General features: G+C 43.7%; 1 protein-coding gene across 1 annotated transcript; it reads left to right on the top strand.

The window, feature by feature from the left end:
• Nucleotides 1-40,184: 40,184 nt before the first annotated feature.
• LOC134934519 (uncharacterized protein F54H12.2-like) lies at nt 40,185-41,492 on the top strand. Its single transcript, XM_063929945.1, has one exon. It carries the CDS (start codon nt 40,185-40,187, stop codon nt 41,490-41,492), a length of 1,308 nt encoding a protein of 435 aa, XP_063786015.1.
• Nucleotides 41,493-72,089: the final 30,597 nt, after the last annotated feature.

Below are 72,089 nucleotides of genomic sequence, written 5' to 3'. Positions count from 1 at the left end.
CTTTTTTTGCTGCTAGAGCTAGAGCCAGCGCAAGCCGTTCAGCAAAGGGATGCAGTGCAGGGAGGCGCCAGGGGCTAGAGAGGCGCTCTCCCTACGCTGCATCCCTGTACTGAGCTGATGTCCCTCTGCTCCTGCTGCTACGCCTGTCACACTCTATGACAGGCAGCGGCACTGGCAGCATGAAGCCTCCTCTCCCCTCCCCTGTGTCAGTGCAATGTGCAGACCTAAAAGGGGGCAGAGCTACACAGAACTGGGGGCAGAGCTACACGGGACCAGGCTGAACAGGAGGATGATCTGCTCCAGCTCCGGCCTGCCAGACTTCCTTAGGTAAGAGGATGGAAAGAGAGTGAGTGAGTGAGTGAGTGAGTGAAAGTGTGTGTGTATGTGTAATATATGTGTGACTGTGTATGTGTGTAATATATGTACAGTATGTGTGTATCTATGTGTGTGTGTGACTGTGCAGCATAATGTGTGTAAGCGTAACTGCTACAGGAGGTGTTGCATGTGTAAGCGTCACTGCTACAGGGGGCGTTACATGTGTAAGCGTCACTGGTACAGAGGGCATTACTTGTGTAAGCATCACTGCTACAGGGGGTGTTACATGTGTAAGCGTCACTGCTACAGGGGGTGTTACATGTATAAGCGTCACTGCTACAGGGAGCATTACGTGTGTAAGCGTCACTGCTACAGGGGGTGTTACGTGTGTAAGCATCACTGCTACATGGGGGAGGTACGTGTGTAGGCGTCACTGCTACAGGGGGCGTTACGTGTGTAAGCGTCACTGGTACAGTGGGTGTTACATGTGTAAGCGTCACTGCTACAGGGAGCATTACGTATGTAAGCGTCACTGCTACAGGGGGTGTTACGTGTGTAAGCATCACTGCTACAGGGGGGAGGTACGTGTGTAAGCATCACTGCTACAGGGGGCGTTACGTGTGTAAGCGTCACTGGTACAGGAGGTGTTACATGTGTAAGCGTCACTGCTACAGGGAGCATTACGTATGTAAGCGTCACTGCTACAGGGGGTGTTACGTGTGTAAGCGGCACTGGTACAGGGGGCGTTACGTGTGTAAGCGTCACTGGTACAGGAGGTGTTACATGTGTAAGCATCACTGCTACAGGGAGCATTACGTATGTAAGCGTCACTGCTACAGGGGGTGTTACGTGTGTAAGCATCACTGCTACAGGGGGGAGGTACGTGTGTAAGCATCACTGCTACAGGGGGCGTTACGTGTGTAAGCGTCACTGGTACAGTGGGTGTTACATGTGTAAGCGTCACTGCTACAGGGAGCATTACGTATGTAAGCGTCACTGCTACAGGGGGTGTTACGTGTGTAAGCATCACTGCTACAGGGGGGAGGTACGTGTGTAAGCATCACTGCTACAGGGGGCGTTACGTGTGTAAGCGTCACTGGTACAGTGGGTGTTACATGTGTAAGCGTCACTGCTACAGGGAGCATTACGTATGTAAGCGTCACTGCTACAGGGGGTGTTACGTGTGTAAGCATCACTGCTACAGGGGGGAGGTACGTGTGTAAGCATCACTGCTACAGGGGGCGTTACGTGTGTAAGCGTCACTGGTACAGTGGGTGTTACATGTGTAAGCGTCACTGCTACAGAGGGGTGATGTGATTGTAAGCATCACTGGTAAAGGGGGCATTGCGTGAGTAAGCGTCACTGCTACAAGGGGCATTACGTGTGTATGTTGTGTTACGTGTGTAAGCATCACTAATACGGGGGGCATTGTGTGTGTAAGCATTACTAGTACTGGGACATTAAGTGTGTAAGCATCACCACTATAGGGGGCATTACGTGTTTAAGCGTCACTGGTACAGGGGGCATTACATGTGTAAGCGGCTCTGGTACAGGGGGCATTACATGTGTAAGCATCACTGGTACAGGAGGCGTTACGCGTGTAAGCATCACTGGTACAGGAGGTGTTACGTGTGTAAGCGTCACTGGTACAGGGGGGCGTTACATGTGTAAGCATCACTGGTACAGGGGGCTTTATGCGTGTAAGCATCACTGGTACAGGGGGCGTTAAGTGTTTAAGCATCACTGGTACAGGGGGGGGGGGCGTTACGTGTGTAAGCACCACTGGTACAGGGGGGCGTTACGTGTGTAAGCGTCACTGGTACAGGGAGGCGTTATGTGTGTAAGCGTCACTGGTACAGGGGGCGTTGCATCATTGGTACAGCGGGTGTTACGTGTGTAAGCATCACTGGTACAGGGCGGCATTACGTGTGTAAGCGTCACTGGTACAGAGGGCGATACGTGTGTAAGCGTCACTGGTACAGGGGCCATTACGTGTGTAAGCGTCACTGGTACAGGGGGCGTTACGTGTGTAAGGGGCACTACTACAGGGAGCATTATGTGTATACGTGTCACTGCTACAGGGGGCGTTATGTGTGCTGTCCCTTAATAAAGTATGGGAGAACGCAAATTTATAGATTTATAGTTTACAGGAGGGCGCCGAACACCCTAGCCCTGGCTGCAGCTATGCCCTTATTCCTCTGCTACATCAGGTGCTGGGTACAACCTGTTTATGCTTCTGCTTGAAGTAACAGCACGAGAGGGCAGTAGATAGCTTTCACCTTTACAACACTTAAATGTTTTAACTGTTCTCCATTCGTTTGAGGTTATTTTGTTTTTTCTATGCACCATTGAACCCTCACGGGCTCGCTTTGCTCGCCATGCTTCGGGCTCAGTGTCTCACTCCACTCCGCTTTGCTCACCACAGGTTACTATTCCAAATAGTGTGTGACATGGACCCAGGAGCTTATGGGAAAGGTCCTCTCCATGAAGAGTAACTAGATGCTACCGTAACAGGAAGGAGGCAGCAGACAGTGGGATACTGAGGTAAAGGAAATAGTTACCAGTTATTTGGCAATTTTACCCTTGAAATCTACAAATCAGGATACATTACTTGCACATACACCTAGGCAACTGTGGTGTGTGAAAACGATGGCCCTCATTCCGAATTGATCGCTCGGTAGCTGTTTTTAGCTGCCGTGCAATCAGATAGTCGCCGCCTATGTGGGAGTGTTTTTTTGCATAGCAAGGCTGCGATCGCTTGTGCAGCCAGCTATGCAAAAACATCCTGCAATCAGATCACCACTCCCCGAAAACAGTCAGTTGACGCCCAGATCTGCCTCCTGCCTGTCAATCTTCTTGCGGCCGCCGCTGCAAAGTCTTTCTTCGTAGTTATTGTTGTTGCCCAGCGAGGGCCATGGCCGGGTAACGACGCGTCTGCGCATTGTGGCTGCAGCGTATGCGCAGTTCTGACCTGATCGCGCGGCTGCGAAAAAGTGCAGCGTGCGATTGGGACAGAATGACCCCCTATGTCTCCCCATACTTAATCACAGTATCACATAACACTGTGTATGATAACTATATACATAGCCTGCACACACAGTAGACTATATAGGCTCACCTGTCTGTGGAGTTGTTTGAAACGTGTAAGCCAAACCAGCCAACAGCTGTTTTGTACTTTCCACACGTTCATCTATGTACACACAGTGCAGGAAGAAAATAATTTGTGGTTGACATGGTTGACCATGTGAAACAGCTGTTGGATGGGTTTATTTAAACTCTGTATGTGAACAGATGCATGTATGAAATCTAAGCAAAGCATTATTTAATAAATGTAAAGTAATCAGTGAATTAATAAATAAAACAATGTAAAGTAGCTGGATGGCTGACAGAAAAACATTCTGCCTGATGGGGGTTAAACCCTGAGGCATTATATGAGTGTGTAAGGCTGTGTATGAGTCAGGCAGTGGGCTGCCACTAGTTAACCAATTGTGTTGCAGGTGAGGGAAGGGATTTCCCTGTGGTGAGCTAGTTAATTGAAAAGAAAGGTGTTTCAACATAGGTGATGGCAATCATACATTACCAGGAAAGTCCAGAAACAGAGCATTTTCTCCCTCATGGAGAGGGTCAGGTAGGCAAGTATGCTTGCAAGTTGTGTCATTCTATTAAGTCAGTGGTTCTCAAACTCGGTCCTCAGGACCCCACACGGTTCACATTTTCCATATCACCCAGCAGCTGCACTGTGTATCACCAACTGTCACATTTCAAAAATCTACAGGTGACCTGCAAAACATGGACCGTGTGTGGTCCTGAGGACCGAGTTTGAGAACCTGTGCACTAGATCACAGGATCTCAAACTCGGTCCTCAGGACCCCCACGGTGCATGTTTTGCAGGTCTCCTCACAGAATCACAAGTGACATTATTAGCTCCACCTGTGGACCTTTTAAAATGTGCCAGTGAGTAATTAATACACCTGTGCACTTGCTGGGTTACCTGCAAAACATGCACTGTGTGGGGTCCTGAGGACCGAGTTTGAGAACCACTGTATTAAGTGCTATAAAAGGAGTTAGACAGAAATCATTGTAGGCACTGTTGGGTTTACACAAGGCAAAAGCTGGATTGCAGGGTTTCATAGCTATAGGCCCTCATTCTGAGTTGTTTCGCAGCAGTACACACGCTAAGCCGCCGCCCTCTGGGAGTGAATCTTAGCTTAGCAGAATTGCGAACGAAGTATTCGCAATATTGCGAAAAGATTTTTCTGTGCAGTTTCTGAGTAGCTCGAGACTTACTCTTCCAGTGCGATCAGTTCATTGCTTGTCGTTCCTGGTTTGACGTCACAAACACACCCAGCGTTCGCCCAGACACTCCCCCGTTTCTTCAGCCACTCCCGCGTTTTTCCAAGAAACTGCAGTTTTTTCACACACTCCCATAAAACGGCCAGTTTCCGCCCAGAAACACCCACTTCCTGTCAATCACACTCCGAACACCAGAACGAAGAAAAAACCTCGTAATGCCGTGAGTAAAATACCAAACTTCTTAGCAAATTTACTTGGCGCAGTCGCAGTGCGAACATTGCGCATGCGCAATTAGCGGAAAATCGCTGCAATGCGAAGAAAATTACCGAGCGAACAACTCGGAATGAGGGCCATAGGGGTACATTTACTAAGCAGTGATAAGAGCGGAGAAGTGAGCCAGTGGAGAAGTTTCCCCATCAACCAATCAGCAGCTGTGTATAATTTTATAGTATGCAAATTGTAGATGTTACTTCAGTGCTGATTGGTTGCCATGGGCACTTCTCCACTGGCTCACTTCTCCGCTCTTATCACTGCTTAGTAAATGTACCCCATAGTCCGATCTGCTCAGGGCCGGCTCCAGGCACGTTCGACACGTGCGGCCGCGCAGGGCGCCATCCTTAATGGGCGCACGGATTTTTCACTGCCATTAAGGGTTTTGGGCTGCAGATAGCAAACCACAACATTCCCTGCCCGTACCTCCCGACTGCAGCGCCAGTCATGTCACTCCTGACACTCGCAGCTTATCACCGGCAGCACAGCCTGTGCGGCTTCTCACTACACCCATACACCGACAGCAGGGCAGGCTGCTAGCATTATCGATTGGTGGACGGCGCTGGCCATACACCAATCACATTTCTTGGAGTATTTTAATGCTGATTGGTGGATGGCCGGAGCTATCCACCAATCAGTAGAAGCTGCAGTGAAGCGGCAAATCAGTGAGGATGAGAGAGAGAGAGAGAGATGGAGACGGAAGTGATCAGTGCGCAGCAGGTGGAGGAGAAGGCTGAGTAGATGTGATCATCTGCCCCCATAGATCTGAGGTGGTTTCTATTGAAAAGCATATTTATGCAATGGAGGGCATTGCAGTTGGGGCATATTTTTTATTGAAGGAGAAGGGGGGTTATTAGTAGAGATGAGCGCCGGAAATTTTTCGGGTTTTGTGTTTTGGTTTTGGGTTCGGTTCCGCGGCCGTGTTTTGGGTTCGACCGCGTTTTGGCAAAACCTCACCGAATTTTTTTTGTCGGATTCGGGTGTGTTTTGGATTCGGGTGTTTTTTTCAAAAAACCCTAAAAAACAGCTTAAATCATAGAATTTGGGGGTCATTTTGATCCCAAAGTATTATTAACCTCAAAAAACATAATTTACACTCATTTTCAGCCTATTCTGAACACATCACACCTCACAATATTATTTTTAGTCCTAAAATTTGCACCGAGGTCGCTGTGTGAGTAAGATAAGCGACCCTAGTGGCCGACACAAACACCGGGCCCATCTAGGAGTGGCACTGCAGTGTCACGCAGGATGGCCCTTCCAAAAAACCCTCCCCAAACAGCACATGACGCAAAGAAAAAAAGAGGCGCAATGAGGTAGCTGACTGTGTGAGTAAGATTAGCGACCCTAGTGGCCGACACAAACACCGGGCACATCTAGGAGTGGCACTGCAGTGTCACGCAGGATGTCCCTTCCAAAAAACCCTCCCCAAACAGCACATGACGCAAAGAAAAAAAGAGGCGCAATGAGGTAGCTGACTGTGTGAGTAAGATTAGCGACCCTAGTGGCCGACACAAACACCGGGCCCATCTAGGAGTGGCACTGCAGTGTCACGCAGGATGTCCCTTCCAAAAAACCCTCCCCAATCAGCACATGATGCAAAGAAAAAGAAAAGAAAAAAGAGGTGCAAGATGGAATTATCCTTGGGCCCTCCCACCCACCCTTATGTTGTATAAACAAAACAGGACATGCACACTTTAACCAACCCATCATTTCAGTGACAGGGTCTGCCACACGACTGTGACTGATATGACGGGTTGGTTTGGACCCCCCCCAAAAAAGAAGCAATTAATCTCTCCTTGCACAAACTGGCTCTACAGAGGCAAGATGTCCACCTCATCTTCACCCTCCGATATATCACCGTGTACATCCCTCTCCTCACAGATTATCAATTCGTCCCCACTGGAATCCACCATCTCAGCTCCCTGTGTACTTTGTGGAGGCAATTGCTGCTGGTCAATGTCTCCGCGGAGGAATTGATTATAATTCATTTTAATGAACATCATCTTCTCCACATTTTCTGGATGTAACCTCGTACGCCGATTGCTGACAAGGTGAGCGGCGGCACTAAACACTCTTTCGGAGTACACACTTGTGGGAGGGCAACTTAGGTAGAATAAAGCCAGTTTGTGCACATTCTGTTTGTGCCGTGAACTACCGCACTGTACACTGGTTGATAAAGAGATAGTAGTATACTCGTAACAACTAGTATGACACTATGACGACGGTATAAAGAATGAAAAAAAAACCACGGTTAGGTGGTATATATTATAATAATAATACAATTATGGATGGACGGACTGCCTGCCGACTGCCGACACAGAGGTAGCCACAGCCGTGAACTACCGCACTGTACACTGGTTGATAAAGAGATAGTAGTATACTCGTAACAATTAGGATGACACTATGACGGTATAAAGAATGAAAAAAAAACCACGGTTAGGTGGTAGGTATATAATAATAAATAATACAATTCTGGTCGGACGGACTGCCTGCCGTGTGCCGACACAGAGGTAGCCACAGCCGTGAACTACCGCACTGTACACTGGTTGATAAAGAGATAGTAGTATACTCGTAACAATTAGGATGACACTATGACGGTATAAAGAATGAAAAAAAAAACCACGGTTAGGTGGTAGGTATATAATAATAAATAATACAATTCTGGTCGGACGGACTGCCTGCCGTGTGCCGACACAGAGGTAGCCACAGCCGTGAACTACCGCACTGTACACTGGTTGATAAAGAGATAGTAGTATACTCGTAACAATTAGGATGACACTATGACGGTATAAAGAATGAAAAAAAAACCACGGTTAGGTGGTAGGTATATAATAATAAATAATACAATTCTGGTCGGACGGACTGCCTGCCGTGTGCCGACACAGAGGTAGCCACAGCCGTGAACTACCGCACTGTACACTGGTTGATAAAGAGATAGTAGTATACTCGTAACAATTAGGATGACACTATGACGGTATAAAGAATGAAAAAAAAAACCACGGTTAGGTGGTAGGTATATAATAATAAATAATACAATTCTGGTCGGACGGACTGCCTGCCGTGTGCCGACACAGAGGTAGCCACAGCCGTGAACTACCGCACTGTACACTGGTTGATAAAGAGATAGTAGTATACTCGTAACAATTAGGATGACACTATGACGGTATAAAGAATGAAAAAAAAAACCACGGTTAGGTGGTAGGTATATAATAATAAATAATACAATTCTGGTCGGACGGACTGCCTGCCGTGTGCCGACACAGAGGTAGCCACAGCCGTGAACTACCGCACTGTACACTGGTTGATAAAGAGATAGTAGTATACTCGTAACAATTAGGATGACACTATGACGGTATAAAGAATGAAAAAAAAACCACGGTTAGGTGGTAGGTATATAATAATAAATAATACAATTCTGGTCGGACGGACTGCCTGCCGTGTGCCGACACAGAGGTAGCCACAGCCGTGAACTACCGCACTGTACACTGGTTGATAAAGAGATAGTAGTATACTCGTAACAATTAGGATGACACTATGACGGTATAAAGAATGAAAAAAAAAACCACGGTTAGGTGGTAGGTATATAATAATAAATAATACAATTCTGGTCGGACGGACTGCCTGCCGTGTGCCGACACAGAGGTAGCCACAGCCGTGAACTACCGCACTGTACACTGGTTGATAAAGAGATAGTAGTATACTCGTAACAATTAGGATGACACTATGACGGTATAAAGAATGAAAAAAAAACCACGGTTAGGTGGTAGGTATATAATAATAAATAATACAATTCTGGTCGGACGGACTGCCTGCCGTGTGCCGACACAGAGGTAGCCACAGCCGTGAACTACCGCACTGTACTGTGTCTGCTGCTAATATAGACTGGTTGATATTTAAAGAGATATTAGTAGTATACAACAATACTATACTGGTGGTCAGGCACTGGTCACCACTCCTGCAGCAAAAGTGTGCACTGTTAATTAATATAATTGTACTCCTGGCTCCTGCTAACAACCTGCAGTGCTCCCCAGTCTCCCCCACAATTAATTATAAGCTTTTAATTTATACATTGATGACTGTGCAGCACACTGGGCTGAGCTGAGTGCACACAGACTGAGTCACACTGTGTGACTGACTGTGCTGTGTATCGTTTTTTTTTTCAGGCAGAGAACGGATATAGCAGAGAGAAGTGAACGGATATATTATATTAAATAAAAGTTAACTAGCAACTGCACTGGTCACTGACTGTGGTAAACTAACTCTGTCTGCGACTCTGCACAATCTCTCTCTCTCTATCTAATCTATCTCTATTCTAATGGAGAGGACGCCAGACACGTCCTCTCCCTATCAATCTCAATGCACGAGTGAAAATGGCGGCGACGCGCGGCTCCTTATATAGAATCCGAGTCTCGCGATAGAATCCGAGCCTCGCGAGAATCCGACAGCGTCATGATGACGTTCGGGCGCGCTCGGGTTAACCGAGCAAGGCGGGAAGATCCGAGTCGCTCGGACCCGTGAAAAAAAACATGAAGTTCGGGCGGGTTCGGATTCCGAGGAACCGAACCCGCTCATCTCTAGTTATTAGGTGTGGGGTGCAGTTATGAAATATGATTTTAGTTGAGGGAGGAGGGGGGTTTTCAGGATTAGGTGGGCAGTTTTGGGACATAATATTAATTAAAGTAGGATTGGGGGGTTTCATGCTTGGGGGTACAGTGGTAGGACATAATAATTACAGAAGGATGGGATTTCATTCTGGGAGGGGGGCAGTTGTGGGACATAATATTAAAGGAGGATGGAGGTTTTATTATGGGCGGGGCAGTTCTGGGAAATCATATGAATTAAAAGAGGAGGGGGTTTTCAGGCTGGGGGGCAGTTCTGGGACATAATATTAATTAAAGGAGAAGGGGTAGTTCTGCGACGTGGTATTGATTAAAGGAGGAGGGGGTTGTTAAGCCTGGAGGAGCAGTTCTGGGACATGACATTAATGACAGGGTAAGTGGGGTTGTTAGGTCTGGGGAGGGGGGGGGGCGGGGTAGTCCTGGGACATGATATTACATAAAGGAGGAGGGGTTGTTAGGTCTGGGGGGTTAGTTCTGGGACATAATATTAATTACATGGGAAGTGGGGTGTTAGGTCTGGGGGGTAGTTCTTGGACATGATATTATAAAGGACAGGGCCGGCTCCAGGCATGTTTGAATAGAGTGGCTGCGCGGGGCGCCACCCTTAATGGCCGCCGCACGCTTGCGCCGCCATATTTGTGCCTGGAGCCAGCCTGCAGTGTCCCGGCCCAAGCCTAAACTCTTGTGTGCGTTCTATGCGGCGTATTGTGCGGCGCCGGCGTCCGCATAGCGTGCACATGAGCGTTTTGAAGAGTCCACCCGCGCCCTCAACAGCACTCCCCCTCCCGGCTCCCAGCACCGCAGGTATTGGGCATTTATCGATCGGGCACTGGGGGCATTTATGTATTGGGGTGGGCAGGGCACTGTGGGGTCATATCTGGCACTGTGGGGTCATATCTGGCACTGTGGGTGACTGGGGTCATATCTGGCACTGTGGGGCCATATCTGGCACTGTGGGGTCATATCTGTACTGTGGGGGTATTTATGTATCTGGCACTGGGGGCATTTATGTATCTGTCACTGTGGGGGCATTTATGTATCTGGCACTGGGAGCATTTATGTATCTGTCACTATGGGGGCATTTATGTATCTGGCACTGTGGGGGCATATTTGCACTGTGGGGGCATTTATGTATCTGGCACTGAGGGGGCATTTATGTATCTGGCACTGTGGGGTCATATCTGCACTGTGGGGGTATTTATGTATCTGGCACTGGGGGCATTTATGTATCTGTCACTGTGGGGGCATATTTTCACTGTGGGGGCATTTATGTAAATGGCACTGTGGGGGCATTTATGTATCTGGCACTGTGGGGACATTTATGTATCTGGCACTGTGGGGTCACTTATGTATCTGGCACTGTGGGGGCACTTATGTATCTGGCACTGTGGGGGCACTTATGTATCTGGCACTGTGGGAGCATATCTGGCACTGGGGGCATTTATGTATCTGGCACTGTGGGGGCATTTATGTATCTGGCACAGTGGGGGCAAATCTAGCACTGTGGGGGCATTTATGTATCTGGCACTGTGGGGGCATATCTGCACTGTGGGGGCATTTATGTATCTGGCACTGTGGGGGCATTTATGTATCTGGCACTGTGGGGGTATATCTGCACTGTGGGGGCATTTATGTATCTGGCACTGTGGGGGCATTTATGTATCTGGCACTGTGGGGGCATATCTGCACTGTGGGGGCATTTATGTATCTAGCACTGTAGGGGCATATCTGGCACTGTGGGGGCATTTATGTATCTGGCACTGCTGGGGGCATGTCATGTGTATCTGGCACTGCTGGGGGACATGTCACGTGTAGCTGGCACTGCTGGGGGGCATGTCACGTGTAGCTGGCACTGCTGGGGGGCATGTCACGTGTAGCTTGCACTGCTGAGGGGCATGTCACGTGTAGCTGGCACTGCTGGGGGGCATGTCACGTGTAGCTGGCACTGCTGGGGGGCATGTCACGTGTAGCTGGCACTGCTGGGGGCATGTCACTTGTTGCTGGCACTGCTGGGGGGCATGTCACGTGTAGCTGGCACTGCTGGGGAGCATATCATGTAGTGTTCCCGCTAGGCGTCTGTGGCTAGGCAATGTGTCTCAGTGCTCTAACTGGCGCAAAGTGTCTAACGTGCTGTGCCTGGCGCAAAGTGTCTAACGTGCTCTGCCTGGCGCAAAGTGTCTAGGAGGTTCTACCTGGTGCATTAGCTGCACTACTGTGTGGTGTAATGCGAATTGCCACTATTATGTGGCCACGCACCTTCCCCACCAAGCAACGCCCCTAAATTTTTGCTGCGCGCCTTTGGCGCGCACTGTCCATGCTTTAGCATGCAGGTAGGGGAGCACCAAGCATTACAGTATGTACATCATTTTGCCCTCCTAACTTAAAAATGTGCCCTCCCTGTGATCAGCACCCTGCCCTAAAACGTGAACATTATCATGTGTAGCTGGCACTGCTGGGGGGCATGTCATGTCTATCTGGCACTGCACATTATGTGTATCTGGCACTACACTGGAGACGTGTGTAAGGAACACTGCTGTGGCTGTTATTTGTAAGGCTGCTAATTGTGTGTGTAGAGGGGGTGTGAAAATATATTTATAGTTTGCTGATATAAAGATATGAGGCCACGCCCACTTTCCCAGGAGGCCGTGCCCACTTTCCCAGGAGGCCACACCCACTTTCACAGAGGCCACACCCACTTTCTCAGGAGCATTGGGGGGGGGCGCTTTTAAATTTTTTCGCTCAGGGTGCTAATAGGCCTGGAGCCGGCCCTGGATCTGCTCACTTACTCCCTACCACCATACTAATCATAGGGGGTCATTCCGACCCGATCGCTCACTGCAGTTTATCGCAGTGCATCGATCGGGTCGGAATTGTGCACTGTAGCGCCGGCGCATGCCGGACGGCCGAAGGCCGTCGTTCAGTAGCGATCGCCTCTGCCTGATTGACAAGCAGAGGCAGTCGCAGGGCGGGAGGGGGCTAGACAGCGGCGTTAAGCAGCTGTTTAGGGGGCGCGGTCCGGCCAACACAGGCGTGGCCATACCGTTGGGGGAAAGGGCTGCGGCGGCTGCGTGACATCTCGCGCAGCCGCTGCGGCCAGTGCCAGTGACGATCAACTCCGGCCAGCCGCAGGAGCTGCGCTGGCCGGGAGTTACACCACAAATACAAAAGCATCGCCGCTGTGCGATGCTTTTGTATTTGTACGGGGGGTCCGGACTGACATGTGGAGCGGACTATCCCTGTGCTGGGCGTCCCCCCGCATGTCAGGGAAGATGATAGTAGCTGTGCTAAATTTAGCACAGCTACGATCAAATCGGAATGACCCCCATAGTTGTTCTGCTATCAATAATTTGAAGATTAAATGTAATGCCACCTTTCATGTCCATGAATTTATTTAATACAGTTACATTTTACTATATATTTTACATTGTCTACTTGTTTTAAATGGGTTTTTTTTACGTTTGTTGATATGGACTTAACAAACAGGGACAATTAATTTGAAAAAGATTTATATAAATATATATATATATATATTTATATATACAGTGAATATATATATATATATATATATATATATATATACATATTCCATTGACAATCGGCACTCTCACAGTCTTTTGCTTCAGCCTGGTGTGCAAACCCGGTGCCACCCCGTTGGGGGGGACTCTATGGGGGTCATTCCGAGTTGTTCGCTCGCTAAGAGATTTTAGCAGCATTGCACACGCTAGGCCGCCGCCCTCTGGGAGTGTATCTTAGCTTAGCAGAATTGCGAACGTAAGATTAGCAGAATTGCGAATAGAAAATTCTTAGCAGTTTCTGAGTAGCTCGAGACTTACTCCTACACTGCGATCAGCTCAGCTCATTTAGTTCCTGGTTTGACGTCACAAACACGCCCTGCGTTCGGCCAGCCACTCCCCCGTTTCTCCAGACACTCCCGCGTTTTATCCTGGCACGCCTGCGTGTTTCCGCACACTCCCTAAAAACAATCAGTTTCCGCCCAGAAATACCCACTTCCTGTCAATCACACTCCGATCACTTCAACGATGAAAATTCTTCGTTCGGACGTGAGTAAATCTACTAAGTTTTTTGCTAAAATACTTAGCGCATGCGCACTGCGTACCATACGCATGCGCATTTTTGCCTTAATCGCTCTGTTGCGAAAATCGGCAACGAGCGAACAACTCGGAATGACTCCCTCTATAATATATCAAATATGTAAATAAGAGCGCACTCAAGGACTTGTTAACTGAAAGTTTGTATTACTTTAACATCAAAGTGACATTACAGGCCCTGTAATAACCTGTAATGTCACTTTGATTTCGTGAGTAACACAATCTTTCAATTAGCAAGTCCTAGTGAATGTGCTCTTATTTACAGATTTTGAATATTTATATTCACTTAAACACAAGTGCACTCATCAGACTTGCTTGTAGAAATTCTCTTTTATTATTTATATACAGTATGGTGCATAGTTGACGATTCGGTCCACTAAAGACCTCATACCAACCAGGACATGGTGCATAGTAGATGATTCGGTCCACTAAGGACCTTTGTCAAGACCTTACTGCTTGACACCCAAATCAAACCCCTGCAACTGTGTCTATGGGTCTATGAATACGATAAAGACACTCCCCCTCAATCTCCACGTGGTTAATATCGGAAATGACGTCATCGGCATTAACTATAATGTAAGCTATCGATTTGGCCTTAACTGAATAAACATGTATTGCACCCAATCATCATCATAATTACAAACACCCATGTCACCCTGCATTCCATCTAACCAGAAGGACCCTTACCGCCGTCACTGCATGTCTTCCGGGTTCTCTCACTGTCACAGCACCACTTGCATTCCACCATACTAGGACGCATGGGCATGGTACGTCACTGCTCAGAAGGGATCGGCTATCACACATCCTATAGTATCACGGTTATGGCTAAAACCAAGTTGGGGAAAGGACCTCTGACATCACCAGGGGGAGGAGCAAGCTCCAAACAGGGTACCTGAAATGTACCCTTGTGGGCTTGCTTTGCGTGCCACCCTTCGGGTTACTAAAGGGAGAAGTTGGTTGCGTGGATAGTGAAAGTAGTATCCCACCGGCCTAGCTCCTCCCCCTGACATCAGAGGTTCTTTAGCTCAATTGATTCTAGCATCTACCATACCCCCTGCGGGCTAATCATCAAGTTGCTGTAAAAAAAACTAACAGGGAAAAGAAGCAAAGCCATATAATAGATGTTCTATTAGATGAAAATAAGTTTACAAAAAAAATCTCAGTTATTGTGCTCATTCAATCCCTTTGGGGAAATTGTGTCCAAAATCAGTATCCATCTCACTTTCTTCTTAAGTAAGCACAGTCCATGGTCACCACCTCTCGCCAATGGTGGGACTTAATCAATAATCAAATATTGCAAAGTAGAGTGTGCAGCAACCGATTTATCCGTGGAGTTGTTTGCATATGTCAAACGGAATGATTAATGGTCCTGATTCATACTTTCTCTGAATGTTCGTATAGTCTTTCCAACGTACATCAGTCCACATAGACACATGATCCAACAGGCATGTTAGATGATGTCTCAGGAAAATCTTAGTCCCATTATGTGGGTGGCAAAAGAAACATCCAGTAATCAGTAGAGATGAGCGGGTTCGGTTTCTCTGAATCCGAACCCGCACGAACTTCATGTTTTTTTCACGGGTCCGAGCAGACTCGGATCCTCCCGCCTTGCTCGGTTAACCCGAGCGCGCCCGAACGTCATCATGACGCTGTCGGATTCTCGCGAGACTCGGATTCTATATAAGGAGCCGCGCGTCGCCGCCATTTTCACACGTGCATTGAGATTGATAGGGAGAGGACGTGGCTGGCGTCCTCTCCATTTAGATTAGGGTTGAGAGAGAGAGAGAGAGATTGACCTGAGGCTGTGATACTGTAGAAGAGAGTGCAGAGTTTAGTGACTGACGACCACAGTGACCACCAGACAGTGCAGTTGTTTGTTTTATTTAATATATCCGTTCTCTGCCTAAAAAAAACGATACACACAGTGACTCAGTCACATACCATATCTGTGTGCACTGCTCAGCCCAGTGTGCTGCATCAATGTATATATATATCTGACTGTGCTCAGCTCACACAGCTTATAATTGTGGGGGAGACTGGGGAGCACTGCAGTGCCAGTTATAGGTTATAGCAGGAGCCAGGAGTACATAATATTATATTAAAATTAAACAGTGCACACTTTTGCTGCAGGAGTGCCACTGCCAGTGTGACTAGTGACCAGTGACCTGACCACCAGTATATATAATATTAGTAGTATACTATCTCTTTATCAACCAGTCTATATTAGCAGCAGACACAGTACAGTGCGGTAGTTCACGGCTGTGGCTACCTCTGTGTCGGCACTCGGCAGCCCGTCCATAATTGTATATACCACCTAACCGTGGTTTTTTTTTCTTTCTTTATAGTCATACTAGTTACGAGTATACTATCTCTTTATCAACCAGTCTATATTAGCAGCAGACACAGTACAGTGCGGTAGTTCACGGCTGTGGCTACCTCTGTGTCGGCACTCGGCAGCCCGTCCATAATTGTATATACCACCTAACCGTGGTTTTTTTTTCTTTCTTTATACATACATACTAGTTACGAGTATACTATCTCTTTATCAACCAGTCTATATATTAGCAGCAGACACAGTACAGTGCGGTAGTTCACGGCTGTGGCTACCTCTGTGTCGGCACTCGGCAGCCCGTCCATAATTGTATATACCACCTAACCGTGGTTTTTTTTTCTTTCTTTATACATACATACTAGTTACGAGTATACTATCTCTTTATCAACCAGTCTATATTAGCAGCAGACACAGTACAGTGCGGTAGTTCACGGCTGTGGCTACCTCTGTGTCGGCACTCGGCAGCCCGTCCATAATTGTATATACCACCTAACCGTGGTTTTTCTTTCTTTCTTTATACATACATACTAGTTACGAGTATACTATCTCTTTATCAACCAGTCTATATATTAGCAGCAGACACAGTACAGTGCGGTAGTTCACGGCTGTGGCTACCTCTGTGTCGGCACTCGGCAGCCCGTCCATAATTGTATATACCACCTAACCGTGTTTTTTTTTTCTTTCTTTATACATACATACTAGTTACGAGTATACTATCTCTTTATCAACCAGTCTATATATTAGCAGCAGACACAGTACAGTGCGGTAGTTCACGGCTGTGGCTACCTCTGTGTCGGCACTCGGCAGCCCGTCCATAATTGTATATACCACCTAACCGTGTTTTTTTTTTCTTTCTTTATACATACATACTAGTTACGAGTATACTATCTCTTTATCAACCAGTCTATATTAGCAGCAGACACAGTACAGTGCGGTAGTTCACGGCTGTGGCTACCTCTGTGTCGGCACTCGGCAGCCCGTCCATAATTGTATATACCACCTAACCGTGGTTTTTTTTTCTTTCTTTATACATACATACTAGTTACGAGTATACTATCTCTTTATCAACCAGTCTATATATTAGCAGCAGACACAGTACAGTGCGGTAGTTCACGGCTGTGGCTACCTCTGTGTCGGCACTCGGCAGCCCGTCCATAATTGTATATACCACCTAACCGTGGTTTTTTTTTCTTTCTTTATAGTCATACTAGTTACGAGTATACTATCTCTTTATCAACCAGTCTATATTAGCAGCAGACACAGTACAGTGCGGTAGTTCACGGCTGTGGCTACCTCTGTGTCGGCACTCGGCAGCCCGTCCATAATTGTATATACCACCTAACCGTGGTTTTTTTTTCTTTCTTTATACATACATACTAGTTACGAGTATACTATCTCTTTATCAACCAGTCTATATATTAGCAGCAGACACAGTACAGTGCGGTAGTTCACGGCTGTGGCTACCTCTGTGTCGGCACTCGGCAGCCCGTCCATAATTGTATATACCACCTAACCGTGGTTTTTTTTTCTTTCTTTATACATACATACTAGTTACGAGTATACTATCTCTTTATCAACCAGTCTATATATTAGCAGCAGACACAGTACAGTGCGGTAGTTCACGGCTGTGGCTACCTCTGTGTCGGCACTCGGCAGCCCGTCCATAATTGTATATACCACCTAACCGTGGTTTTTTTTTCTTTCTTTATACATACATACTAGTTACGAGTATACTATCTCTTTATCAACCAGTCTATATTAGCAGCAGACACAGTACAGTGCGGTAGTTCACGGCTGTGGCTACCTCTGTGTCGGCACTCGGCAGCCCGTCCATAATTGTATATACCACCTAACCGTGGTTTTTTTTTCTTTCTTTATACATACATACTAGTTACGAGTATACTATCTCTTTATCAACCAGTCTATATATTAGCAGCAGACACAGTACAGTGCGGTAGTTCACGGCTGTGGCTACCTCTGTGTCGGCACTCGGCAGCCCGTCCATAATTGTATATACCACCTAACCGTGGTTTTTCTTTCTTTCTTTATACATACATACTAGTTACGAGTATACTATCTCTTTATCAACCAGTCTATATTAGCAGCAGACACAGTACAGTACGGTAGTTCACGGCTGTGGCTACCTCTGTGTCTGCACTCGGCAGGCAGTCCATAATTGTATACTAGTATCCATCTCCATTGTTTACCTGAGGTGCCTTTTAGTTGTGCCTATTAAAATATGGAGAACAAAAATGTTGAGGTTCCAAAATTAGGGAAAGATCAAGATCCACTTCCACCTCGTGCTGAAGCTGCTGCCACTAGTCATGGCCGAGACGATGAAATGCCAGCAACGTCGTCTGCCAAGGCCGATGCCCAATGTCATAGTACAGAGCATGTCAAATCCAAAACACCAAATATCAGAAAAAAAAGGACTCCAAAACCTAAAATAAAATTGTCGGAGGAGAAGCGTAAACTTGCCAATATGCCATTTACGACACGGAGTGGCAAGGAACGGCTGAGGCCCTGGCCTATGTTCATGGCTAGTGGTTCAGCTTCACATGAGGATGGAAGCACTCAGCCTCTCGCTAGAAAAATGAAAAGACTCAAGCTGGCAAAAGCAGCACAGCAAAGAACTGTGCATTCTTCGAAATCCCAAATCCACAAGGAGAGTCCAATTGTGTCGGTTGCGATGCCTGACCTTCCCAACACTGGACGTGAAGAGCATGCGCCTTCCACCATTTGCACGCCCCCTGCAAGTGCTGGAAGGAGCACCCGCAGTCCAGTTCCTGATAGTCAGATTGAAGATGTCAGTGTTGAAGTACACCAGGATGAGGAGGATATGGGTGTTGCTGGCGCTGGGGAGGAAATTGACCAGGAGGATTCTGATGGTGAGGTGGTTTGTTTAAGTCAGGCACCCGGGGAGACACCTGTTGTCCGTGGGAGGAATATGGCCGTTGACATGCCAGGTGAAAATACCAAAAAAATCAGCTCTTCGGTGTGGAGGTATTTCACCAGAAATGCGGACAACAGGTGTCAAGCCGTGTGTTCCCTTTGTCAAGCTGTAATAAGTAGGGGTAAGGACGTTAACCACCTCGGAACATCCTCCCTTATACGTCACCTGCAGCGCATTCATAATAAGTCAGTGACAAGTTCAAAAACTTTGGGTGACAGCGGAAGCAGTCCACTGACCAGTAAATCCCTTCCTCTTGTAACCAAGCTCACGCAAACCACCCCACCAACTCCCTCAGTGTCAATTTCCTCCTTCCCCAGGAATGCCAATAGTCCTGCAGGCCATGTCACTGGCAATTCTGACGAGTCCTCTCCTGCCTGGGATTCCTCCGATGCATCCTTGCGTGTAACGCCTACTGCTGCTGGCGCTGCTGTTGTTGCCGCTGGGAGTCGATGGTCATCCCAGAGGGGAAGTCGTAAGCCCACTTGTACTACTTCCAGTAAGCAATTGACTGTTCAACAGTCCTTTGCGAGGAAGATGAAATATCACAGCAGTCATCCTACTGCAAAGCGGATAACTGAGGCCTTGACAACTATGTTGGTGTTAGACGTGCGTCCGGTATCCGCCGTTAGTTCACAGGGAACTAGACAATTTATTGAGGCAGTGTGCCCCCGTTACCAAATACCATCTAGGTTCCACTTCTCTAGGCAGGCGATACCGAGAATGTACACGGACGTCAGAAAAAGACTCACCAGTGTCCTAAAAAATGCAGTTGTACCCAATGTCCACTTAACCACGGACATGTGGACAAGTGGAGCAGGGCAGGGTCAGGACTATATGACTGTGACAGCCCACTGGGTAGATGTATGGACTCCCGCCGCAAGAACAGCAGCGGCGGCACCAGTAGCAGCATCTCGCAAACGCCAACTCTTTCCTAGGCAGGCTACGCTTTGTATCACCGCTTTCCAGAATACGCACACAGCTGAAAACCTCTTACGGCAACTGAGGAAGATCATCGCGGAATGGCTTACCCCAATTGGACTCTCCTGTGGATTTGTGGCATCGGACAACGCCAGCAATATTGTGTGTGCATTAAATATGGGCAAATTCCAGCACGTCCCATGTTTTGCACATACCTTGAATTTGGTGGTGCAGAATTTTTTAAAAAACGACAGGGGCGTGCAAGAGATGCTGTCGGTGGCCAGAAGAATTGCGGGACACTTTCGGCGTACAGGCACCACGTACAGAAGACTGGAGCACCACCAAAAACTACTGAACCTGCCCTGCCATCATCTGAAGCAAGAAGTGGTAACGAGGTGGAATTCAACCCTCTATATGCTTCAGAGGTTGGAGGAGCAGCAAAAGGCCATTCAAGCCTATACAATTGAGCACGATATAGTAGGTGGAATGCACCTGTCTCAAGCGCAGTGGAGAATGATTTCAACGTTGTGCAAGGTTCTGATGCCCTTTGAACTTGCCACACGTGAAGTCAGTTCAGACACTGCCAGCCTGAGTCAGGTCATTCCCCTCATCAGGCTTTTGCAGAAGAAGCTGGAGACATTGAAGGAGGAGCTAACACGGAGCGATTCCGCTAGGCATGTGGGACTTGTGGATGGAGCCCTTAATTCGCTTAACAAGGATTCACGGGTGGTCAATCTGTTGAAATCAGAGCACTACATTTTGGCCACCGTGCTCGATCCTAGATTTAAAGCCTACCTTGGATCTCTCTTTCCGGCAGACACAAGTCTGCTGGGGTTGAAAGACCTGCTGGTGACAAAATTGTCAAGTCAAGCGGAACGCGACCTGTCAACATCTCCTCCTTCACATTCTCCCGCAACTGGGGGTGCGAGGAAAAGGCTCAGAATTCCGAGCCCACCCGCTGGCGGTGATGCAGGGCAGTCTGGAGCGACTGCTGATGCTGACATCTGGTCCGGACTGAAGGACCTGACAACAATTACGGACATGTCGTCTACTGTCACTGCATATGATTCTCTCAACATTGATAGAATGGTGGAGGATTATATGAGTGACCGCATCCAAGTAGGCACGTCACACAGTCCGTACTTATACTGGCAGGAAAAAGAGGCAATTTGGAGGCCCTTGCACAAACTGGCTTTATTCTACCTAAGTTGCCCTCCCACAAGTGTGTACTCCGAAAGAGTGTTTAGTGCCGCCGCTCACCTTGTCAGCAATCGGCGTACGAGGTTACATCCAGAAAATGTGGAGAAGATGATGTTCATTAAAATGAATTATAATCAATTCCTCCGCGGAGACATTGACCAGCAGCAATTGCCTCCACAAAGTACACAGGGAGCTGAGATGGTGGATTCCAGTGGGGACGAATTGATAATCTGTGAGGAGGGGGATGTACACGGTGATATATCGGAGGGTGATGATGAGGTGGACATCTTGCCTCTGTAGAGCCAGTTTGTGCAAGGAGAGATTAATTGCTTCTTTTTTGGGGGGGTCCAAACCAACCCGTCATATCAGTCACAGTCGTGTGGCAGACCCTGTCACTGAAATGATGGGTTGGTTAAAGTGTGCATGTCCTGTTTTGTTTATACAACATAAGGGTGGGTGGGAGGGCCCAAGGACAATTCCATCTTGCACCTCTTTTTTCTTTTCTTTTTCTTTGCATCATGTGCTGATTGGGGAGGGTTTTTTGGAAGGGACATCCTGCGTGACACTGCAGTGCCACTCCTAAATGGGCCCGGTGTTTGTGTCGGCCACTAGGGTCGCTAATCTTACTCACACAGTCAGCTACCTCATTGCGCCTCTTTTTTTCTTTGCGTCATGTGCTGTTTGGGGAGGGTTTTTTGGAAGGGACATCCTGCGTGACACTGCAGTGCCACTCCTAGATGGGCCCGGTGTTTGTGTCGGCCACTAGGGTCGCTAATCTTACTCACACAGCTACCTCATTGCGCCTCTTTTTTTCTTTGCGTCATGTGCTGTTTGGGGAGGGTTTTTTGGAAGGGACATCCTGCGTGACACTGCAGTGCCACTCCTAGATGGGCCCGGTGTTTGTGTCGGCCACTAGGGTCGCTAATCTTACTCACACAGCTACCTCATTGCGCCTCTTTTTTTCTTTGCGTCATGTGCTGTTTGGGGAGGGTTTTTTGGAAGGGCCATCCTGCGTGACACTGCAGTGCCACTCCTAGATGGGCCCGGTGTTTGTGTCGGCCACTAGGGTCGCTAATCTTACTCACACAGCTACCTCATTGCGCCTCTTTTTTTCTTTGCGTCATGTGCTGTTTGGGGAGGGTTTTTTGGAAGGGACATCCTGCGTGACACTGCAGTGCCACTCCTAGATGGGCCCGGTGTTTGTGTCGGCCACTAGGGTCGCTTATCTTACTCACACAGCGACCTCGGTGCAAATTTTAGGACTAAAAATAATATTGTGAGGTGTGAGGTATTCAGAATAGACTGAAAATGAGTGTAAATTATGGTTTTTGAGGTTAATAATACTTTGGGATCAAAATGACCCCCAAATTCTATGATTTAAGCTGTTTTTTAGTGTTTTTTGAAAAAAACACCCGAATCCAAGACACACCCGAATCCGACAAAAAAAATTCGGTGAGGTTTTGCCAAAACGCGTTCGAACCCAAAACACGGCCGCGGAACCGAACCCAAAACCAAAACACAAAACCTGAAAAATTTCAGGCGCTCATCTCTAGTAATCAGCGCCCTGCAGGTTGTACAACTGAGACACTTATAGCAGCCATTACGTTTCTTCAGCCATCCTTCAGCTACAGCCTCTGATTTCATATTTGGTCTCAGTAGTAAATCCTTGAAGTTCTGCCCCGTGAATTGTATCTCTGCACGAGTTACATCAGAATTAGTCCGTAAAACCCTCAGGAATTGTGAGAAAGGAAGATTAGAGTATATTCCAAAGTAAGCATCTTGTTGATAACAGTAACATCCAGGAAGTTCATCACAGATTTATCAATGGATGCCGTGAACTTTATTGGACTCTCCATCTGGTTGCCGCGAACTTTATCGGACTCTCCATCTGGTTGAGCTCATCTACCATCAAATTAAATGACTCCACGCTGCCTCTTCAAATCACAAAGAAGTCATCAATAAATCTCTTATAGTAGATTACGTTATCAGCATAAGTGTTCAAAATGTGATCTCTCTCATATTTGTCTATAAACAAATGAGTTCCCACAATTTACATATATTATTATTTATTTATTAACAGTTTCTTATATAGCGCAGCAAATTCCATTGCGCTTTACAACTGGACACAATTAGAAGACAAAACTGGATAAAAACAAACAGTCATAGAGGGAGTAGGGGCCTGCTCGCAAGCTTACGATCTATGGGATAGAACTCATCCTGATACTGAAAGTAGATGTATGACTATACAGACATATCAAATCACATATAAATCCTATGGACCCATCAGTAGCACCTGTTTCACAGCTTCTACCCCTGCTTTATGGGGGATAACCGTGTATAATGAGCACATGTCCAAAGTGGCCAGTAAACAATCATCTGATAGATCCTCAATGAGTATATAAACCCCCCAGGAAGTCACCTGCATCTCTTATATAACTCCCCATTGATCTTACACAGGGTTACAAGAGGCAGGGCCGGCTCCAGGCCTACTAGCACCCTGAGCGAGAAAATGTAAAAGCGCCCCCCCCCCCCCCCCCCCATGCGCGCGCCGAAGGCGCCCGCGCTCCCGGAAAAGTGGGTGTGGCCTCTGGAACAGTGGGCGTGGCCTCATACCTTCATATCATCAAACTATAAACATATTTTCACACAATTAGCAGCCTTACACATAGCCACAGTAGTGTTCCTTACACACAATGTCTCCAGTATAGTGCCAGATACACATAATGTGCAGTGCCAGATAGACATGACATGCCCCCCAGCAGTGCCAGCTACACATGACATGCCCCGCAGCAGTGCCAGCTACACATGACATGCCCCGCAGCAGTGCCAGCTACACATGACATGCCCCGCAGCAGTACCAGCTACACATGACATGCCCCGCAGCAGTGCCAGCTACACATGACATGCCCCGCAGCAGTGCCAGCTAGCCAGCTACACATGACATGCCCCGCAGCAGTGCCAGCTACATATGACATGCCCCCCAGCAGTGCCAGCTACACATGATAGTGTTCACTTTTTAGGGCATGGTGCTGATCACAGGGAGGGCACATTTTTAAATTAGGAGGGCAAAATGATGTACATACTGCTTGTTGTTCCCATACCTATATGACAAAGAATGGACAGTGCGCGCCGAAGGCGCGCAGCAAAAATTAAGGGGAGTTACTTCGTGGGGAAGGTACGTGGCCACATAATAGTGGCAATTTGCATTACACCACACAGTAGTGCAGCTAATACACACTGTACCAGGTAGAACCTCCTATACACTTTGCGCCAGGCACAGCACTGAGACGCATTGCACCAGGGAGAGCACTGAGACACATTGCCTAGCCATAGACGCCTAGCGGGAACACTACATGACATGCTCCCCAGCAGTGCCAGCTACACGTGACATGCCCCCCAGCAGTGCCAGCTACACGTGACATGCCCCCCAGCAGTGCCAGCTATACGTGACATGCCCCCCAGCAGTGCCAGCTACACGTGACATGCCCCCCAGCAGTGCCAGCTACACGCGACATGCTCCCCAGCAGTGCCAGCTACACGCGACATGCCCCCCCCCCCCCAGCAGTGCCAGCTACACGTGACATGCCCCCCAGCAGTGCCAGCTACATAAATTGCCACACAGTGCCAGATATGCACCACAGTTTAGATACATAAATGCCCCCAAAGTGCCAGATACATAAATGCCTCCACAGTGCAGATATGCCCCCCACAGTGCCAGATACATAAATGCCCACACAGTGCCAGATACATAAGTGCCCCCACAGTGCCAGATATAAAAATGCCCACACAGTGCCAGATATGTCCCCACAGTGCCATATATAAAATTGCCCCCACAGTGCCAGATATGCCCCCACAGGGCAAAATACATAAATGCCCCCAGTGCCAGATACATAAATGCCCACACATTGCCAGATGCATAAATGCCCCCAGTGCCAGATGCATAAGTGCCCACACAGTGCCAGATGCATTATTGCCCCCCACAGTGTCAATTACATTAATGCCCCCAGTGCCAGATATGCCCCCACAGTGCCAGATACATTAATGCCCCCAGTGCCAGATATGCCCCCACAGTGCCAGATAAATAAATGCCCCCCACAGTGCCAGATAAATAAATGCCCCCAGTGCCAGATAAATAAGTGCCCCCACAGTGCAGATATACCCCCACAGTGCCAGATACATAAATACCCCCACAGTGCCGATATGCCCCCCCAGTGCCAGATACAGAAATGCCCCCACAGTGCCAGATACATACATGCCCCCACAGTGCAGATACATAAATGCCCCCACAGCGCAGATATGCCCCCACAGTGCCAGAAATGCCCCCACAGTGCCAGATACATTAATGCCCCCTCACAGTGCACAGATAAATACCCCCCCGCAGTGCCAGATAAATGAATGCCCCCCACAGTGCCAGATAAATGAATGCTCCCCACAGTGCCAGATAAATGCCCCCACAGTGCCAGAAATGCCCCTGACAGTGCCTGAAATGCCCCCGACAGTGCCAGATATGCCCCCAGTGTGCCAGATATGCCCCCCACAGTGCCAGAAATGCCCCCAGTGTGCCAGAAATGCCCCCACGGTGCCAGAAATGCCCCCACGGTGCCAGAAATGCCCCGACAGTGTCAGATAAATGCCCCCACAGTGTCAGATAAATGCCCCCACAGTGCCAGATAAATGCCCCCACAGTGCCAGATATGCCCCCACAGTGCCAGAAATGCCCCCCACAGTGCCAGAAATGCCCCCACAGAGCCAGATATGCCCCCACAGTGCCTGATATGCCCCCAGTGTGCCAGATATGCCCCCAGTGTGCCAGATATGCCCCCAGTGTTCCAGATATGCCCCCACGGTGCCAGAAATGCCCCCACATTGCCAGAAATGCCCCCACAGTGCCAGATAAATGCCCCCACAGTGCCAGATAAATGCCCCCACAGTGCCAGATATGCCTCCACAGAGCCAGATATGCCCCCAGTGAGCCAGATATGCCCCCCACAGTGCCAGAAATGCCCCCACAGAGCAAGATATGCCCCCAGTGTGCCAGATATGCCCCCAGTGTGCCAGATATGCCCCCAGTGTGCCAGAAATGCCCCCCCACAGTGCCAGATAAATGCCCCCACAGTGCAATCCATAAATGTGCGACCCCCCCACCAAATACCTGAGGCGCTGAGAGGGGGAGGAGGAGTGCTGGCGGGAGTGCTGGCGGGCGGGAGAGTGAGGGTCTGAGTGAGGGTCCGAGTGAGGGTCCGGGTGGGCGGGCGGCTACTTGTGTGCGCTATGCGCGGCGCCGGCATCTGATGTTAGACACCGGCGCCGCGCAGCGCGCATAGCGCACACACGGACGGGACAACGCTGCACACACAGGGCCGGCTCCAGCTTCGAATATGGCGGCGCCAGCGCACGGCGCCCATTAAGGGTGGCGCCCTGCGCGGCCGCTCTATTCGAACATGCCTAGAGCCGGCCCTGACAAGAGATGGTCCACAAATTGAACTATTGGCTGCAACACTGAACCCAACGCTGAGATAATGAGTTTTCCCTTGGGGGCTTCTCTTTGATTTATGAAAGTATATATAATAGGGCAGGCTGGGTGCTCTACCATCAAAAACTCAAAAATATGTGTGTGTGTATATATATATATATATATATATATATATATAAAAACTAGAAATGTTTATCACCACTTGTGAGGTGTCTCAACCTTAATTACCGAGTGTTTTCAGAAGGACAGGTTTATAGATACTCCATTATATGGACGTCAGCTATTCCCTAATTAAATAGTAATGACAATTTACTGAGAAGATTGGCAAAGAAAAAACAGATAGAGGTTCCAGTGACCAGTAATGTCATATAATAATAATAATAATAATAATAATAATAATAATAATGATATTGAGAGCAATTACAAATTTAAAAAAATTAAAAGGATCAAATAGTCAATATAAAATTTGACATAGCATATTTATTTAAGACAATGTATATAAAATAAGGCAGTTTCTAGGGATATATATATAAATAAATAATACATTTAAAAAGGGGCCCTTGATGAACTCTTAGGATGAAACGCGTTGGATTTCCCTCACCTCCTACAAACAAAGATAAGCTATAGTATACCTCCTGACTTTGTAATGTTTTATTGTTATCCTATAGCAGGGCTGTCCAAACCGGTCCCCGAGATCTACCAACAGTTCATGTTTTCCAGGCCTCCTGCAGATCTGTAGAATTGTCAGTTAGGAATGAATGCAGCACATCTTAATTAGTAATGACTACACCTGTGCACCAGCTAGGTGATCTGGAAAATGTGAACTGTTGGTAGATCTCGAGGACTGGTTTGGCCAGCTCTGTACTATAGTATATCAATTGTACTATTTATAATTTCTGCACTGGCTTAACAAGACTCTGAGTGACACCTTTTCTTGATGCAGTTGACACTTCCTGTTCCTGTTTATGAAGTCATCATAGTCATCAAAGCCTGATAGCCTGATACTGGTGCACCTACTTCAATTCTTCACAGCAGCATGAACAATTGTCTGCCTCTCTAGAAATATGTGGCCATGTTGTTTCACAAACTGTGTGTCATGAGTCATGAAACCTGACTTTTAGGTATCCTATCTTTATTTTGTTTTGTTAATTTTTTTATTTTATTCTATTTTGTTAGTTTCAAAGGCATCCTTACAAATTTAAATGTGGATGTATACAGGGCCATTAAGCGCCACGCTGGACCCCGGTAAAGACTTGGGGGCGTGGCTTAGTAAGTGGGTGTGATTATGCCCTTTAGTTTTCAAATATATGAATAATAAAATAATTGCGGGGCCACTCGTAGGGGGGGCACCATTTTAACATAGAGGGGTGCTGTTTTAACATAGGGGAGCCGGGGAGGGCACCCACTTACTACCTTACTTGATCTGAAAGTGGGTCCCTCCTCCCCGGCCAGCATCACCTTCCCAGTGAAATTTGGAAAGATGACGACGGCCACTAGAGAGCAAAGACTCTGGCACGTCACAGTGCCAGAGTCTTTGCTTTCTATGTGTAGCACCATCTTCCCAAAGATATTACTGGGAAGATGGCGCCGCAGTACATGTATCAGGGGGGAGGCATTAGCGGACCTAGGGCCCCTCCTGCAGCCCGGGCCCGGGTAATTTGTACCTGCTCCCCCTGCATCTCAGCACCACTGGATGTATACTCAAAGCATATAAAGCCATGTGATCATGCAGACATGGATTGGCATGGGAAAGTGTGGATTGTGGGAGCAATCCAACAATTCCAGGCAACAGGGAAATGTACCCAAAGCTTATATACAGTAGGAAGAAGGAATTTCCACACCAGAACAATTATTATTCCTATTAATTGTTGATAATGTATAAATAATATCAACATTCGTTACTCTCTAAGGTGGTTTTCCTCTGAATAACACAACAGTTCACATGAAAGCATGAAGAAGATAAGTACAGTATAGAGTAATTGCCCTCTTTTTAGTTTTATGTGAACCAATAAAGCTTGTAAGCAGCACTTTGAAGGTATGTTTTTAGCTTTGCAGGCTCAAGCATTTAAATCTCATACAAAACATGTTGCACATAACTTCTGCACTGTTATACAGTGGAACACTGGAGTGGCCAAAGAGGGGGTCTTGTAATGCTACTATATAAAATTGGCAGTAAAATTGCACAAAACAAAATGTGCAGAACCTCTGCATTGTGATGTGCTTTATATGTTCCCCAGCATGCCTGCTGCTTATTCAAACCACTGAGCTGAGCATATCCAAGAGGAACGCTCAATTGTATTCATCTGAATGCTCATTGTGTTAATGTATTGCCCTCTTGCAGAGTTAACCTATTGTGAATTTACGTCACACAATTAAAAATCCAGGATGTCTTCCAAATTAGGAAAAGGTGGGATGAAATGTGCCAGTTAAATCTTGCTAAAAGATTTAAAAAAAAATCATTTTAATTAATTTGTTACCTTCTAGATGAGTTTGCACTTGGTAATCAGGTGTCATTTCAATCACTTCTGCAATATTTGCGCAATCAGTGTGCTGTGTGAATAGAGTTTCATTTTTCTTGTGTCCTAAAATGCTTCTGCACAGATCTGTAGAACCGCTATGAATGATAATAGCACCTTTCAATCCTTTCCTTCATGATTACACCTCTAGCAATGGACAAATCAGACAATCACCGAGCCAGACATTAGACACCAGAGCATTAATTTATTTATAACATGTTACAATTTGATGCCCTTCTGTGTGATTACATGTGTATGGCACTTTCACTGTGAACATTTTAAATAATTGGGTGATGTTCTGTTAAACTTGCAGTGAGGCTCTTTAGAGAAAAGGAGATATTTGGTTATACATTTACACTTATAAGAATGACAAATTCTTTTGAATCCTGGAACATTTTACAGGTATTGAAAGTGACAAGCTGTGAATTTATATATGTCTCTATAAATGGCTACAATGAATGTACTATTGCTTCTACCATTAAGGAACATACTGGGAGAAAGCACTTTCTATATAAAAAATTATTTCCTGGAATAAAATTGTCTAAACTACAGTATGGGAAGTCAACAGAATTCAGAATGCTAGCTTATTATAGTTCAAGTGTACTTCTGAGTATACTTCTGTATAAAAGATCTGTTAAACTGAAAGCTGAGACAGGGCAATGATCTGCAGATCTTTCACATTGTACAATAAAGACATTTGTAACTGAAAACAATCAGTAAAAAGTAATAGCCCTGGATGGTGCAGATGTATAAGCAGATATACTGTGTGTTATGTGTCTTTCAGCAAGGAACTGTGAGAAGAAAATAATGAATATTGACAATCAACATCCTTATACTGTAAATAGGGGGAGTATCCAATTGTTAGTGCTATTTTTCCGGCCCAAAAAATTAGCTAATATTGCTATTTTAGCCTGATGGTCATTCCCGGGCTATCTAATTAAAGTCCATTTTTTGGACAAAAAATTTACCCGTTTTCAGGTGAGAAACACAAGGAAACCGGGATAAGTTCCCAGACCCATGTGTTATCGTGGCTCTGAGGGCTGGTTATCAGGGATTATGCTTAGTGCTGGGTATCGGGGCTAATTGGATAGCCCCCAGCGAATCCATTAGCAGTGGTAAATCACGACTACTAATTGGATACCGCCCTTAGTGAGTGGTGATGGCTTGAATGTGAAATATATTAGTATAGTTATAGGTGTGCCACTTGACTCCAACCACTAGTCATTCCAGGAAGGATTTGGTTATCTTGAGTGTGCTACTTAACCAAACCCCCACTGAAAACCCCAGAGAGGGTAGACCAGATGGCACAAAGATGTCGGGTACAAGCTGATAGCTGCAGTGACAGATGGGCCTAGTTAAAAGCTCAAGGCCTGTGTTTAATACCAAATTTCGGTGAGTCACTGCAGACTCCCAGGAGAGCTGGTCACCCTCCCAATTTCAAATGAAATGGGATTCATGTAAGTGTGTGTCTCGAATCGCGATGAATCATCATGGTCGCACCTCCTCAGCATGACATTGTAATGTAGCATTGCGCAGCAAGGGACTGGGCCATGAAAATACAATTTGAGCTGAGTGCTAGATTAAGAGGTTCATTTAAGCACCACTTAGTAAATTTACACCTAAATTTATTATAGTAAGCCACGTTAACGTTTATATAGCCATCTAATTATTTGCTACTGAGTTACTGTACTGACATTTTTCATCTGTTATCCTGTAGTAACCTACTGTATGTATTGTATGTGTCTTTGAATTCTTTGCTAACATTACTTTTATTGCTGTCTAACATTTTGGCTAATGAATGTTTCTTCAATTTGCTTCACTAATCCTGAGCCATCTGTACATGGGTGCCATCTTGGCTGAGATCGGCAGACCACTGTTCTACTAATCCTAGATCAGCGCATGACTCCAGAGACTTATCAACGGCCAAACTATCCTATATGAGCTTCTCCATGGCCACTACTCGTTGCCTGTACAACTTCTGCTATAATCTGCTTCCTAGCTTCCTGTGTGCATTTGTTTTAGAATTGGCTTCACAGTTCAGTGTGCTGAACTGTGCTGTGTTACTCCCAGCCCCAGTCTCTGCTACTGAGCACTCTCACAGTCTGCAGTGTATTCCTGTTATGCTTCAAGTACCAGCTAATATAACCGAGCGTCTTACAGTCTCCAGTGTGTTCCTGTTGTACTGTCAGTATACTAAGCACTATCCACAGTCTCCAGTCTGTTCCTGTTATGCTTCAAGTAGCAGCTAATAATACTGAGCATCTCTCAGTCTCCTGAGTGTTCTGTTGTACTTCAAGTATCAGCTATTACCACAGATTGTCTCTACAGTCTCTAACACCAGTCACTACTGGTGGGATCTCCTCACAGTATCCACTATATTTCTGGGAATCACCAGCATAGTTCACTCTGTTGGCATTCCATGCAAGCTCTTATTTTCAACGTCCTACTGGGCCACCTCATAATACTCACTAACCCCTGTGCTATTGATTGTATTTCTTTCCTATTGAGTCACGTCTCCTGTTCTATGTCCAGATGATAGAACCACAGGTGGAAGCATCACTCACTCACCCATTTACTTATACTAGTTTAACCAGCCCAGGGGCTCTAGCCCAGGGCCAAAAACAAATCAAGTTATTACTTTCTAGAATTGATTTTTTTTAAATATAATATTTTAAGCCATAGTAAAGTGTTTGCATTCTTGACAATAGAAAAACAATTCCTCCTATGGCACTGTACAATGAGGCAGCACGAGATGGTACAAGATAGGTCACCAACCTACAACAACATATATAGAAAAAAAGGTACAATCTCACTTGCGCTTCAAAATGTCCCAAACGTATGATGATCCTCAGTATATTGATTCAACAATCAGTTGAATGATGTGATATCCGATGGTAATCACATGAAAAATACAAAATCACATAATGGTGTAATACTGTAAATACAATTAATTCCACCAGTCACTGAATATAGGAGAAGAAGATTGTGAAGATAGTCCCAATCCAATTCTAGATCCCTTCTTCCTTTACGTCGGCACCCGAAACGGTGCTGAATACAAATTGGGCAGATTCTCACATGTATGCTTACTTGTAACAAATGGATGTGAAGCACATAAAGGTTTCTTTGGACTTCTATTAGGTCCTCACTGGATATAAACTGGAACAGATGTCTAGTATATCATATGTTTAAAACTGGAAAAGGACCATATTAGAATTCAAAAAATTTTACTAAAATTGGTATATACATAAAACTACCATATTGATGTAAAAATAAAATCCACTGGAAGATGTAACCCGGGTATCAATTAGAGATGACCAGGTTCGGTTCCTCGGAAACCGAACCCCCCCGAACTTCACCCATTTTACACGGGTCCGAGGCATACTCAGATTCTCCCGTATGGCTCGGTTAACCCGAGCGCGCCCGAACGTCATCATCCCGCTGTCGGATTCTCGCGAGATTCGGATTCTATATAAGGAGCCGCGCGTCGCCGCCATTTTTCACTCGTGCATTGGAAATGATAGTGAGAGGATGTGGCTGGCGTCCTCTCACTTTGTTTCAGGGGGCTGCATATCTTTATTCTGGGGACCAGCAGTATTATAGGAGGAGTACAGTGCAGAGTTTTGCTGACCAGTGACCACCAGTATTATACGTTGTCTGCCTGAAAAACGCTCCATATCTGTGCTCAGTGTGCTGCATATATCTGTGCTCACACTGCTTTATTGTGGGGACTGGGGACCAGCAGTATTATATAGGAGGAGTACAGTGCAGGGTTTTGCTGACCAGTGACCACCAGTATACGTTGTCTGCCTGAAAAACGCTCCATATCTGTGCTCAGTGTGCTGCATATATCTGTGCTCACACTGCTTTATTGTGGGTACTGGGGACCAGCAGTATTATATAGGAGGAGTACAGTGCAGAGTTTTGCTGACCAATGACCACCAGTATACGTTGTCTGCCTGAAAAACGCTCCATATCTGTGCTCAGTGTGCTGCATTTATCTGTGCTCACACTGCTTTATTGTGGGTACTGGGGACCACCAGTATATTATATAGGAGGAGTACAGTGCAGAGTTTTGCTGACCAGTGACCACCAGTATTATACGTTGTCTGCCTGAAAAACGCTCCATATCTGTGCTCAGTGTGCTGCATATATCTGTGCTCACACTGCTTTATTGTGGGGACTGGAGACCACCAGTATATTATATAGGAGGATTACAGTGCAGAGTTTTGCTGACCAGTGACCACCAGTATACGTTGTCTGCCTGAAAAACGCTCCATATCTGTGCTCAGTGTGCTGCATATATCTGTGCTCCCACTGCTTTATTGTGGGTACTGGGGACCACCAGTATATTATATAGGAGGAGTACAGTGCAGAGTTTTGCTGACCAGTGACCACCAGTAATATACGTTGTCTGCCTGAAAAACGCTCCATATCTGTGCTCAGTGTGCTGCATATATCTGTGCTCACACTGCTTTATTGTGGGTACTGGGGACCACCAGTATATTATATAGGAGGAGTACAGTGCAGAGTTTTGCTGACCAGTGACCACCAGTATTATACGTTCTCTGCCTGAAAAACGCTCCATATCTGTGCTGCATTGTAGTATATAGTAGGAGTACAGTGCATAATTTTGCTGACCACCAGTATATAATATATAGGAGTATGGTACAGAAGGCCACTGCTCTACCTACCTCTGTGTCGTCAAGTATACTATCCATCCATACCTGTGGTGCATTTCAGTTTTGCACAGTTTGCTGACCACCAGTATATAATATATAGCAGTACGGTACAGTAGGCCACTGCTCTACCTACCTCTGTGTCGTCAAGTATACTATCCATCCATACCTGTGGTGCATTTAAGTTTTGCACAGTTTGCTGACCACCAGTATATAATATAAAACATTACGGTACAGTAGGCCACTGCTCTACCTACCTCTGTGTCGTCAAGTATACTATCCATCCATACCTGTGGTGCATTTCAGTTTTGCACAGTTTGCTGACCACCAGTATATAATATATAGCAGTACGGTACAGTAGGCCACTGCTCTACCTACCTCTGTGCCGTCAAGTATACTATTTATCCATACCTGTGGTGCATTTCAGTTGTGCGCAGTATATATAGTAGTAGGCCATTGCTATTGATACTGGCATATAATTCCACACATTAAAAAATGGAGAACAAAAATGTGGAGGGAAAGATCAAGATCCACTTCCACCTCGTGCTGAAGCTGCTGCCACTAGTCATGGCCGAGACGATGAAATGCCATCAACGTCGTCTGCCAAGGCCGATGCCCAATGTCATAGTAGAGAGCATGTAAAATCCAAAACACAAAAGTTCAGTAAAATGACCCAAAAATCAAAATTAAAAGCATCTGAGGAGAAGCGAAAACTTGCCAATATGCCATTTACGACACGGAGTGGCAAGGAACGGCTGAGGCCCTGGCCTATGTTCATGGCTAGTGGTTCAGCTTCACATGAGGATGGAAGCACTCATCCTCTCGCTAGAAAACTGCAGTGCCACTCCTAGATGGGCCAGGTGTTTGTGTCGGCCACTTGGGTCGCTTAGCTTAGTCACACAGCTACCTCATTGCGCCTCTTTTTTTCTTTGCATCATGTGCTGTTTGGGGACTATTTTTTTGAAGTGCCATCCTGTCTGACACTGCAGTGCCACTCCTAGATGGGCCAGGTGTTTGGGTCGGCCACTTGGGTCGCTTAGCTTAGTCATCCAGCGACCTCGGTGCAAATTTTAGGACTAAAAATAATATTGTGAGGTGTGAGGTGTTCAGAATAGACTGAAAATGAGTGGAAATTATGGTTATTGAGGTTAATAATACTATGGGATCAAAATGACCCCCAAATTATATGATTTAAGCTGTTTTTGAGGGTTTTTTTGTAAAAAGAAAACACCCGAATCCGACAAAAAAATTTCAGGGAGGTTTTGCCAAAACGCGTCCGAATCCAAAACACGGCCGCGGAACCGAATCCAAAACCAAAACACAAAACCCGAAAAATTTCCGGTGCACATCACTAGTATCAATACACAGTGGGTACATAAATATGGATTTGGTTGTTAGGCCAAAGTTGTTACATTAGCCTAACAACCAATCAGTTTTTATCTGTCATTTTTCAAACATAGGGGTCTATTCATGAAGCAGTGAAAAGTGTGGAGAAGTGAGCCAGTGGAGAAGTTGCCCATGGCAACCAATCAGCATTGAAGTAACATTAATAATTTGCATACTATATAGTAGTACAGAGCAGTGTAGTGCCAATCTGTACAGTGAATATATTTAAGGTAGGGAAGATTAGGAAAAACAACAAAATGGTAAAAAAAAAAATTAAATAAAATAAATAAAATAAAAACTAATATAAATAAATATAAAAATAAAATAAAAATAAATAAAAATAAATATAAAAATGAAAATAAAAATGTAAAAATAAAATTAAAATAAAATAAATAATAAATTGAGATATAATAAAAGGGATGATAAATTAGAAAAGATACTAGGGTGTTCAGAGTAGAATTATGGATGGGGCACTGAGAAATATAGGGAAATGGTCCAGTATTCTCTACAGTTCCTACTTATAGGAATGAGCCCAGGTCAAAGTTTATGTTGAGGCCCTTGTTGATGAGTGAGTCTAAGAGGTATATCCACTTTGCTTCTTCTTTTGATATATCAGCAATCTCGTCCCCACCTCTCCAGTTCTTTTTGATCTTTTTTATACATTTGAGATCTGAAGGGTCGTGTCGGTGGCAAAGTTTGAAACGGGCCGAAACATTGTGTGTTACGAAACCATTCCTGATGTTTCTTATGTGTTCTGCGATTCTGCAACTATATAACTATATCTTTACACACCAGTTGAGGTAACTGGCCAGGTTTCAAGGCAGCAGAACGCTAGATATATTATACCAACGAGGAGTAGCGCAGATATACATTGCATTTATCTTTAGAATTAGATTGAGACTGTCTTCACAATCTATTTATCAAAGTATTACAAAGTTATGTGATTTTGGATTTTTCATGTGATTACCATCAGATATCATGTCATTCGATCTAATAGTTGATTCAATATACTGAGAATCGTCATAAGTTTGGGACATTTTGGAGCGCAAGTGAGAATGGTTGCATTCTTGGTTACAGTTCCTTGTACAATGTTATTATATTATTGTACTGTATTTCAGGCATGTGCAATGAGCTAAATGGCTAAGGAGGCACTGGCTAGTACCAGAGCCAGATTTACACACAATATATGAGCAAAAAGGTTCATGTGGTCATTATGCACATGTGCAGCAGTATAAACTCCTGTAAATTTGGTGGATTTTGATCAGACATGTGCAGAAAAGATAGGTGCCTCACCTGCCACAGACTTTTTACTCCAGAGTTTTGACTAGAAAAATGATTAGAATAATACAAAGAAGATATTTCTAACATATTTTCTGTATTTTTCATATACTTTATATAGTCAAAGCTCAGGCGCAGATGTTAGTATGACAGGAAATCAGGACCGGCTCCAGGCATGTTCGACTTAAGCGGCCATGCAGGGTGCCACCCTTAATAGGCGCCGCATGGTAGCACCGCCATTTTGGATCCTGGAGCCGGCCCTGTCCTGTAGCCTGCAGCTGCTGCCAACCTACGTCCGCCCACAGTCGCACTCCCCCTCCCTCGTCGCCAACACAGGTACTGTGGGGGCACATCTGGCACTCTGGAGACATGTGTATCTGGCACTGTGGTGCAGAGGCTTCACTTACCTCCTTGACACCCGGTGTGGTGGTGAGAAAAAGGGGGCACAGCTTTGCTTTGCTGGAAGGGGTGTAGTTTCACTCAAGAGGCAGAGCTTCACGGTCCAGATCCTGTTTTAGCAGCTTGGGGGTCCGAAAAAGGGTGGGGCTTTGTGGCAAGGGCGGGGCTTCAACGGGGGCCAGGCTTCATCTCCCGACACCCATTTTTTAGTCACTTGTGGGGTTCGGAAGGTGCGCGCTGCCTCCCGGAGAGTGCTCTGCCAGCAGTTCTTGCTTCTACACAGTGACAGGAGCCGAGTGTTGCACATAGCATAACCTGTCACTGAGCAGGAGCAGGCATTTTGGTGTCACCCCTCGGCGGGTGACACCTGGGTATGGGCAACACACCCCTGTGGGGACATTTATGTATCTGGCACTGTGGGGGCATTTATGTATCTGGCACTGTAGGGGCATATAGGTACCTAGCACTGTGGAGGCATATATCTATCTGGCACTGTGGGGGCATTTATGTATCTGGCACTGTGGGGACATTTATGTATCTGGCACTGTGGGGGCATATATGTACCTGGCACTGTGGGGGCATTTATGTACGTGGCACTGTGGGGGCATTTATATATTGGGCACTGTGGGGACATTTATGTATCTGGCCCTGTGAGGGCATTTATGTATCAGGCACTGTGGGGGCATATATGTATCTGGCACTGTGGGGGCATATATGTACCTGGCACTGTGGGGGCATATATGTATCTGGCATTGTGGGGGCATTTATGTATGTGGCACTGTGGGGGCATTTATGTATTGGGCACTGTGGGGACATTTATGTATCTGGCACTGTGGGGGCATTTATGTATCAGGCATTGTGAGGGCATATATGTATCTGGCACTGTGGGGGCATATATGTACCTGGCACTGTGGGGGCATATATGTATCTGGCACTGTGGGGGCATTTATGTATCTGGCAAAGTGGGGGCATTTATATATCTCGCAAGTAGTGATAGCACACTTTTCTGTCAAATGAAAAGTGACAGGTGCCACGCCTACTCTCCACTCACTCTCCACCCACTCTCCGCCCAGACTCCACCCCATCACCACCCATAACACTCCCCCCGACACTCCCTGTTTTACGCCTATTTTTAATATAAATTGAATATAAATGTCATCATTTGATATCATTTGATATCAGTGTTTTCATTAGTCATAGGGCGATCACAAAAGTCTCTTACAAGACCTGTGTTTTATCAGATAAGACTCATAGGTTTGAAAAAAAGCCATAGTATGTCACGCAGCACAGCTACTCGAAAAAAATGGATGAAAAAAAGGTATTACACAGTGTTAAATCCTGGTAGTTATTGCGGCATTGATAAATATTATAAGGCTAATATAGGGCAGTTTAAAAGATCGGAAATTAAAAAATGGCTTCAAGATGCCTATACGTTGCATAAGCCGGCGCGAAAAACCTATAAAAGGAACATGATTTGCGTATCGGATATAAATCAGCAATGGCATTGCGATCTGGTCTCGCTCATAGACCTAGCGAAGTACAATGATGGTTTTAAATACATATTAACCATTATCGATATTTTCAGTAAGAGAGCATGGGCCATCATTCTAACAACCAAGCATGCTACAACAGTCACTAATGCTTTTGAAAAAATATTCCAGCAGAACTGCATGCCAAAGAAATTGCAAACTGACCGCGGTAAAGAGTTTCTAAACAAGATCCTAAAAAAAGCATTAGAAAGATACGACTTTAAAAACACGTATGTGGTGCTATTTCACAGCTCAGAATACATACAGATATATAGATGTTTTACAAAATATCATATACAGTTATAATAACACGTACCATAGAACGATTAAGTGTACGCCGTGCGAAGTTACGCCATCTAACTCTTTGAGAATTTTGAAGACGACATACGGTGAATACTTTAGAACTAAGAAAACTCTGACACGATTAGCCGTTGGTGATCATGTAAGTATTTCCAAATATAAGGATATATTTCAGAAAGGATATGAACAGAATTTTTCTGAGGAGATATTTGTAATACGTGGCGTGAATACTAAAGGTCTTAATCCGCTTTACACGTTGACGGACCTCTACGGCGAAGATATTACCGGTAGTTTTTACCCCGAAGAACTTCAATGCATACCCAAAAACTATAATTGAATTTACAAAGTGGAAAAGATTTTAAAAAATAAGACGGTTAAAGGTCGAAATACGCGTTAGTCAAGTGGCGCGGATACCCCGCAAAATTTAACAGTTGGGTAGCGTCAGCGGAGTTAAAAGATATATAAAGCACATTACCCTCTAAAAAAGACGAGCTATGGATGACAAATCGTTTTACATAACATTGCCCAGCAATGCTTCGGCCTATACTTTCCCGCAGAATAAGATATCTAACTATACAACAAAGCTTGCAAAGTCGATACAATTAAGTGGTGATTGGGAAGTTGCTCTTACAGAGATACAATATCCGCACACATGGAATACTTTGGATATACAAGATTGTAGGTTACAAATAACACAGGACGTTATGCTAACCAAATCAGTTGTGGAATTCACAACCGTGTGCGTTAAACCCGGGTTTTATAAAACAATTGACGCGCTGCTGGATGTAATCAACGCAGAAATTGGACATCATAAACTGGATGGCGGATTAAGACTAGTGTACGATCCGCTTGAACGTGTTGTAACATGCGACAGTAAGCGGTTGTATCATCTTTCAGCGGGTGATAAACTGACGACTATACTTGACTTGATTTACAACCTAAAACTAAGATTTCTAAGCCATGCGCAGACATCAAAGGAGGCCAATATACGCTGTATGTGTATACTGACATTATCGAACACCAGAGGGTAAGCGCATTTTGACACGGTAACCATAGAGATAAAGAATGATCAGAACAAGAATATTTCATTTAAGTTTGGGAAAGCGATCGTGAAACTACACTTACGATGGCGCAAAACCGATTTTTATTAAATTGACAGAATGGCTGTCATTAAAAAATATCGTGATCCGGCATTGTACGCGCAATATTATAAAGAGCAAGCCGGTAATGGTTTACCGGGATTTCACGGCAGTGCGTATATGTACGGTTGTGGTTTAGGTGGTATTTTTCGTAGCCTGTTCAGAAAAGCCTTACCTCTCTTCCGAAGAGGCCTAGAATTGGCTAAACCACACGTGAAAAGCGCTGCACGTAATATCGCAAAAGACGTCATCGGACAAGCCACAGCGGCCGCTATGAATAGATTACACGTGACAAACCAAGCAAAACAAGATGGTTCTGGTTTAATATATACAAGAAAAGGTATGGCTAAAAGAAAACGGAAGCGGTCGACAGCACTTCCGCCATGGTGTATGCCCCTTTTAAACAAAAACCGGAGACGTCGAAACTTAAATAAGAAAAGAAAATCGACGCGAGGGGTTGGTGATATTTTTTAACCATGTCTTTCATACACAATGAGTCCGTTGAATGCGCAAAATCAGAGCTGGATCTTTTTGACGTACCTCCAACGCAAACTAGCGTGGAGAAGAGTCTATACGTCGAGGTTCAACCTTTAGCAGCGTTATCCGAGACAGCACCGCTGGAATTTTATATAGCGGCCAGTGGTGAACATTACTACGATCTGAACAACACTCTGCTGTACGTGACGTGTAAGATCGTACGAACCGACAACAATCCGATACCCCAAGGGGCACGGGTAGCCCTTATTAATTATCCCGTAGCGACTTTGTTCAGTCAGGTGGATGTTTCTTTGGGTGACAGACTCATATCTCAATCCAACAATCTTTACGCCTATCGAGCATACATTGAGACCATATTGAATTACAGCTCTGATGCTTTATCCACAAAGCACGCAACAGGCTTATTTTACAAAGATGTGGCTGGAGAACATAACCCCAGGGCTCTGGATGGGGCAAATACAGGCTTTATAAAGCGCGCGAGAGCAACAGCGCTGGGTCGCATAGTTGAATTACTGGGTCCTCTGCACTGCGACCTTTTTCATCAACATAAACTTATCTTAAATGGTGTTGATTTGAATATAAAACTAACCAGAAACAAAGACATATTCTGCTTAATGTCAGCGGAGGCAGATGCCTTTAAAATACAGATCGTCGCAGCTTCGTTGTTTGTGAAAAGAGTTCAGGTCTCGCCGGCCGTCTGGATCGGACATGCGCAGGCTTTGCTGAACGGCAACACAAAATATGCAATTGATCGTGTAGGGATGAAAATCTACAGTGTTCCTACAGGCAGTAGAGTGTTTAATTTAGAAAATTTGTTTTTAGGACAAGTGCCAAAAACAGTCATAGCTGCGTTTGTAGACAACAAAGCATTTTCAGGAACTTATGATCGGAACCCATTACGTTTTGAACATAAAAACTTAAATTTTGCATCTCTCTACCTGGACGGATCCCCGCACCCGGCCAAGCCATTTCAACCAGACTTTGAACACAGTAATACTGTGCGTGAGTACGTGTCGCTCATACAGATTACAAATAAGCAGAAATCAGATTCTGGTATACTGATTGACCGTGAAGAGTACCTCGATGGTTACACGCTTTTCGCTTTCGATCTGTCACCTGAACAGGAGTGTGTGGAACACCTATCGTTAATAAGAACAGGCAATTTACGTGCAGAATTCCGCTTTGTAGAAGCGCTGGACTGGACAGTCAATGTAATAATATACGCTTTATTTGATAATATCATTGAGATTAATCAAAGGCGCGATGTGTTGTACGATTATCTATAAATGAAATCATTTATTTTTATGTTTTTTGCATATTTTAACAATCGCCATTTCATTGTTCAAAAATGAACACATTACAGATAAATTGTATTCTGTACGCGATGCCAAGCACGCGACATGTTTTTAAAGGAACCTATCCATGTGACATGCTACCGGACGGTAAACTGACACAATACCCATGCGCATTTGTAATCAACACTCATACTAGCGAACAACCTGGTGAACACTGGTTAGCCGTTTATTTTAATGAGTATAGCATTAGTTATTTTTTTTATTCTTATGGCTTCACCCCAGACAGTTCCATTTTCCCAAAGAATATAATAAATTTTTTACGTTTTAATTCAAAAAGTATTCGCCACCAAAAACGTCAGTTGCAAGCTTTTTCAAGCGATGTTTGTGGTCAATATTGTATCTACTTTATATTTTTTATGTGTAAAAACTACAAATATGAGGATTTCTTGACCAAGTTTAGTAATGATACAAACTGTAATGATCGTTTAGTTTCAAATTTTGTAAAGCGTATGCCAAGAAGTCAGTGTTTGAGTCATTATACGGATAAATATATACAGAACTGTGTAACTTGTTGTAATAACCGATGTGTTTGATGCATTTTATGTAAATGCTGTATAACTATATTGATTTTAAAATAAAGAACAATGTTTTAAACTGTATGTTGTGTGATTGCAGTCTTCTTTTAAATTCACTGATTAGAATCAAAGGACAAAACAGAGTTATTGTAAATCATAAACATATTTTTATTGGATCATAAAAAGTTTATTTACAGATACAGTGCTGTGGCATTATTATTACACAGCATTTCTTTACATTTTAAAATATGAGTTAACACAATGTACTATTATTACAAAACAAACCAACTATGCATTAACACAATTTAGTATTATTACAAAACAAACATTATGGTACAAATTAATCTCAAATTCTAATACGCAAATAAAAATCAATATAAAATAGTTATACACTATAGTGTCAACCACTGTGATTCCTGAAACAGACCTACATCTCTTTTCCTAGGTAATAAATAGCCATGTGGTGTAGTTAGGCCTGGGGAATTTAAAACATTTATACGTCTTTTTTTAAGGGTTTGTAGCGGTGCTGGTTCTGTGACAGTGCCATCAGACACTGTGTGTGTCTCTGCTTTTAAACGGTCTAGTTGTAGTCTATTTGCGCCATTAACTACTACAGTGGACGGTATATTTAATTCAGACATAGCACGCATAAATTCATGCCAACCATTTGGCGTATTACGACTCGACACGCTATGGTTTTGCGTAATGCTTCTTATTAAATCCAGCATGTTGGATCCTGGTACAGCTTGACCTTTATACAGGAATTCGCCTTTAGTATTCCAGCTTGTGATGTGTTTAGAACGTGTCATTTTACTCAATAATATTTCACCGTTTTTCTTATACCGTGCATTAACACTGCTCAAAATTTCATTATAAACATCATCAGTATCAGCTGATTATGCAGCGTTAATTGACTCATCAGAAGCATTTGGACCGGGTGATAAAAGAGTTAAAGCTGACATTTCTCTATCAGACTGTTTACTCAACACCAGATATCTCTGCAGTGCAGCTGTATATCGTTTTGCCTTTTCATATTCAGATAAATTGTTATTCTGTAGTATGTTGACGATTTCTGCATCTAGACCTTGCGTGGCTGTTTTACGTATGTTATCGCTGCTCGGTTTGTTGTGTAAACGATCTATCTGATGTTGAGGCACCAAAAACATTTTCTCAGCATATTCCATCAGCGATTAGTCAGAAGGCCGGTTATTAACGGAATAGCAAAACCAAGCAGCGAACCAATAAATCCACCCGATTGCTTCACTAAACGCTTCTTTTTACCAATGGCGTATTTCTTATTACAAAGCGATTTTATAAGGGCACGCTTCTTTTTAAGGTACTTCAACTGTCGTTGTGACAACGGTATTTTACCTTTAAGCTTGTTAAGGGCTATCTCACAAATGACTGTCACCAAATCGTTTGAAGCATTAGATAAAATAGCATTTCTTTGGGTAGGTTTCGCCTTTATTAGCGTCTTTAAAAGGGCCCAATTACAGCATAGTCGGGCTGACATGTTCACCATTGATAGGTCTATGATGAATGACTAAAAGTTGTTCAATTATAGCTTTTTAGAACAGCGCTTTTTAATGACATAAGCAACCGGATCATCAGGTGGGAATAAACCGCTTCGTAAACGGTACTCATCTAGCGTATTTGTTCTGAAATCAACCAGTAAATAGCCATAAGGTTTAGCTGTTGCATTTTCAAAAGCATCTAGAAAGAAATGACTATTGTTTGGATACATTTGTCTAGCCAGTGTCGACACCTGCAATTTATCCCGGGGGTTTTTGAACAACACCATATATTTTGTGTTTAAATGTATCGTCCTGCTCTTTTTTCCTTGACAGAATACATTTTGTACAAGGTACATGATACTGAGATTTCTATGGTGTACATACTTTGTGAAAGCTTTCTCAATCTCAGAATTATTACTAGCCGATTCCATCAGATCATCAACAACCGCTAAACTAATCCTATCAGGGGGAAAAAGTTGGTCATCATTAAAAGTCTCAGGTAACCCCTCTAAAAAACGAATACCGGGGAAATCACGTAGTAGCTGATCAATACATAGACTGCCAACAGCCATAAAACCAAACATTATTATCAGGCACGTGTGACAGGTGTGTAGTGGCATTTTGCAGCAGCATTTTCACAAAATAACTTTTCCCTGAATTGGAGGGGCCTGCTAAAATACATGAGAAGGGGTGTTGCAACCGGATGTCCATCTTAATACCCAAATGGAAGTGTTGTGTAGTTATCTGTAAGTTTCCGTTTAGTGTAAACGCACTTTTGCGTTTTCTGCAGCGTGCGCATCTCAATCTGCCAGTACTTTTTAAACCGGACTATACCGGGTTGATGGATCACAATTTTTTTCTGATCTACACCGCCAGGGTTTAAAGGATAATCTAAGACCAGATCTTTCAGACTGTCAAAGTTAACATGTTGCGCATTATCAACATTGAGCGTTATACCTTTAACTTTTAAACAGGTCTTTCCATTGTTTAGGCGATAGCCGTATGATTTGGGACCTGATGAGACAAACTCAGTTATATGTGTCCCCGTTGGCAGTTCGCTAGTCAGCGCACCTAGATAATCACCCAATGGCGGATTCCAATCTCCAGGCCTACTGACAAAAATCACAGAATCTGTATCATGGTAAAGACAACGCCCTTGTAATCTATCCAAAAGATTGTACAATTCAATACGGGCATATGCCGTTGTCATTGCGGCAATGAAGATATTGTTACTTGAATGACTTGGTGTAATGGTCTTTGGCTATGAAGTCTATTTTTTTTTTGTATATTAGAATTTGTGATTAATTTGTACCATAATGTTTGTTTTGTAATAATACTAAATTGTGTTAACGCATAGTTGGTTTGTTTTGTAATAATAGTACATTGTGTTAACTCAGATTTTAGAATGTAAAGAAATGCTGTGTAATAATAATGCCACAGCACTGTATCTGTAAATAAACTTTTTATGATCCAATAAAAATATGTTTATGATTTACAATAACTCTGTTTTGTCCTTTGATTCTAATCAGTGAATTTAAAAGAAGACTGCAATCACACAACATACAGTTTAAAACATTGTTCTTTATTTTAAAATCAATATAGTTATACAACATTGTACATAAAATGCATCAAACACATCGGTTATTACAACAAGTTACACAGTTCTGTATATATTTATCCGTATAATGACTCAAACAATGACTTCTTGGCATACGCTTTACAAAATTTGAAACTAAACGATCATTACGTTTTGTATCATTACTAAACTTGGTCAAGAAATCCTCATATTTGTAGTTTTTAAATACAAAAAATATAAAGTGGATACAATCTTGACCACAAACATCGCTTGAAAAAGCTTGCAACTGACGTTTTTGGTGGCGAATACTTTTTGAATTAAAATGTAAAAAATGTATTATATTCTTTGGGAAAATGGAACTGTCTGGGGCGAGGCCATAAGAATCAAAAAAATAACAAATGCTATACTCATTAAAATAAACGGCTAACCAGTGTTCACCAGGTTGTTCACTAGTATGAGTGTTGATTACAAATGCGCATGGGTATTGTGTCAGTTTACCGTCCGGTAGCATGTCACATGGATAGGTTCCTTTAAAAACATGTCGCGTGCTTGGCATCGCGTACAGAATGCAATTTATCTGTAATGTGTTCATTTTTGAACAATGAAATGGCGATTGTTAATATATGCAAAAAACATAAAAATAAATTATTTCATTTATAGATAATCATACAACACATCGCGCCTTTGATTAATCTCAATGATAGTATCAAATAAAGCGTATATTATTACATTGACTGTCTGGTCCAGCGCTTCTGCAAAGCGGATTTCTGCACGTAAATTGCCTGTTCTTATTAACGATAGGTGTTCCACACACTCCTGTTCAGGTGACAGATCGAAAACGAAAAGCGTGTAACCATCGAGGTACTCTTCACGGTCAATCAGTATACCAGAATCTGATTTCTGCTTATTTGTAATCTGTATGAGCGACACGTACTCACGCACAGTATTACTGTGTTCAAAGTCTGGTTGAAATGGCTTGGCCGGGTGCGGGGATCTGTCCAGGAAGAGAGATGCAAAATTTACGTTTTTATGTTCAAAACGTAATGGGTTCCAATCATAAGTTCCTGAAAATGCTTTGTTGTCTACAAACGCAGCTATGACTGTTTTTGGCACTTGTCCTAAAAACACATTTTCTAAATTAAACACTCTACTGCCTGTAGGAACACTGTAGATTTTCATCCCTACACGATCAATTGCATATTTTGTGTTGCCGTTCAGCAAAGCCTGCGCATGTCCGATCCGGACGGCCGGCGAGACCTGAACTCTTTTCACAAACAACGAAGCTGCGACGATCTGTATTTTAAAGGCATCTGCCTCCGCTGACATTAAGCAGAATATGTCTTTGTTTCTGGTTAGTTTTATATTCAAATCAACACCATTTAAGATAAGTTTATGTTGATGAAAAAGGTCGCAGTGCAGAGGACCCAGTAATTCAACTGTTGTGTTATGTTCTCCAGCCACATCTTTGTAAAATAAGCCTGTTGTGTGCTTTGTGGATAAAGCATCAGAGCTGTAATTCAATATGGTCTCAATGTATGCTTGATAGGCGTAAAGATTGTTGGATTGAGATATGAGTCTGTCACCCAAAGAAACATCCACCTGACTGAACAAAGTCGCTATGGGATAATTAATAAGGGCTACCCGTGCCCCTTGGGGTATCGGATTGTTGTCGGTTCGTACGATCTTACACGTCACGTACAGCAGAGTGTTGTTCAGATCGTAGTAATGTTCACCACTGGCCGCTATATAAAATTCCAGCGGTGCTGTCTTGGATAACGCTGCTAAAAGTTGAACCTCGACGTATAGACTCTTCTCCATGCTAGTTTACGTTGGCGGTACGTCAAAAAGATCCAGCTCTGATTTTGCGCATTCAACGGACTCATTGTGTATGAAATACATGGTTAAAAAATATCACCAACCCCTCGCGTCGATTTTCTTTTCTTATTTAAGTTTCAACGTCTCCGGTTTTTGTTTAAAAGGGGCATACACCATGTCAGAAGTGCTGTCAACCGCTTCCGTTTTCTTTTAGCCATACCTTTTCTTGTATATATTAAACCAGAACCATCTTGTTTTGCTTGGTTTGTCACGTGTAATCTATTCATAGCGGCCGCTGTGGCTTGTCCGATGACGTCTTTCACGATATTTCGTGCAGCGCTTTTCACGTGTGGCTTAGCCAATTCTAGGCCTCTTCGGAAGAGAGGTACAGCTTTTCTGAACAGGCTATGAAAAATACCACCTAAACCACAACCGTACATATACGCACTTCCGTGAAGTCCCGGTAAACCATTACCGGCTTGCGCTTTATAATATTGCGGGTACAATGCCGGATCACCATAGTTTTTAATGACAACCATTCTGTCAATTTAATAAAAATCGGTTTTGCGCAGTCTAAAGTGTAGTTTCACGATCGCTTTCCCAAACTTAAATGAAATATTCTTGTTCTGATCATTCTTTATCTCTATGGTTACCGTGTCAAAATGCGCTTTGCACAATGGCACGTAATCGGGCTTCTCATATCGTATTGTGATCACCTCGTTGTTATATCCCTTAATTTCAACTGTGCGTAGTAGCGGTACGTAGCTATCACCAACCCTCTGGTTTTCGATAATGTCAGTATACACGTACAGCGTATATTGGCCACCTTTGATGTCTGCGCATGGCTTAGAAATTTTAGTTTTAGGTTGTAAACCAAGTATAGTCGTCAGTTTATCACCCGCTGAAAGATGATACAACCGCTTAGTGTCGCATGTTACAACACGTTCAAGCGGATCGTACACTAGTCTTAATCCGCCATCCAGTTTATGACGTCCAATTTCTGCGTTGATTACATCCAGCAACGCGTCAATTGTTTTATAAAACCCGGGTTTAACGCACACGGTTGTGAATTCCACAACTGATTTGGTTAGCATAACGTCCTGTGTTATTTGTAACCTACAATCCCGTATATACAAAGTATTCCATGTGTGCGGATATTGTATCTCTGTAAGAGCAACTTCCTAATCACCGCTTAATTGTATCGACTTTGCAAGCTTTGTTGTATAGTTAGATATCTTATTCTGCGGGAAAGTATAGGCCGAAGCATTGCTGGGCAATGTTATGTAAAACGATTTGTCATCCATAGCTCGTCTTTTTTAGAGGGTAATGCGCTTTATATATCTTTTAACTCCGCTGCCACTACCCAACTGTTAAATTTTGCGGGGTATCCGCGCCACTTGACTAACGCGTATTTTTGACCTTTAACCGTCTTATTTTTTAAAATCTTTTCCACTTTGTAAATTCTGTTATAGTTTTTGGGTATGCATTGAAGTTCTTCGGGGTAAAAACTACCGGTAATATCTTCGCCGTAGAGGTCCGTCAACGTGTAAAGCGGATTAGGACCTTTAGTATTCAAGCCACGTATTACAAATATCTCCTCAGAAAAATTCTGTTCATATCCTTTCTGAAATATATCCTATTATTTGGAAATACGTACATGATCACCAACGGCTAATCGTGTCAGAGTTTTCTTAGTTCTAAAGTATTCACTGTATGTCGTCTTCAAAATTCTCAAAGAGTTAGATGGCGTCACTTCGCACGGCGTACACTTAATCGTTCTATGGTACGTGTTATTATAACTGTATATGAAATTTTGTAAAACATCTATATATATCTGTATGTATTGTGAGCTGTGAAATAGCGCCACATACGTGTTTTTAAAGTCCTATTGAAGCATTCTATAACAGCTGCTTTCACATCATTATTGGTTACAAAATGCTGTATACCGTATCTTTCTAATACTTTTTTTAGGATCTTGTTTAGAAACTCTTTACCGCGGTCAGTTTGCAATTTCTTGGCACACAGTTCTGCTGGAATATTTTTTCAAAAGCATTAGCGACTGTTGTAGCATGCTTGGTTGTTAGACTGATGGCCCATGCTCTCTTACTGAAAATATCGATAATGGTTAATATGTATTTAAAACCATCATTGTACTTCGCTAGGTCTATGAGCGAGACCAGATCGCATTGCCATTGCTGATTTATATCCGATACGCAAATCATGTTCCTTTTATAGGTTTTTCGCGCCGGCTTATGCAACGTATAGGCATCTTGATCTTGAAGCCATTTTTTAATTTCCGATCTTTTAAACTGCCCTATATTAGCCTTATAATATTTATCAATGCCGCAATAACTACCAGGATTTAACACTGTGTAATACCTTTTTTTCATTCATTTTTTTCGAATAGCTGTGCTGCGTGACATACTATGGCTTTTTTTCAAACCTATGAGTCTTATCTGACAAAACACAGGTCTTGTAAGAGACTTTTGTGATCGCCCTAATACTAATGAAAAAACTGATATCAAATGATATCAAATGATGACATTTATATTCAATTTATATTAAAAATAGACGTAAAACAGGGAGTGTCGGGGGGAGTGTTATGGGTGGTGATGGGGTGGAGTCTGGGCGGAGAGTGGGTGGAGAGTAGGCGGATAGTGGGTGGAGAGTAGGCGTGGCACCGGTCACTTTTTTGTTTGACAGAAAAGTGTGCTATTACTACTCTCGCACTGTGGACATTTATGTATCTGGCACTGGAGGCATATATGTATCTGGCACTGTGGGGGCATGTGTATCTGAAACTGCGGTAGGGGGCATATCATGTGTATCTGGCACTGCTGAGGGGCATATCATGTGTAGCTGGCACTGCTGGGGGGCATATCAAGTGTATAGCTGGCACTGTTGGGGGCATATCAATCGTAACTGGCACTGCTGGGGGGCATATCATGTCTACCTGGCACTGCTGGGGGGCATATCATGTCTACCTGGCACTGCTAAGGGGGCATATCATGTGTATCTGGCACTGCTGGGGGGCATATCGTATGTAGCTGGCACTGTTGGGGGGCATATGTCTATCTGGTACTGCTGGGGGGCATTTCATGTCTATCTGGCACTGCTGGGGGGCATATAATTTGTAGCTGGCACTGATGGGGGGCATATCATGTGTAGCTGGCACTGCTGGGGGGCATGTCATGTCTATCTGGCACTGCTAGGGAGCATGTCATGTCTATTTGGCACTGTACTACTGTAGACATTATGTGTATCTGGCACTATACTGAAGACATGTGTAAGGAACACTACTGTGGCTGTTATGTGTAAGGTTGCTTATTGTGTGCGTAGAGGGGGTGTGAAAATATATTTATTTATAGTTTGATAATATGAAATTGCAAGGCCATGCCCACTTTTCCAGGAGCATGTGCGCATGGGGGGGTGCTTTGAAATTTTCTCTCTCGGGGTGCTAGTAGGCCTGGAGCCAGCTCTGCAGGAATTGTTCTGCCTCACCTGCATCACCCCACCGCACGTCACTGCTGTATTTGCATAACATTGGCCTTGACAGTCACTTAAATCAACATGTCATAATTCTAGGGTCTACTATATTATGCCGGCGCTCGGGATCCCGGCGCCCAGCATACCGGTGCCAGGATCCCAACCGCCGGCATGCCGGCAGCGGGGTGCGCTCGCCACGCTGCAGGCATGGTGGCGCGCTACGTGTGCCACGCTATTTATTCTCCCTCCAGGGGTGTAGTGGACCCGCAAGAGGGAGAATAGTTGTCGGTATGCCGGCTGTAGGGATCCCAGCACCGGTATACTGAGCGCCAGGATCCCGGTATATCAAATGCCTCCCATTTCCATTTCCTCACATTTGTGTCCACAGCTAGATATCTACATATTAATTTCCTTAATTCTGTCCTGTCTACAACATGCATGAGCAGCGGAAAAATGGGTAAGTACAGTACACAGCTGTGGGAGGGAGTGGGACGGAGTGGGAGGAGTGGAGCGAGGACTGGAGGATTGAGGTAACCCAGCACATGGGTTCAATGTTAAAGAATATTTAACATTATGTTCAATTGGGGTGCTATTTAGTAAAACATAATGATTAACTCAATTTGTAAATTCTCCTAAATACTTGCCAGCCTAGGTATTTGGTTTAAGAGAACTAATTGGCTATTAAGGGGCAAATTTATCATGGCTTGGAGAGAGATAACGTGGAGAGAGATAAACTATCATCCAATCAGTTTTTATCTGTTATTTTTCAGCATTGAAGTAACATTAATAATTTGCATACTATAGAGTTGTATGGAGCAGCTGATTGGTTGCCATGGGCAACTTCTCCACAGGCTCACTTCTCCACTCTTTTCACTGCTTCATGAATATACCCCATAGCCTTTAACATAGCAGTTAGGATCTGATTGGTTGGTACTTTTTCTCACTCCACTTTCTCGATCTCTCCATGCTTTGATAAATCTACCCCTAAGGTCCTTAAATGTATGACTGCTTAATATTTTGCTAAGAAAATCATGCAGAATGTAGGGCACAAAGTATAATAATACAGTAGTTGAGTATTACAGTTCAGTAACGCTGCTGTCTTTTATTCCCCTCAAGAGATGGTTCGTGTCAGTGGAAATAAATTCTGTGCACAATGGGGGTAATTCTGAGTACGATCGCAGCAGCAAGTTTGTTAGCAGTTGGGCAAAACCATGTGCACTGCGGGGGGGGGGGGGGGGGCAGATATAACATTTGCAGAGAGTGTTAGATTTGGGTGGGTTATTTTGTTTCTGTGCAGGGTAAATACTGGCTGCTTTATTTTTACACTGCAATTTAGATTTCAGTTTGAATACACCCCACCCACATCTAACTCTCTCTGCACATGTTATATCTGCCCCTCCTGCAGTGCACATGGTTTTGCCCAACTGCTAATAAACTTGCTGCTGCGATCAACTCAGAATTACCCCCAATGTCTGCTCGGCAGCACAAAATATTAACTGTTAATTTAAATTACTTATCTGGCAAGTATTGGCGAGTATTACTGATACAGCAGCAACTAGTAGAGTGTTCACTCAGACAATACTCAGACTCCAAATACATGCAGAATGGAAACCACGCAACAAATACTATGGGGGATTTTCAATTGTTTGAAAAGTCAGTTTGGTGTCTGTTTTTTCCTATGTAATAGACAGGAAAAAACAGGAACGTTTTATGATTTGATTTTAATACCGTCTAATGCACTATATGGGAACGGATAAGAAAACAACATGAAATATCGGAAACAGGCAACACAATATTCTGTCAGAGTGAAGAAAATAGTGCCATTAAATAGATTAATTCTATTGCGTAGCATTTTTTTTTACCAATTGCCTGGTGACTGGATACAAACTATATAAATCCATAAGCTAGAAATCAGAATATGAAGTAAGTGTGCCATATTGTTATCAGTATTTGAGAGAAGTGGTAGAACATTGCTAATCAGTTACAAATAAAATATAGAAGAAATAACAATGTTTTCTCACAATGTCCTACTCTAAAATAAATCATTTACATGTGACTTACTGAGTTAGGAATAAAATAATCAACACTCCAGGTCCAGGCAGTTTTACATCTCAGAAGTCTTATTAAAACGTTATTTGCAATTTTTGTTACTGCTGTTCTGCAAGTATTATGACACCCACTGATAAATTGCTCCACTCTATTCAAGTCACTGTAATCCTTGACACAATTCATTTCAATTAGGGCAAAGTTTCCAGTTTCTCTGGTAGAGAACTTCTGTCAGAAGATTGTCAGATATGTTTTAGACCCTGCTTTCATTAAGGAAGGCAATGTTGGGGCTATGTAAGGACAATTCAGCGACAAGATGTAGAACAATGTTTATGTAAGCTTTAGGCCATATAAATTTATTTAAATTAATTACAAACACAATTTATCATGTTTATCCAAGATCAACCTTCTGCAGGGTAGTTTCAAGGTATGTCAAGCAGCACAGTCATACAGGGACACAAGACTTGGGGACGCACCGCATAACTTAGTGATTCATATAAATCCGGAGTCAACCCGCTTCACCTGACAGTGTGGGCATATGGGCAGAGACACATTGCCTTCTGCCACAGATAATTATGTTCTGTCTGTGCCCATAGATCCATGCTGCATGTAGCACCAGCATGGAGAAGCTGAAAGAGTAGCAAGACAAGAGCCAGGTAAGTGAAAAATTTCTTTCTAAAAAGAGGAAGCAGAGATAAAATGACTTGATGTTATGCAGACTACTCAGTTAAGAGGGTTACCAGGTGGTACTTGGTGGCTCTCATGCAATTACCCTTGCCCATCAGTCTTTTAGCATCATGCAATGCTAGGCTTGCAGGGTGAATTAGGTCCACTCCATACTCAGATGCTCCCAGGTCTTAAGTAAGGACAAGGCAACTATTGGAGGCTGGGCAAAAGTAAATGCAGTACAGTGAGATGTTCACTGGATACAACCTTAGTAATGCTGCTAAATGCACAGACGGAGATAATAACAGAATGCACGTGAGTGCAACAATACACAGGGTGAAATAATAAACACTGAATGTATATGAAATGCAACAATGCACAGGGTGGTATAATAATCAAACACAGATGGTATGTAAATGCAACAATGCACAGGATGATATAAGCAACTAAATATCAATGGATACTAAATGCAACAATGCACAAGAGGTAGCGCAAATTCTGAAAATAGCCAATCCAAAATCCCAGGACTTAGCTTAAACTGTCTGATGTGGATTCTGAAGAAGCCCAGAAATTGGAACTGGAACAGAACCCCCTGAAGGGGAGCAGAGATCCCGAGACATTGAGACCAAGACCAGCTTCACAGCAGGATTACACTGTGTGCAGTGATAGCAGGCTTGGCAACTGGAACAAACAGCACTAACTGCACAGATTCTTGATTCCACCAAGGAACAGGGACTAGGTACAAACAGGAACTTGAAGCTATAACCGGCATCAGGTGAAGGGCAAGCTGGGTAATAAAGGGAGCAAGCCCCAATCAGGATGGCTATAAAAAGGACAAGCCTCCTGAAACATAAATTAACTGCAGCTGGAAAACCAGACACAAGGTAATTGCCTAATTATCTGATAGGTAAGACTGTACAGGCCACACATACAGGAGACAGGCTACAGTTTCACAGACTCACCAAAGGCGGCCTGCAACAGTACCCCAAACAAGTACATGAAAAAACCTGACATGCTAACAGAAATACAACAGACTCACAACATAAAAACATAAACAGAATGCAAGCTGCATTCGCAGCTTGGAACACTTGATTTTCACAAAATCACATTATGATGGTCCAACTGCCTCCCCATGGAAATGCATTTCCCGGTATTACTCTCCCAGAAAGTGGGCAGGATGCAAAAGATTCACCCACATTTCTGGGGCTTTGTGGGAGCCCTGGATGTTCTGGGAGAGTAGGTAAGTATGGCTTAGTGATATTCAGCTGCCATGCCACCCAGAGAGATAAGGGTTGCTTATAAATCTGGAGTGCTCCTATCCCACTCAACTGAGCATATACTGGGCATATGCATATCTACAGTATAATGGGTGCAACTGACCCTGCACCGTACACCCTGCAACCAGAGTATGCCTAACCCATGCCAGCAAGAAAGACTCCCGTCCTATGCGGTACAATCTTTCCAGTGATATCTTCTGAAATATGGTGCTACACAGTGAAAGCAAAGATTATGGCACCTGCATATCACTGTGAAGATGGCACCGCGTTCGATAGGGTCCCACTTGTCGCAAACGGTAGGGTTTAGTGGACTCCCTGCTCAGAGGAGGAAGGCCTGCTGCATATGGACTACCCCCAGGTGTTAATACACCCCTTATGCTGTGGGCAAACACATTCATACAATCAAAACCCAATATGACTTCCAGTTCCTCTTCTATTGCAAAATATATATATTATGTAATACTGTACAACATTTTTTTTTTTTTACTTTTATAGTTAAGCTACTGTACTGTATAGATATATATAGTGGTGCTTGAAAGTTCTAAAAGTAGATAAAGAGAACCAAATCAAACAAATGAGATTAAAAAAATGAGACATGCTTATTATTGTATTGAGGAAAATGATCCAATATCACATATCTGTGAGTGGCAAAAGTATGTGAACCTTTGCTTTCAGTATCTTGCATTACCCCTTTGTGCAGCAAAACTGCATGTAAACATTTCTGGTAATTGTTGATCAGTCCTCAACATTGACTTGGAGGAATTTTATCCCATTCCTCTGTACAAAACTTCAATGCATCTTGAAAAGATACAGTGGTATCGAAACTCGTTGGCAGGGAAAGGGTTACAGACGTGGAACACTTACCCAAAAATCGTATAGACGGTATCCATGGACGCCTATAATCTTCCATGATTCAAGCCTGTTTGTCTACTTATTCAGTGGACATTACCATCTGTAATTACGGTCAGAGGTGTGGAATAGCAGTGAACCCCTTATACAGCACTGTCAAAATCCGCTCCTTGAGTCCAGTTTGTCTGCCAATAGCTTAGTAGACCACACATTCTAGTACAAGTTAGTGATCCTCCATATACATTTTTGAATGAAGATTTATCAGTATTACACTATGTTTTAAGGTTGTTCATTTATCTGAGGTGCAGAGAAAAACATCAAAGAAAGCCAGTGGAAATCTTCCATATTGAAGGACTGAAAAATTATAAGTGTTGTGTGTGCTTCCGTGTGGTGGTTTCTTTTTGACGATCAGACTTTGAAAGATCCCTTTTCTATTAAAAAGATAGGTTGTCCACTCACACCTGATTGTCATCCCATAGACTGAAAATACCTGACTCTAATTTCACCTTCAAAATATCTGCAAGCCTAAAGGTACACATACTTTTGCTATTCACAGATATGTGATATTGGATCATTTTCCTCAATAAAAAAATGGGCACGTCTAATTTTTTTGTCTCATTTGTTTGATTTGGTTCTCTTTATCTACTTATAGGACTTGTGTGAAAATCTGAGGTAGTTTTAGGCCAGATTTCAGCAAATACTGTATATAGACAATTCTGAAGGGTTCACAAACTTTCAAGCACCACTGTATAATACAGAATTTATAATATACCTGATAATATATTCTTTGATAAATCATCCCCATAACTAAAGTAAGATTTCTGCATAAATCTACTGCCAATATTACCACAGCAATAGGTTGTGAAGCAATGTTAATTCTAAAATTAGTAATGATCAATAGAAGTGTAAACAAATATTGGTATTGTCTTGTTCGAAAATGTGTATAAGTAAAGAAATTGGATGAATATTGAATGTTTTAATCACTTTACATTATAACAGTATAATAAAGAAATAGCAATATAAAGAAACAATAGGATGACAGACACAATGGCAAATTGTATTATACATTATGTTATTATTATGAGTAAAGATATGTGGGGCCAAATGTAATAGAGTGAGAGTTTCAAAAAGTGAGAGATTTGGTAAGGTTTTGACGTTTTTTTAAAGTGCAATCAATTACACAGCAAGATCAACCTGGTTTTGCAGTGTAAATGATTGCCGCTTTAAAAAAAACTGAAAAACCTTACCAAAGCTCTCACTTTCTGAAACTCTCACTCTATTACATTTGGCCCTAGAAGTCTAATTAAGCATGAGAAAATATGAGTTGAGTAATGTGACTATAGTAAATATTAAAGGATTGGTTTTGAAGTTATATGGTCGAGTAACTGCTTATAACATTGCAGGGGATCGGTGAAGAGGAGAAGAGAAGAAACAAATTAATGGCTTATGGAAGTATTTAGAAAACTATGTACTTCATAGACATGGTCTGAAAGAGGGGTGTGGTATTGAAGGTCGACAGTAACTATGTCGACAATGTCTAGGTCAACCACCATTGGTCGACAGTAACTAGGTTGACAGGGTGTCTAGGTCGACAAGGTATTTAGGTCGACATGTTCTAGGTCGACAGGCCAAAACGAATAACATGAATTTTTTGTGTTTTTTTGGTGTTGTTTTCTTCGTAGAGTGACCGGGAACCCCAATTAGTGCACCGTGTCCCCTCGCATGGCTCGCTTCACTCGCCATGCTTCGGGCAAGGTGCCTCACTCCGCTACCGTTTCGCTCGGCACAGATTACCGTTCCAATCGTAGTCCACTTGGATCGTTAAGTATGAAAAGGTTCAAAAAAAGAAAAAAATTGTGAAAAACTCATGTCGACCTTTTAACCTGTCGACCTAGAACATGTCGACCTAAAGACCCTGTCGACCTATACACCCTGTCAATCTAGTTACTGTCGACCAATAGTGGTTGACCTAGACATTGTCAACCTAGTTACTGTCGACTTAGAGACCGGATCCCCTGAAAGAGACAGAGGCCAGTGGCAGCAGCTAATACAAGAGAGTACCATTCCACCAATATACAGAGATTGGAAGGAGACTAGAAAGCGAATATGACAGTAAAATAAAATGCCATTCAGGGCAGGGGAGTTTATAGAGAGGAGGAGGCCCATGTGCAGGCTCTGTCTGGGCCCCCTCCTCTCTAGCCAGCAGCGCTGTACAGATCTGGGCACTAGGGTCCCTTGGGGACCCTAGCTCTGTCCAATAGCCTAGAGCGCATGCAAAAATCACTGGGAAAATGGCGCAGCGGGCATATTCCTAGTGATTTTCTACTGCGCATGTGCGAATCACCAGGAAAATGTCACAGCGCCATTGTCCCAGTGATTTCTGCAGTGCTGCTGTGTCGCGGGACTCCAGAGGGTAAGTATTTAAATCAATGGGTGTGTGGTGTGGGCCCCATGGACCCCGGGGGCCCGAGTGCACTGCACACACTGCACCCATTAAAAATACACCAGTGATTTGGAGAAATACAGAGCAGTCTGTAAAACTACACTGCACTGCACACATACAGTACAGTGAAGGGCAAGGGCATAGCTATTATAGGTGCAGGTAGTGCAGCTGCTATGGGACACGGTGCTGAGAGGGGCCCACCTTCCCTGTCACAGGTGTTATATACATTTTTCACCATGGGGTGGTACATAGGTGCCCTACAATATATCTAGTTATGCCTGTGGACCTGCCCATTGTAAAGTGGTATAAAATGAACTGGAGGGCATTATAAAGTTGCATAATATGAAATGGGGCACTGTAATGTGACACTGTTATAATGTGAATTGGGGGTACTGTGTTGCATAATGTGTACTGGCAGCACTACATTGTGACATAATGTGTACTAGGACACTCATTTTATACCCCTAATGGGGTATAAAATTAACAACTGCCATAGTGAGGTGTCTATAGAAATATTTGGGCAGGGGGCCCTTTAAAATGTTGCTGTTGGGCCCACAAAGTTCTGGCTACTCCCCCGGTGAAGGGGAGTTAGGAAGGAAAACTATGCAGCCTTGGCTAATATACATTTGATACAGCTGGTCAGTCTTCATTAGCAGTGAAGTGCAGCACATTAAACATTACTCTTATTGGAGAGTACAGAGGAGGAAAAATAGCTGCAACTAATATCAACAGTCTTGCCTATCCTTCTGCAGCAGCTGAAGGATAGGCAAGACTGTTGATATGGTGACTGAATGGTGTTTGCCTATATACATGTGGATACTTCTATAATAAGAGACCGCTACTTTTATACACGCACTGGATACTTTATTCTATTGCTGCTGATAGAGTGATACCATTAATTCACATCAGTCTTGAAAATAATATTTGTTCTTCCAGCATATTAATCCATGGTATTAATTACATTTTAGCTATTGTCTTATGCATTTGCATTATATATATGTTTTTAGTGTCAATTGTATAATACATTTTTCAGTCATACGTCAGCTCTCAGGTTTATTACTTTTCCCTGCTATTTTGTACAGCCTGCTTTCTTGTTCTCCTTCATATTCCATTTAAACACCCACACAGTGTTTACGGCAGCGCATCATATCAGGGTAATTCTTAATTTTCATTATTATTATTAACTTCCACATAGGCGCTGTTAAGCTGTTAAGTGTTTTTTGATACTATTATAGCAAAAGTACATTGAAACAGAGTCGAGATTACCCAAAGGATAAAAAAGAGGCAGACTAGATTGGCCAAGTGGTTCTTATTTGCCGTCAAATTCTATGTTTCTATATTTCTATCTCAGCTTTGAAAAAAACAAACTAGCAATTCTGGAAAAGAATCTACAGAAGAGTGGCCCCCTACACTTACATACCAAGGGTCTGATTCAATTACCCACATGTTGGCTGAAAATTGCTTAATGGTGGTTAAACACTAGGGGTAGTGACTTTCTGCTATTTGATTAGAAATATGCATTAACATCAGTCTCAATGGGAGTTAACATAGATTTTTGTTTGCAATGATGGCCTAGGTGAAAAGTAAGGAAAAATCCTTGTTATAATGCTAAAATGTCAGTACACTGGGCCTTATTCAGAGATGGATGCAGGTATTGTAGCCCACGTAGATTCCCGATTATCAGTAATCTGAGGCTACGCCAAGGTCCATTCTGCACATGTGCAGAATGGGCCTTTGCGCTGCTGCACAGAGTTCCCCTCTGCCTGATTGATGGGCAGTAGCATTAAAGGAGTAAGGAAAAGGCGGGGAGGAGGCTTAAAAATGAGGACATTTCTCTGCCGTTTTCTGGGAGGAGAGAGCCAAGGGTCTGCGTGTCATCACGTAGACATCCTGGCCTTGCTGTCACCACTTCCATTGTCCAGCTGCACAAGCTTTATCTTACTTAGCTGACCGTCTGCATGAAACATTGCGACTGATGGTCACGATATTGTATCCCAGCTCGTGGCGTCGGTCACAGTGCTGCTTGCATGTGACATGAAATTTTCATCCATCTCTAAATCAGGCCCACAGTGCAGTACATCTGGTGCACTCTTCCCAATGAATAATAATATATTTAGAGGACTTCCATAGGAAAATATGGACAATAAAAAAATATTTTTTAGCTGATTTTCTCTAAAAATATAGTAATTGATGTGGGATGTACTGTATATTGAGGTTTACTGATGAGAAAGGGGTTTTTGAACTTGCAGATGGGAGTTGCTAGTCTTTTTTTTTGCAAACAAATATACACAAGAAGAAATTACCACAGAGACACTTTATGTACCCCAAAAACTGTAAACACTATTATTTGCTGAAATACACTTGATGGTTATTATTCCATCATTTTAAAAGCCCTTCTTGGCCAACTTACAGCTGATTTATGTGGCCCCCATGAATCCCAAATTGTTTAAACTTTCATTCTAAATTATTTTTGATTCACGTAGAAAAGACTATCTGCAACTTTCTGGTTCTCCTCAAGCTCAGTTTTGAATCCAAACTGCGTGAAACTACACTGCTCAAAAAAATAAAGGGAACACTTAAACAACACAATGTAACTCCAAGTCAATCACACTTCTGTGAAATCAAACTGTCCACTTAGGAAGCAACACTGATTGACAATCAATTTCACATGCTGTTGTGCAAATGGAGTAGACAACAGGTGGGAATTATAGGCAATTAGCAAGACACCCCCAATAAAGGAGTTGTTCTGCAAGTGGTGACCACAGACCACTTCTCAGCTCCTATGCTTTCTGGCTGATGTTTTGGTCACTTTTGAAAGCTGGCTGTGCTTTCACTTTAGTGGTAGCATGAGACGGAGTCTACAACCCACACAAGTGGCTCAGGTAGGGCAGCTCATCCAGGATGGCACATCAATGCGAGCTGTGGCAAGAAGGTTTGCTGTGCCTGTCAGCGTAATGTCCAGAGCATGGAGGCGCTACCAGAAGACAGGCCAGTACATCAGGAGATGTGGAGGAGGCCGTAGGAGGGCAACAACCCAGCAGCAGGGCCGCTACTTCCGCCTTTGTGCAAGGAGGAACAGGAGGAACACTGCCAGAGCCCTGCAAAATGACCTCCAGCAAGCCACAAATGTGCATGTGTCTACTCAAACGATCAGAAACAGACACCATGAGGGTGGTGTGAGGGCCCGACGTCCACAGGTGGGGGTTGTGCTTACAGCCCAACACCGTGCAGGACGTTTGGCATTTTCCAGAGAACACCAAGATTGGCAAATTCGATACTGGCACCCTGTGCTCTTCACAGATGAAAGCAGGTTCTCACTGAGCACATGTGACAGACGTGACAGAGTCTGGAGACGCCAAGGAGGATGTTCTGCTGCCTGCAACATCCTCCAGCATGACCGGTTTGGCAGTGGGTCAGTAATGGTGTGGGGTGGCATTTCTTTGGGGGGCCGTACAGCCCTCCATGTGCTCGCCAGAGGTAGCCTGACTGCCATTAGGTACCGAGATGAGATCCTCAGACCCCTTGTGAGACCATATGCTGGTGTGGTTGGCCCTGGGATCCTCCTAATTCAAGACAATGCTAGACCTCATGTGGCTGGAGTGTGTCAGCAGTTCCTGCAAGACGAAGGCATTGATGCTATGGACTGGCCCGCCCGATCCCCAGACCTGAATCCAACTGAGCACATCTGGGACATCATGTCTCGCTCCATCCACCAACGCCACGTTGCACCACAGACTGTCCAGGAGTTGGCGGATGCCTTAGTCCAGGTCTGGGAGGAGATCCCTCAGGAGACCATCCGCCATTTCATCAGGAGCATGCCCAGGCATTGTAGGGATGTCATACAGGCACGTGGAGGCCACACACACTACTGAGCCTCATTTTGACTTGTTTTAAGGACATTACATCAAAGTTCGTCAGCCTGTAGTGTGTTTTTCCACTTTAATTTTGAGTGTGACTCCAACTCCAGACCTCCATGGGTTAATAAATTTGATTTCCATTGATAATTTTTGTGTGATTTTGTTGTCAGCACATTCAACTATGTAAAGAACAAAGTATTTAATAAGAATATTTCATTCATTCAGATCTAGGATGTGTTGATTAAGTGTTCCCTTTATTTTTTTGAGCAGTGTATATTGATTAAGGGGGTAATTCCAAGTTGATCGCAGCAGGACATTTTTTAGCAGTTGGGCAAAACCATGTGCACTGCAGGACAGGCAGATATAACATGTGCAGAGAGAGTTAGATTTGGGTGGGTTATTTTGTTTCTGTGCAGGGTAAATACTGGCTGCTTTAGTTTTACACGTCAATTTAGATTGCAGATTGAACACACCACACCCAAATCTAACTCTCTTTGCACATGTTATATCTGCCTCCCCTGCAGTGCACATGGTTTTGCCCAACTGCTAAAAAATTTCCTGCTGCGATCAACTTGGAATTACCCCCTATATACTGACGCTCAGTACTATCAGAAGTATGTTGAAATGATGTATTCAGGTAGGAAAAAGTAAAAAAAAAAAAACCTGGTTATTATATTAATAACATGGGCAGTACGGATGGTGTAATGGTTAGCATTACTGCCTCACAGCACTGAGGTCATGGGTTGGATTCACACAATGGCCCCAATTGTGTGGAGTTTGTATATTCTCCCCGTACTTGCGTGGGTTTCCTCTGGGTACTCCGGTTTCCTCCCACACTCCAAAAATATACTAGTAGGCTAATTGGATCCCAACAAAAATTAACCATAGCATGAATGTGTGTGCGTATACATGTGGTAGGGAATATAGATTGTAAGCTCCACTGGGGCAGGTACTGATGTGAATGGGCAAAATATTCTCTGGAAAGGGCTACGGAATATGTATGCGCTATATAAATAACTGGTAATAAATAAATAAATAATAAGATGCGTCTTACAGCTTTTTTTGTTTTTATTTATTTATTGCTATGTCAATAGCGATGAATAGATAGTTAAACCTTTCTGTGAGACAGTTATTCTGATTGAATTTAATGTAGTATAATTGTTGAATTACGCAGTTTACATACAGAACTAATACATGATGAATTGTATTTTGGTTGACGATACAAAGCCACTTACATACAGTACATAACTGCAGAGGAAAATCATAATTCAGACAGTAGTACTCCCCTATGCTACCACTGAAACACCTTTGCATGTCATTACTCAGGATGACTTTATTCACCATGCAGAATTGGTAAGAAATTGGTGGATCCCTACCCTTCTGCCAATATGCCATCTTAATTATGAACTTTTACCTACTAAAACTATTTGCTCATCACAAGCCAAAGCAATAATGTTTTATGTTTCCTTTTCTGCACTTGTGCCATTGATTTTGTATGCTCCAAAAGCAAATACTGATCCAAATGGCAATATGGAAAGTGCAATCTCAAGATGTCTCTTTCTGTATGTATGCTGTTTGGCGTTGGCAAAAGGGACTCTCTTTGTATCCCATCCTTCATCTACATCTGTGTCTTGTATGCACTTATTCTGCTCTTATGTATGATTTCTATTCCGAATGATTTGTCATTCTGACTTTCTGGCACTGAGGAATTTGACAGCATCTTGTAGATAAACAAGGATGAAGTACTGTAGGTGAGGAGATACAACATGCAGTGCAAGTAATTATTTCACAGAAAGGGTAGTGGATAAGTGGAATAGCCTCCCACCAGAGGTGGTAGAGGCTAAGGCTGTGGAGCAGTTTAAACATGCTTGGGATAGGCATATGAATATCCTTACAAGGAATTAAGGTTCAAAGAGGGTTGCGATTACCTAAAGGATAAAAAAAATGGGCAGACTAGATGGGCCAAGTGGTTCTTACCTGCCGTCAAATTCTATGTTTCTATGTTTCTATGTTTCTAAGTATTATTCCCTATGACACTGTAACATAGCACACCAGCTTCAGACTGGGCTATTTTTCAATCCAAATCCGTTTTCAGAAGCATGACAGATTATGCATATTGTTGACACAGCCATGCTATTGGCTGCCCCCCAATGATGGTGTCAGCATGTCATGGTAACCCCAATAGCCCCATCTGGCGCACCACAGACATTGTGACTTACAGTAGCTGCGCCAAGCGTCCCGCCACACTTTTTCCTCAAAATATGCGTCTTACTTGCATCACTAATGCAACACAAGTACAATGCAAGGATACACTGACTGCTTGTGCTGGCATTTTATACACTTCTCTCGGTGACTATATAGGGGCAGATGTACTAAGCCTTGGAGAGAGCTAAAGTACCAACAAATCAGCTCATATCTGTCATTTTTCAAACTCAGCCTGTAACATGGCAGTTAGGAGCTGATTGACTGGTACTTTATCTCTCTCCACTTTATCACTCTCCAAGGCTTAGTACATCTCCCTTAAATTACTATCAGGGTAAAAAAGGCAAAAGGCAGAGGGGTCTATGTACTAGATAAAGTGGATGGAGATAAAGTACCAAGCAACCATCTCAACACTCATTTTCCAAACACAGCCTGTAACAGGGCAGTTAGCAGCTGATCGGCTGGTATTTTATCTACATCCACTTAATCTCCCTCCAAGGTCTAGTACACAGACACCCATTGTGCTTATTCTGCGACTTTATGCCAATCAATTTGCAACAAAGTACTAATCTAGTGTCACTAGTACACTGTGAGACACTTTAATGTGGCTATATTGCAAATATTGGGATAAATGATTTAAAGAAAATGCAAAATTCAGGGGAAATTATGAATCATTACCCATGACGAATCATCTAAGTCAGGCCTGGCCAACCTGTGGCTCTCCAGATGTTGTGAAACTACACATCCCAGCATGCCCTGCCACAGTTTTAGCATTCCCTAATAGCAAAATTGTGGCAAAGCATGATGGGACTTGTAGTTTTACAACAGCTGGAGAGCCACAGGTTGGCCAGGCCTGATCTAAGTCATGCCAAGCATCTCGCTCCATATGGTGCAAAACTGTTAGGTGGATGAGGAACCATCTATAGTGGCCAATTCAGAGTTGCATGCTAGTTGGCCACAATTGCACCTGCATTGCATGCATGGAGAAAAATTCTATGTGACAGCACAATATTCATACGCTTGGCTTCATAGCTGTATGCACATTTGCACCTGCCCTACCCTTGGTGAAGGTGATTTATCAGAAAACATATGAGTTCTACATACTGTATACACAACTCTGCATAGCCCACAGTGCAATATATATAAATGTGTATTTAAGACATACAATTATTAATATAACAGATTTAACATTCATTGCTGGTCCCACGGGTGTTCACTAATAATTATCACTGATATGATGTAGAATGCACCATTGTTTCTTGTAAATGGTAGAGCAATATGCATACACAATAGGAACATAAATAATTTACTAACATTGCATTTATAATGACAATTGCATAGCAATTAGTTTCTAGCTGGCTAGTACAAATTAGTTTTTACACAAAAATTATAAAACTGAGCCATACCTCCACCTTGCCCATACATGGTCAGATTTATAAAAGGGTAAATGAACATACTGTACTGATTTTAGTTTCTGCCTCCTGCTGCTTTGCAACAACCAGATCCTTACATAGTTTCTGAGGTTGAAAAAAGACCATTTGTCCATCGAGTTCAACCTATTTGTGGTCTCATATGCCATATTATTATCAGGTCTAATTCTAACTTATGCTAAAGTCGTCCATTATGTTTATTACTCTTTTTTATAACTGTAGCGTGTGATCTATGCACCATAACCCTGTATATCCTTATCCATTAGGAATATATCCAGTTCATTCTTAAAAATGTTGACCGAGTCTGCCATTACTACTCTCTCAGGCAGGGAATGGCAAACTCGTATTATCCTTACTGTGAATAAACCTCTTCCTCTAATCTAAGTGGGTGTCCACGTGTTCTCTGTGTCGATCTTACTAAAAACAGATCCCCACTAGCTCTGTGTATTGTCCCCTTATATATTTATAAATGTTGATCATGTCCCCTCTTAATCTCCTCTTTTCCAGTGTAAACATGCCTAGCTTTGCAAGTCTTTCCTGGTATTCCAGCATCTCCATTCCTTTGATTAGCTTAGTTGCTCGCCTCTGAACCTTTTCTAGCTCCAGGATATCCTTCTTGTAGTACGGTGTCCAAAATTGTGCACAGTATTCAAGATGTGGCCTCACTAGGGATTTATATAATGGGAGTATAACACTCTCATCCCTTGCATCAATTCCCCTCTTAATGCATGCTAATACCTTGTTTGCTTTCTTTGCTGCAATCCTACTTTGGGTACTGCAGCTCAGTTTGCTATCTACATGAACACCTAAGTCTTTTTCCGGTACAGAATCCCCTAAATTCACCCCATTTAGTGAGTATGTGTTATTTTTCTTCTTGCTACCAAAGTGCATTACCTTGCACTTATCTGTATTGAAACTCATTCTCCATTTTGCTGCCCATGATTACAGTTTAGCTAAATCATTCTGGAGAGACTCAGCATCACCCTCCGAATTTATAACCTTACACAGTTTGGTATCATCTGCAAAAATTGACACCGTGCTCTTTAGACCTACAGTTAGATCGTTAATAAAAATATTGAACAATAGTGATCCAAGTACAGACCCTTGTGGCACACCACTTAGTTCTTTTGTCCAATTTGAAAAAGTTCCATTTACCACAACGCGCTGCTCCCTATTATCCAACCAATTACTTAACAAAGTGCATATTGTGCTCCCTAGCACGCAGTTCTTGTAATTTATATATACGTCTCATGTGCGGTACTGTGTCAAACACTTTAACAAAGTCTAAAAAGATTACATCCACCTCCTTACCCTGATCAAGATTTGCACTACCTGTTTCATAAAAGCTTAGTAAGTTTGTTTGACATGATCTATCCTTCACAAATCCATTTTGGTTCCTATTAATAACTTTATTGGATTTCAAGGAACTTCTGTATACTATCCCTTAGAATACTTTCCAGTAGTTTCCCCACTATAGACCTAAGACTAACTGGTCTATAGTTGCCCGGTTCAGCTTTACTCCCCTTTTTGAATATCGGCACTACCTTTGCTATACGCCAGTCTTTAGGAACCATGCCTGATGTAAGTGAGTCATTGAAGATCATAAATAGTGGTCTTGCTAGTTTGGAGTGAAGCTCCATGAGAACCCTTGGGTGAATTCCGTCGGGACCAGGTGACTTATTAATCTTAGTTTTTTTTTAATCGGTCACAGACTTCCTCCTTGCTTAAAAAAGCACTTAGCAGTGTGACATTATCTTTATTGAGGTTGTTTGTTACTTCCTGCATCTGGTCCTCTCTTGTGAATACCAATGAGAAAAACTAATTTAATTTATCTGCTATGCCATTGTTGTTTTTGATTAAGACTCCCAGCCTGTCTTTTAAAGGGCCTATACTTTCCTTCTTTAATCTTTTGCTGTTGATATATTTAAAAAAAAAAAATTGGGGTTCGATTTACTTTCCTTGGCTACTAGCTTTTCAGTTTCTACTTTAGCAGCTCTTGTTTCTTTTTTGCATATTTTGTTACAAGCCTTATAGTGTTGGAATGACTCTGCCTTCCCATCTGATTTGTATTTTTTGAAAGCTCGATTTTTTCTGCCTATTAGTTCCTTAATCTTTTTATTAATCCACATTGGTTTGGAATTTGTAGCCCTTTGTTTGTTACCCAAGGGAATAAATGTATGAGTAATCTCATCCAGCAGCGATTTTAACACCTCCCATTTCTTTGTAGTATTTTTTCCTTTAAACAAAATTTCCCATTCAATGTCCCTTAAAGCTTCCCTAATCATGTCAAAGTTGGCTTTGCTAAAGTTTAAAGTCCTAGTTGAGCCTATATAGGACTGCCTATGAAAACTGATATTGAAGGTGACCATATTGTGGTCGCTGTTTCCTAAAGGCCAGTACTGACGGGAGAGATGTGTGCTGAGCGATCTTAACACAGACCGTTCAGCACACATCTCTCCCCCCGCTCAGCACAGCGTGATGTACTGAGCAAGGGGGGACGACGACGGGGCCGCTCACTTCACACAGCGCTGAAGTGAGTGACCCGATAGATTGAGCCTTCAATCTAGCACCAGCAATAACGATGCACGGGGCCGCGCATCACTATCGCTGGGGGGCATACACATGACAGATCCGTACTTAAAATCTAAGCAATCAAGTCAGATTGCTTAGATTTTAAGCACGGATCTCTCCGTGTGTACCCCCCTTTAGGGCTTTCCTACTATAACATTTGATATCAGTTCCCCATTGTTTGTTAATACTAGGTCTAAGATTGCATTCCTCGATTAGTTGAATTAAGTAGTTATCATTTAACATGTTTAAAAATGTATTACCCCTAGCAGTCCCAAATTAATCGGTTGTCCAATTTATCTCCGGATAGTTAATGTCTCCCATCACAATTACGTTTCCTTCTCCTGACGCTTTTTCAATTTGCTTCAGCAACAATTCCTCGTCAGACACAAAAATATCAGGCGGCTTGTAGCATAACCCCAATACTATCTTTGTTGTTCCCAGAGCCGGCCCCAACCAATATGATGCCCTAGGCAAGATTTTGGCTGGTGCCCCCTAGCACAACCGCTGGTTCCGCCTCTGACCTTGCACCTCTTTCCCAGCACCATCACCCCTCACCCATAGCAGTCCTTATTTTGGGGTTTGTACCACCAATATTTTAAATAGGAACAATTCGCACATTTTGCGCACAGGCCAAAAAGGGGTGTGCTTTTGCTGGCAAGGGTCATGACTCCACAATAGTAACCCCAACTTCAATTACGCCACACAGTACTGCAACTTTATTCACATTTGATCATGCGATAGTGTCCATAATTCATATTACATCCCACAGTAGTATCACTTTACCTTAAACGTTACTCCTCACGTAGAGCCCCTTATTCACATTACATCACACTGAATTACTACACATATGCCACACATTATTAATGCCCTTATAAACATAATGAGACACATAGTGCCCCTTACACATATGTTGCACATTATTAATGCATTTTTACATGACACACATAATGCTCCTTACACATATTCCGAACACTACTGCACAACCAACCCACTCACATGCACACAGCACTCACACTGCCACTAACACTATGACCTCTGCCTCTGCTTGGATACAGATGGGTCCTCATAAATCTTGCCTCAATGCTAATGTCGGGCACCTTTTTTGTATGTGGCTAGGATGCACAAGCAGCTTCTGCTGATTAAAATGATATGCAGCATGCCTATATACTGTGTGAGACTGTGGCTGTATCTGCATATGAAATGCTACACAGAATATAGGCATGCTGCATATCATTTTAATCATCAGAAGCTGCTGATGCCCCTAGGCATAACAAATGCCCTAGGCAATTGCCTAGTTTGCCTATGCCTATGACCGGCTCTGGTTGTTCCCTTTCCCCGGCATACAATTTCTACCCACACTGTCTCAACAGTATTTACAGTCCTCTCATGAATATCTTCTCGTATCACAGATTTTAAAAATGGCCTTAGGTAAAGACAACCCCCCCATTTATTTAATCTGTCTTTCCTAAACAGCGTATATCCCTTTAGATTGACTGACCAATCATGAGATTCGTCCCACCAAGTTTCAGTAATGCCTATAATATCGTACTGTTTGCTTGCTGCAAGGAGTTCTAGTTCCCCTCTTTATCTGTAAGGCTTCTATCATTTACATACATACAATTGAGATGAGTATTACCCCTTGTGTTGGGTACTTCATTTTCTATATGCAGTAATCATGACCCATAATTGTCATTAGTTAATGTTTTAGCAATACCCTTGGTAATACCCTTAATTGTACCCATGTTAGGGCCATTGATGGACTCTTACCCTCCCCCCTTCTCCACCCCCATTTAGTTCACTACCTCCAACCATACTATTCTCACTGCATGACCCGTAGTTTCTAACTAAGCCCTCCCCTCAGGCACCTAGTTTAAAAACTCCTCCAACCCTCTAACTATCCTACCCCCAGCACTGCTGCCCACTCATCATTCAGGTGCAATCCATCGTGACAAAAAAGATGGCGCCTGACTGAAAAATCCGCCCAGTGTTCCATATGAACACAAACCCTTCTTTCCTGCACCAGTCTTTAAGCCATACATTTACCTCCCTAATCACCCTCTGTCTCCCTGGGCTAGCGCGTGGCACAGGTAATAATTCAGAGAATATTACCTTAGATGTTCTTGCCTTGAGTTTCTTTCCTAAGTCCCTATAGTCTTTCTAAAGGACATCCCACCTACCACTAACTTTGTCGTTGGTGCCAATGTGCACCAAGACCGCCAGGTCATTCCCAGCCCCTCCCAACAATCTATCTACACGGTCCGCGATGTGCCATACCTGAGCACCCGGGAGACAACAGATCGTACGGCGATCACGATCCTGGTAGCAGATTGCCCTATTTGTCTTTCTGATAATAGAATCACCTACCACCAAAATGTGCCTGGGTACCGCTCTATCTTTCATCCCATCTGTGCCGGAGGGACCGCTCCTCCGGTTGCTAGAGGGAACAGTCTCCTCCGGCTCTGTCATTTCCTCACTATCATCCACTGAATCCTCGTCCAATCGGGCAAATTTGTTTGGGTTTGATAGTTCAGAGATGTCGTGCCTCCCCCTCTTTTTCTTCCTTCTACCCGTGACCCAGCTTGCTACCTGGGCGTCCTCCTCTACCGGTGTCCCCCCCTGCAACTCGTCCACCATTCTATCTAAGCTCTGCTTGAGATTGTGAATATCCCACAGTTGCATAACGGTTTGCTCTAGATCAGTTACCTGGGCTTCCGGAGAAGCCATTCGCACACACCTCACGCAGATGTATTCACACAGAAACGGTTGCTCCAGGTGCGAATACACTTTGCACGTCATGCACTGACTGAGATTCTCAATCACGGCCCCATCCATTTTTTTTCTATAAACGCTAACTCCCTGTTATCTTCAGTAAAGAAAAACAATACAACCTATGCTATACAATACTTTACTATTGCCTAGTTGTGAAGAAAATCAATATTCACATCAGAACAGTTATAGAACAGTAATTGTTCATTAAAAGCAAGGGAAGGGGGAGAGAGAAAAGAAGAAAAACAATACAATAATGTAGGTAAGGTAATACTTATCTGAGGGGGCCCCCTCCTACGGCACTGCTGTACCTCCGCACTTCTTCCCTTTACCAGGGGTCAGCTTTAGCCTTCCTGCTGCATCTGAGGTTCAGGCTCTGGCTTTCCTGCACCTCCATCCCGTCCCCAGTAGTATCTGCGGAGGGAGGGAGCTCTACGTCTCAGATACACGTAATCTCCTGTCCCACGCACGGTCCACTGTCCCACACAGCTCAGCACGGCACTGCTCCCTGTTCCTGGCACTTCCGGTCAGCATCTCCCTTTGTCTGCACACGTGCCCCTGGAGCGGCAGCTCAGTTTCCCGCTGCCCGCTGCTCACCTGCACCTGTACTCCAGCACCAGCACCAAATCAGGCAAGAGTCTCCCTGCATTGCACATGCTGCCCGCAGTGTACCGCACACCAATGGAGCTCACTGTCCCACTGCCTGCTCAGCTCCTTCACACACATGGAGCGGCAGCTCTCTGCCCCGCTGCCCGCTCAGCTCCTTACACACCTTACACTCGGAGGGGCAGCTCAAGCACGGCGGTGAATGGGACACATTATTGACATGCCCTTCTGTTGGGGTTAAGGGTGTCTTGTCAAGGGGTGGCTGTCAGGTTTGGGGTTACAATGGGTTGCGCGGTGCCACATGATGGGTTGTTGCTTAGAGGCTGGTCAGCCAACTGGTGACGGCACATCCTATGGCATCAGGTATCCCTTCCTGCTTACGTCGGAAAAGGATTACAGATGATCCATTAACTTGCATATTGGGGGCTGTGTTTGTCGATCTGCTTATGAGGTTTGATTTTCCAGTTAGCCTTTACTATGGCCTTTCACTGTGCTTTTTGGGTGACCAAGTTGGTGGTATCGTTTAAGAAGAAGCCCTCCTTAGTTACTTTTTCCTATGTTCTTAGTGAGCAAATTTTCTTTTTTATGCAGGATTCATCATCCTAAGGCCAACCAACTGGAAAGAGTCATTAGGTATCCTTGGCAGCTTCTGATGATACAAGGATTTGTATATTGCCTTCTACCTTTTTAGAGGTGGGTCGTGCATGATTGATCCAGGATGATGGATCTTCTGTCACTCCTCAGTTCACACAGGTCTTGGAACGTTGCAACCTTGGTCTTGTGTTGTTTCGATGATAGCAATAGGGCACTTGCTCATTTTGCATTGGAGCTGCTATTTTCTTGGTCTTTGGGGGTTTGTAGGCTTTTGTCTTTATTTTGGTGAAGTTCTGATAAATGCTGGGATGGGCA

The sequence above is a fragment of the Pseudophryne corroboree genome, chromosome 6, assembly GCF_028390025.1.
Source record: "Pseudophryne corroboree isolate aPseCor3 chromosome 6, aPseCor3.hap2, whole genome shotgun sequence".
Lineage (NCBI taxonomy): Eukaryota > Metazoa > Chordata > Amphibia > Anura > Myobatrachidae > Pseudophryne > Pseudophryne corroboree.
This window is presented reverse-complemented; position numbering and strand designations above follow the sequence as displayed.

What these genes read in the sequence shown, in the direction of transcription:
- LOC134934519 (XM_063929945.1), top strand. Translation starts at nt 40,185, where the DNA reads ATGTCTTTCATACACAATGAGTCCGTTGAATGCGCAAAATCAGAGCTG.